We start from the raw sequence: 72,089 nt of genomic DNA, 5'->3' as shown, positions 1-72,089 counted from the left end.
ACTTTCAGGTTTTAGTATAGAAATCCAACTAATCTCGCTAGGATTCCATCTATAGATACAATTCCTCACCTTCAAATTTCCAGCTGCAGGTGGATGATGGTGAAACCCAAAGGCACAGTACCTATAAATAAGCAGTAGATTGTTGGGTGGTAGGGCAACGGGGAGATGACAACATGAAAATGGTGATGCTTCATGGCCAAAGAGCATCATAAACCATAGTGCTGCTTATATTTGTAGGCCAGTGTCATGTCAGTCATCAGCTCTGCTCTTGTCCTGGAGTGCTCTTCTGGATGTTGGTGATGCTGGTTTTAGCTGCTGCCGTTGGACTTGAAGGATCCACATTTAAACCCCACTTCCTACGGTTGTACGTCTGATCAACACCTTACCCTGAATCATTCTGGTAAAAGTGACCCAGCTGTACAGATGGGTGAATCAGTATAAGCTGCTTAAGATTGTAAGTTGCTTTGGAGTAGAGTCAGTTAAATGAAGAAAAGCAGATAAGCTTATAATTGCTCGACTGAACTGCACGATGGATGTATCAGACAGCTCAAAACAGGTTTAACCAGAAGCTTCAGGCCAAGGCTCAATATGCTTCTTTGATCTTGTGAGACAGCTTTTTTGTTGCTCCAAAAAAATTTTGTCTCAGCACACAGGTGGGCCAATAGCAGGCTTCATTTATTTCTTCTTTGCTGAAACCTAAACAAAACTTTTGGATCAATGAAACAATCACTTAATTGCTGAACAACTAGAAGTGATTAACTGTATAGAAATTGTATTGTAACGACCCGCATTACTGTGTTTAGGCGGGAAGATGTTTAGTGTAAATAGTTGCATTGTGGGTAACTTGTAAGAAACATGTGCAACCAGTGGGGGCACTTCTGGCTGAAATGATGGAGTGACTGTTTCTGGGGGGAGCCTAGTAGTGCTAACAGGCTGGGAAGGCTGGCTGGACGTGCAAATCCTAGAGGAAATGAGGTCCTTGGACTGAGAGTATTATTTCTGTGGTGCTGGTATTCAAAAAGCTTGTTTGAGATGAATGCTGTCTCTGTGTTCTTTTTTGCCTTATCCAAACCCATGGCACTGTGCACCACACTATTAACTAAAATAATAAGCACTGTCTGACTTACATTTATTCATTTAGCTGAGGCTTCTCCAAAGTAACTTACAGTGTTAAGCTGCTTCCAATGATTTATTACTCATTATACAGCTGAGTAATTTTTACTGTATCAATTCAGGGTAAGTACCTTGCTCAGAGATACTACAACAGTACAAGGGGGTCAAACTTGGTTCTTTCAAGTGCATGGCAGCAACTCTAATTACTGTACCACCTAGTGGACACGTTCGAGAACATAAGAGAAAATTTAAAAACGTCTTTTTTTTTTCCCTCTTACGGGTATTCCTGCGTTACAGATATGCTTTGTATTAATCTGATTAAGGAAAGGATAGGTGCAAAAAAACTGATAAACTGTTAAATAAAAATTCAAATAGTAGTAAAATCTTTTCTGGTTTTGACAAAGCTCAAGCTTTAAAAAGTGTGCGTGGGATTTTAGAGAAGGTTTCACGTGCTTTCAGCAGGTTAAAATTTATGCATCAAAAGTTAAATTGTTTCTGCATAACATGAATTCAAGCTTTTGGTTTTTGAGTGGTTTTCAGGAGCAGGAGTGCTACATAAGGATACAGGAACACTTCAGGTTGCTGAAAGGATAGCACAGTTGTCTTTTTTCTTTGCTTTCTGTTAATTTCCTTTGTAACCCTCATCAGAACCTTTGTTGTATACATGCATATTTATTGTGTTTTTATTATGCTATACTATGCGTGTTCCTGGGCGTTTGTTGTGTCTCAGGCTCTGGCAATTCACCTGCAAGAAACACACACACACACACACACACACACGCACATTTTCTGAACCACTTGTCCCATACAGGGTCGCGGGGAACCGGAGCCAACCCGGCAACACAGGGCGTAAGGCCGGACGGGGAGGGGACACAGCCAGGACGGGACGCCAGTCCGCCGCAAGGCACCCCAAGCGGGACTTGAACCCCAGACCCACTGGAGAGCAGGACCTGGTCCAACCCACTGCGCCACCGCGCCCCCCAAGAAACATATATTGCCCTTCAAACAAATTTTTTTCAGAAGCATAGAGAATGCTAGATGTGTACAATAAATTTCTCTGCTCTTTCAAGACATTCATGAGTACAAATTGTGTTTTCTTTAGGTGCAGTGTGTGTTCAGGTGTGTGTGATTATGACTGCATTAGCATGTGATTCAATAAAAATTGTTACAATTTATTTATGATAGATATAGTATATGTTAATAACTTTACCAAAGCGCCAGTGGGTCACACATTGAGCACTCTCCATTTAAACCCTCAGCATTGCTACACCCATGAGGAGTCAATCTGTCTTTGGCAGCACAGTCCCCACATGGTCATTTGGGCCGTAAGGAGTTGGGAAAAGGGCTTCTCAAACCCAGCTCACCATCTCCCTCCTTCCTTCGATGCCCTCAGTAAATTATGAGCCGCTGTCTGCAGCAGACAAAGGTGTGAGGGGGGCATGGCACACACCAACTCACAGACCCGTAGCCCATGTCTGACACGCCCACACACAACCCAAACCCATGTGACGGCACACTGTATGGGATGCTTAGGGATAAGGTAACCCTTCAACTGACAAGGATGAGGTTGGGGGAAGAATAGAGGCTTTAACTTTTTATCGTTGGCACTGAGAGATGACCTCTATTGACTGTGAAAACACAGGGCATCAGATGTTTACCACAGCTTTTGAGTGCTGCGTCTAAGCATTTCTATTCCTTTCTTTCTTTCTTTCTTTCTTTCTTTCTTTCTCCAAGCGGCAGCCCGGTCCTCATCCTGCCAGCAGATGACTGATTAAAGCAACACGCTTGTCAGCTGTCTGCCAGCCCCGGTGCCACTAATGCGGGAGCAGTACCACCAAATTAGGCTCTGCCGTGTTAACGTTTCGTTGAAAAAAAAAAAAAAAAGAGAAAAAATATGTGAGCCTGGCAGTTCACACATTCTGAAGGGAAAAATCAAGCTGTAGAATAGTGGACATCAACAAAAACGGAACTGATAGCAGCAATAACAAGTAAAAGAGTGTGTCTTTGGGGTTGGATCAAGTTTCTTTGAAGACGTCAGCTAGTTCAACCACTTCAGTCTCAGGAGAATGGACAGGAACGGCATACGGGAGAGTCGACTCTTCCTTTCTCTCCGGCCAAAAGGGCAGAGCACGTTGGAGGAAGTGTTCCCGATTCGTACATTAAAGTATTTCCATTCTGCCTTTCTTACTAGGACAAATCCCCATAAACCTTCTCACCATGGGGCTGACATGGTGCAAAAGGAACACATAAGTCCCATTTGCTATGCCTGGTGGCAGGTGTCTGTGTAATATGTGGGAGCCCAGTGCTATACAATTTGCACTACACATGCAAATAAGATATTTGAAACGGCCAAAAGCACAGTCTAAACAGAGAATATATGTGTGATATGTGCTCATAATAAAACTTGTAAAAGTACAGTAGTGGTTAATAGTGCCATCTGTAGGTGGACAAAGGAATCACAAAGCTATAAAAAAGCTCAAAAACTCAGTACTGTACTTGCATTTGAGCTATGAAATGTATGTCAGAGCATATGCAAACATTACTTAGGATATATATAATATAATGCATTAGCATTTTTGCATTATATTTTAATAAATAGATTTTAATGATTTTTGCTGCACTATAATGGTTGATGAAGGGGTGAAATTAAATTAAGTCAATGGTTAACAGCAAGTATTTTAATTTTATAATGTTTTCCTGGAAAAAATATATAGATATATTTATACACAGCAGCTGTTTCTATGAGAACAGATACTTACATTTACATCTATTCATTTAGCTGCCATTTTTCTCCAAAGTGACTTACAATGTTAAGGTTGCAGTTATTGCAGGCTTACAATTATTTACCCATTTACACAGCTGGGTAATTTTGACTGGAGCTATTTAGGGTAAGTACCTTGCTCAAGGGTACTACAGTTGGAGGTGAGGATCAAACCTGCAATCTCTGGAGCCAAAAGCAGCAGCTCTAACCACTACATTACCAGCTGTCCCCATACTTGTGTATTTATTAATTTTTGAACCATAAATATGGTTCAAGATTTATTATCTTTAGTTAAACTCTAGCTGAAATCATTAGCCTTTCCCGTATTGTTTAAACAAAAGCCAAAATTGCAGCTTTGCATCAACAACTGCCAGTTGAAGTATATGCAAGACACATTTGAATTGTTTTTAGGATAATCCACTGGCTAGAAAAGTAAAAAAAAAAAAAAAAAAGTATTAAGCGACATGTAATGCCATGTATGAGATAGCGATACCGAAAAAGCACACTGTAGAACAAGGGTAATTTCTTAATACCCTTGCTACCCTCCAGGGGGCGGCTCCAGAAGCCTCACAGGCCGTCACTTCTGGACACACACTGTATCTGTTCGGCCGACACACACGCCACTTCCTCACACCACTGATGGGCTATGAGCTCCAATGCCAACGTCCACCAAACCAAAACCTTGTACAGCCCCCTCCCCGCACCCCCTAGGGCAAGTAACAACCCCCACCTGCCTCGGCCTGCCACACCACCACCACCACCACCGGCGTTTCCTGACTCTACTGATACAGAGCTGAATATGTGGCGCAGGTTCCAGAGTGCTGGTATGCAGGGTTCCAGCCACAACGCCCTTCATTCTTGCAATCTTATGCAGCCATGTCAAGCCTCTGTCCTCCTGACACTGCTGACAGCCCTGTCTCCTGCCCTTTATCTGTCCACAGAGATCTTCTCATAGCCCCAGACCAGACGGTACTGACATTAAACCCGACAGACAGAGGGATTTGCCATTCTAATAGACCTTAAAGACTTACAACTGACGTGGCCACAGTCAACTAAAATCCAGGCTCCTCCATCCAAGATGACCTTGAAAGCCAAAGAAAGAAAACATTCCATCCCATGCAGGTGTTTTTTCACATCAATCTGGATCTACGGTATGTCTCAATCACAACTTGTACCATTTGGGTTAGTTGTAGCTACACACACAGAGGACAAGGCATCTTAACAAATATTAAAACCAAAATCATATCAGACTTGTGAAACAGCACAGAAGCATCCTCACCCATTATATCAAATTAACTATGAAAGTCAGATGCAGTTTTTGTAGTATATGCCAGCAGTCTAACAAGACTTGCATTAAACTCCTGCATCAGCATCACATTCGATATGAGTGGAATTCCTATAATGGTTAATAGCTTTGCAGTTCATCCCAATAAAACAAAGGTTTATTCCCTTTTTAAAAGTTCCATTTCTTCTGACAAATGAGATATTGCAAGAAAAAAAAAAGTTTTCAACTCAGCAATAATCTGGAAACTAATTACACATAAAGCAGATACTCTTTACTGATTTGCCAGTTAATTTAGACAGTTTCCAGCATGACAACCTATGTAGTTCACGTTCCTTTTTGTTACTGTGCTCATAAACACTGACTGGATATGCATCTCTCTTTACGTATAAGAGCATCTTATCCAAATTCAGGTTTCAAGTTTAGGTTTGTTGCCATTTCACTACACAGGTGTACAGCAGAAACGAAACATGGTTCAGCTGTAGCATAAATCGACCTAGTGCCACACTACATCGTAAGCATATTCACACATATAAATACAACACATGTATTGTAAATACATAGAACAAATATAGACATAATAATAAATACAAATCAATCCCTGAGGTATCCATACTCTATATTTGGTTGCTCATAACATACACTATGTGATGCTTAGTATTAGGTGCAGATATAGTGCATAATCGATATGTAGTATAGATAGTAACCGATATAATGGGATTAGAGTATTAATTATAAGTGTCAAGTGATTGCAACATAATATTGTCTCTGAGAAAACAACGGTGCTTTCGATGAGGGCTGAAGTGATCAGTTACTCTTCAGTATTCTGATTCATAGTACATGCAATTTCATTAATACTCACATCCAACAATTGTACGGTTGTACTCAAGTTGTACCGCAAATAGTTTTTTTACGTTATAGTAATTTTATTTTTAGATGAATGGTGTTGCTATTATGCGTGGCAATTGTACAGAGCCAGTCTGCAGTAAATTTCCAGGTATAGTTGACAGAATGCTAATATGGGTATTGCGTGCATGTGTAGCGCCATGTTTCTTTATAAGCGTTGCAGAGCTAGCGAATCTCTACATGCCGCACGTCCTGATTGGCCATTGCTGATGCTAATGGCTAATGGAGTCCTTTAGTAATACTTAACAAAGGATAATAGCTTGCAACCACTGTAATTAAACACTAATGAAACTTAAGCCCCTCAGTTAAATTGTGCCCTATATATTATGTGTCCTAGAGTGTAATTACACCTTGCTATTTGGAGTCTAATTAAAAAATCAGGATATTTCTTTTGTTAAAGCAGAATGTGTTCTGTTAGGAAGTAGCAAGAACTAATGGTTGGGCTCTGGACTTTTGGTCACGGGTTTAAATTATCTGTGAAAGACTGCTCCACTGTGCTTGCAGTGTCTATATTTCAATTGCTTGCTGCACTAAAAATCCAGTTATATAAATGTCAGCATGTGCTGCTCTGTGTGAGAGAATCTGCCATGGAAGGAGCTGCGTGAAACATTGTGTAAAATAATGAAGCTAATCGTCACTTTGGGTCTGCGTTTGCCCATCAGAAAAATACAGAATCAGGTCACGTCTCTGCCCGGGCCACGCATGGAGGCGACATCAGTCTGTCAGGACTTAAAACAACAAAGACACACTGTCCCACTATATTTACCAAAAGGGTTCCCCAAAAAAAGGGAGAAAAAATTGCCCCGTTTGACTCGTGGGTCGTGATTTATCAGTTCCGGGCCATGCAAAGCACAAGCTTTCATCCTCGCCCCAATGCAGCTTTTGGAATCCGTATACAGGAGGCAGTACCGTGATGCTTATGATTTGCTTGTGTTAAACAATGCAAAAAGCAGCAGTTCTTTAACAGTGGATGTTGGCCAATAATGCAGTAACGTGAAGAGCAAGGAGACAGCATGAAAAGGTTTCTTTCTCACATAGGACAGATGGCCTTCACTGCAGTTTTGCTGCTTATTAGTTCCCTCCTTCTTCCTTTTACCCTCTCATTTATCTCTTTGTTCATTCATTACTTCATTCATTCATTCATTTGCTGGCATATCTATTGATCTGTTTTTTTATTATTATTATTCATTAAAATATTTATTTGAAATGGAAAAAAAAAAACAATTAGCATTTGAGTCGATGACTGAAAACCTTTCAGTTATTTACACGATTTTTAAAACAACTCTCTAAGACATGCTCTGCAGTATTCCCATCCAGAAAGACCCTGACAACTGAATATCAGTTTGTTTTTTAGCGCATAACAGACCCTACATGTAATTCCTATACACGTACGTTACGGAAACATTATTAACAATTTAAAGCATTTTTAATAAGAATTCAATAAACAATTTTGTTGTGTTATGCTTGGACAAGATATAGTTCTAATTAAGCACACTGGCTTGATTTGTAATGAACGAATTATAGATCAGTACATACATACATACAGACACACACACACACAGAGTGGGGTGGGACATTTTGGAAACATTACAAAAGAACATGAGAGCCAGGGTGCATAATTCCCCAAAAAGGCATTAGCGGCGGCCTCGGTGTGCTGCTGCTCCTCCCTTTAAGGTGGACTGAGGGCTGCCACAAAAAAAGTGCATTACCTCTCAACAACAGAAAACACACTAGCTGGAGGGGGAAAGAGAAATAAAATTATGGTTTTTTTTTCTTTCTTTTTTCTATAAGCTTATAAAAGAATCGCGATGCAACACGCCAGGCTCAGCTCCTGCGCCTAAGGGCGAGCTAATTGCGTTAATTTTTCCCGAGAACTTTACGAAAACAACACTTGTCTGCGTGACTCGTCCTTTCTTTGAGCCGTGATAAAATTAGTACGAGACGTTCTCTCTGGCTATAATCACTCATTGCTTTTATCCAACACTGCAAAACGCTGCTGAAGCCATATTTTCCCTCACTTGCGGACAAATACCTCTCTCTCCCGATCGTGTACCGCACTTGTCTATAAATATCTCTCACAAGGGCTCCCCGCAGCATTACGGAGTCTTTGGGAGAACCACCATCTGTTTCTTCTTGCCCCAAAGATAGTCAAACCATTATTTCCCCCAACCTCGGAAACAAAGGACGGGGTTCGCGGGGCAAAGAGAACGGCACGTACCAAGCAGATCAACACACTTGTGGAAAATATGGCTTCCATTGCCGCTACATGATATAAACCCGCGTGCCATTTCAATAACCATCTCGTGTTTCGCTGGAAACTGGAAACAGAGCACTTTAAAGCAAATCCCATCAACTGGTCTGAATAAGATTTGTCTCTGTATTTTACGGGTCACCGGATGAGAATAAATTGTCGACTGGATGTTTTATGTATGTTACGGAGCCATTATTGTGGGACCTTGGTACAAATACGGTACAAATTAAATGGTTAAAATATATCTGCCAATTTTTTTTTTTTTTGTTTTTTTGATTTTCTTTCTTGAGCCCATAAATGTTTGCTATACTTGTTCAGCGACTGCCCACTTCCCCAGCAGATTAATTTGTTCTGAAGACTACCCACAAGCAAACAGGAATTAAATATTTATTACGTCACATTAAACTCCCCAAATGCCTCGTGTTCTTTCCGAGCTGTCTGAGCCGGATGTCTCTTTCTCCGTCTCTCAGGTGTTCTGTCACACCCGGAATATGGCCGTACCATGTCCTACTCATTCGGGAGAAATCATGACCCTATGGAGCTTTCTTCCTCATTCCATCTGCACGTGCTCCAGTGATACTCAGTATATACCCAAATTCATTTAAATTCCTAGAGTAAAACAGGCAACTGGAAAAAGGAGTGGAAACGTGGAAAGAGTGGTCACGATTGCATGCAAATGCGACCTGTTTTCTTTGCAAATCAGGTTTTTTTCCATACATGAACCACGTATTGTGGACATGCACAGCCACAGCTACTGCAGAGACATGTTTCTTCTTTCCTTCTGTGTTACCTGAAGTCACAACATGCAAATTAGTGGTGGCATAGTGATTAGAGCTGTCACCTTGCATTCGAAGGACACAGGTTTGAATCCCACTTTCTGCTATAGTACCCTCGAGCAAGGTTCTTAATCTGAACTGATACAGCAGAATTACTCTCTATATAAATGAGTGAAATAGTGTACAAACTTAACTTCGTAAGTCACCTACGAGAAAGAAGTCAGATAAAGGAAAGCATTATGACAATAATACTACTCTCCACCCCCGCACAAAAAGGAGCAGCACGTTGCATAATTACTTGAGCTGTTGTTTTGGACTCAGCGGGTCTAGGTTTGAGCCCCACCACCTGCAGTAGTACCCACACGCACATTATCTGAGACCGCTTGTCCCATGCGGGGTCGCGGGGAGCCGGAGCCTAACCCAGCAACACGGGGCATAGGGCTGGAGGGGGAGGGGACACACCCAGGACGGGACGCCAGTCCGTCACAAGGCACCCCAAGCGGGACTCAAACCCCAGACCCACCGGAGAGCAGGACCCGGTCCGACCCACTGCGCCACCGCTCCCCCGCAGTAGTACCCTTGAACTGAAAAATAAAAATGACAACAAAAAGTACACAGCTGTATAAAAGGCAAATCAGTGCAAATAGCTCAGTGTACAAAACTAACAGTGTGAGTTGCTTTGGAGACAAGTATGACATTAAGAAACCTGTGTGTTTAAGCTGTACCCAGAGCAAGTATCTGTGGTCGAGCAGGAGGTGCAATGACCTCCACAAACGTGAGTGGAAATTATTCCGAGCAACACTTGAGCAACCGGGAAGGGCTTCACTAACCTAATACAGCAATTTGGCCAATTACGTGGTGGTCGAGTGCGGGGTGGCTGCTCTATGCCTTTAACACACAGACCTAGGCCCAAGAATATAATTACCTGCAGTTTATTCTGACAACAAGAAACTGTGAGTGATGCTTCCAGCTATGCTTTAAATGAGCCCATAAATATTCAAATGTTTCCCCCCCCCCTTGTTTTGAATGTGTATGCAATTAAATACAAATATTGGTTAGCTGTATTTGCTGTTTGCATATGTATCATCTATTAAATTACCAGTATGTATTACATGACATAATAATGCTTTTCCTGTATGTAAAGAGGATGGATAGAGAATGGTTTTCTTACCTTAGGGAATTTTTATAGTTTTGCCATTTCTAAAATAACTTTATGTATAGTAGTGAGTCACAGCTACATAAAGACAGAAAGAGTACGTTGAGAAATTGCAAATGCATCCACATACATCAAACAAGGGCAGAAGGTCACAATATTTCACAGGTATGATCATGTAACTCTAAGTTCCAGAAGGATGCCTAGACATTCCAGAATTAATTTGAATTGTCATGCAGATCAAATGTCATTTTTTCTTACTGGAAGAGAGTTAAACACTTTGGTCATATATATATTTACAGAGGGACCTTCAGGTATGGACCATAACAGTGAAATATTTTTCCTAGGCAATAATGTATTCATAGCTTTGCTTTCAATTTCCCCAGATGTTGAGAACATCTTTGTGTGGTTTGATGCTCTTCATCACCGTGTGGTTTTAGGAGAAAGCATGGAAACCATCAAAAGTGAGCCGGTCAGACTCTTGATGTGAGGGACAGGAACACCAGTGGACATGTCCACTGAATGAAAACCACTGGGTAGCATAGTTACCGTGATGTCCTGGGCCTTTGTTTCAAACCGAGCAACAATTCATTTATGCATAATTGGTCAGAATGAAAGAGCATCTGAATTTCCCTTTATTTCATTTCACTAAGTACAAAAATATATCTCTGGAGACGTCCGGCGCCCATAACCAGGGCTCTTTTAAAAGAAGAGTTACTGGGTCGATATTGTGACTCTGTGACTTGAGTGATAATTTCCACTTTACGGGGTGATGTTTTATATCATTATTTCCTTGCATTAAGAGAATATTGCACTTAAATCTCAACCTTTTAATTCTTTTTTTACCAGTCTAATATAAATGTTTTATTACATCTTTAAATTATCAAAACAAAAACATATTATAGGTTGTTAATCTTAAGGATTTTATCATTAACTGTAATCTATAAAATATATTCTGCCTCCCAAAAAATGCTTAACTAAATACTTTAAGTAAATGTAATAAATGTGGTTTACATTGTATATAAATCTTTTTGCTGCAAGCTGTTAATTTGATAAATTGGCCAATATGTTGTTGTAAATATATGTTTATTAGTTGGGTGATCCTGTCCTAAGAGTTAATGATTTCTATTTATGGAGATTCTCTGAAATATTTCAATTAAGACGCCATCTTTTTTTTAGTCATTTGCATTTTACATTGAATCACCCATACATAATTTCACAATATAAGTGTCTGCAATTTTCTAATGTTCCCCCCCACTCCCATTGATCCATTACTTATTTATGCTCTTGACCCTTTTTGGTGTGTTGCAAAAGTGTTGCACCTGTTATAACCTTAGCATTGTTGATTGTGTTTATTTTGGATGCATACAGTTATACGGTATAAGTGAGAAATATATAATATAATATAATATAATATAATATAATATAATCCCAAGTGGGGTTGCGGCGAACCGGAGCCTAACCCAGCAACACAGGGCGCAAGGCTGGAGGGGGAGGGGACACACCCAGGACAGGACGCCAGGCCATCGCAAGGCACCCCAAGCAGGACTCGAACCCCAGACCTGCCAGAGAGCAGGACAGGGCCAAACCCGTCATTAGTTATAAATCTAAGCAAACTTTCTGGAAACTAGTTTTTCCTTTGTCCACTTTGTTCCCTATAGCTATTGCCTGACTTTCCCAGGTGTATTCACACTTTTCACTGGTACTGTACATTTATACGGAATGTATAAATTTAATAATATGTGATTTATTCAATACAAAAAAAGAAATTGTGGGGTGTAAATGAAAATACTAATATATACTGTATATTCCTGTCTGGTGTCCTGAACAAAAGTACACAACCAACTTCTGGCACTGACATCAACACCACAGTGTTTAGAAAGTAAAAAACTGCACGCTGAAGTGTGTGTTCTTGGTCCACTTACAGTAAAGACTCTGATTTGCTTGGTTTGTTGTTAAAGACTAAGCCTGTGTTTTGTATGTGTGTGTGTGTGTGTGTGTGTGTGTGTGTGTGTAAGTTCACTGCAAGAATCCTGACCTGATATACTGACACTACAGTCTGTCACTGAAATAGAAATTCATACATATAACAACTGTTGGATGCAAAGGTCAACTTTTATCCAGCGCTTATCACTGCCTGAAAAATCAGTGCTGCGGAGCACTAAAAGAATGCTTAATGTTAATGTTACCTGCAGGCCAAATTACCACCCTCTGTTAGTAAATGAATTAATTTATTTATTTCTATCTGACTAGTCACTGATCAATAAGCAATTTATTCAACAAAGTACAAGGAGAGAACTTGCAATGCTTCAAGAGAGCGTGCCGTAAAGTGTGACTTTTTCTGCTCCAGCCTCCAACTTTCTGAGCCTCGCTGTGAAGGTAATTTTTATCGTTTTGCAACTTCATTTCAGCACACTGTTGAAATGGGAGACTGAGAAAATCAATGAGTTTAATGATATTAACACCGATGAATAATTATGTGTTTAATAGACCATGTTTTTGTGCGTGAAATGCGCCTCTAAACAGCTTTTAGTGAACATCGCTGCAGCTGTACAGCTGTACGTGTTACAGCTGACTGACGTTACAACTTCTAAAATATAACATGCATTATTCATGGGGCTGGGGGGTGCAGTGGGTCGGACCGGGTCCTGCTCTCCGGTGGGTCTGGGGTTCGAGTCCCGTTTGGGGTGCCTTGTGAAGGACTGGCGTCCCCTCCCCCTCCAGCCTCTCGCCCTGTGTTGCCGGGTTAGGCTCCAGTTTCCCGCGACCCCGTATGGGACAAGCGGTTTAGACAATGTGTGTGTGTGTGTGTGTGTGTATTCATTGGACCTCATCGTGCTTATGATACTCAGGCCTTTTCAACAGTTTATAATATCCCAAGATGTTTTTCTTTTAATGATGCAATTTAACCAGTGACAACGAGGGTCAATCAATAACGATGTTTTTTAACAATGATGAGCAGGGGCAAGCAATAGTCATGCTTTTCAGTAACAGTGATGCTCAAGGTGAAACAGAGGGGGGCGCTATTGTCGTAATGGCCTGCTGGAGTCCTGTGTAGGTGGCTCGTTCCAAACCAACAAGGTCCATCCACGGCCCAGCTTCACGAGCTCCTTTTTGCAACGCTGGCGAAGCAAATTGTCCCATTTGCCCAAACAGGTCGCCATGGAAATGGTCCGCAGACTGTGGAGCCATTGTGGCACGAGACATAAATAAAAACGGCACCTTGTAATATCTGAGAACATGATGCTGATTACCTTGGTGGAGGCCTAATGCAATTAGTGCTACGAAATTTGTTTTGATTTAGTTACATGGTAGGGACTCTGTGTGTGTGTGTGTGTGTGTGTGTGTGTGTGTGTGTGTGTGTGCGTGTGTGTGTGAACCCCTGAATCTGGCGTTTGACACTTCTCGCTCTTTATTATAGTCCCACCCATTCATTTCCAACAGCTGCCCAGATCTGACCACACAAACCACAGTTTAACAAAAAGTAAACCGTGTAAGGTTCAGTGAAACCAGTGATCGTTAACTTTGTGTGTCCAGATGCCTGGCGTGGAGGATGCTGTGAAGCCTTATGGAAATCAGATGACAGAAACCATCTGATTTGTTTCCTCCCACAGTCCAAAGACCTGCTGTTCAGGTTCCCCCATAGTTTTTGTGAGTGACACAGAGAGAGTGTGTTTCACTGATGTATGGATGAGTGACCCAGTGTAAGTAGTGTATCTAGCAGTGTAAGTCTTTGGGTGCTCTGGTTTCCTCCCACAGTTCAAAGACATGCTGTTCAGGTTCACCCATAGTGTGTGAGTGACAGAGAGAGTGTGTTCCAGTGACGTATGGATGAGCGACCCAGTGTAAGTAGTGTATCTAGCAGTGTAAGTCACCACGGTGAATAAGGTGTGTGGGCTCATAACACTACATAGAGCTCATTGGAAGTCGCTTTGGAGAAAAGCATCTGCTAAGTAAATAAATGTAAATGTGAGTAAAAATTACCCAGCCTTGTAAATGGGTAAATTACTACGAGTTGCTTTGGAGGAGTATAAGCTAAGTGAATAAATATAACAAATTGTAGAATTTTCCATTTTTATACTTGTGTGATCAGTCGTGAGTTTAATTACGTCGAAGGAATGCGTGCGCGAGGCACCGACGTCCTCCTGGAGCCAGAGAGCAGACCTGCTAACGTGGCGATATACTTTTCCAGCTCATTCCGGGCAGCAGGGTGGAAAGGCATAAAGCTCTCGGACAGAATAAAATCGGATTTGATAGACCACAAACAAAGAACTCACTTGCGAGAAAGTGTTATAGGAAGAGGAGCCGCACGCTTCGGACACCTTTAACAGACGCAATATTGGAGAGGGGAGAAAATAAAGTGGAACTGACATTTTATTTGTTTTCCAAGGCAAATGGGAAACATACATCGTCTCTCATTGCCTAAAGACCCACAATGCAACAGCAGCACCCCAGCGGACGGAGAGTCGTGGGAGTCACATGGGCAGGCCGATCTCCCGTAAGGACAATAGCGTGCTTGTTTCCTCCTGCTCCACACACACACACACACACACACGGGCGCGCGCGCAAATGCATGGCAGGACAGCAATGCCGAGGGCCAGGGAAAAAAGGTTTCCGCAGCTGGCCTCTCATCAGCAGGGATAAATGAAAGACTCTCCAGAGCGACAAAGGTCACTTAAGCTGCTGGCTGCCTCCAATAGACACCTCCCAGCTTGCTCATAGGCTAACACTGCCGCCCGGAGGCCAGCTGGGGCATTGCGCCTGCGGGGGGGCGGTGGGGGCGCGTGTGAGCGGAGCACCTCTATGTGATGCGTGAAACAGTATCAGTGAATATTACAACTCTCAAAAATGTGCATTTGCATAGATATGATGAGTGCATATGACCCCTCGCCCAGTGTTCAAGCAAGCCTCATGTGCTCTCCTCCCCCAGTACTGGTGTGCAAGCCCATGGGATGCCATTGCTGGTACAGTGGTTAGAGGTCCTGCGCTAGACCCAAAGGACGCCCGTTTGAGTCCCACATCGCGATTTGCAGGGAGCCGTGATTTGAGTGAGTAAATTATGAAGTACACGAGCGCAATTGTACGAATCCACTGTATAAACATGCACTGGGTCGCTGCAGAAGGTTCTGGCTGCTGGGTGTTTCTCAGCATGTGAGGTGGAGTCTCACGCAGCGTGTCAACGGATCTGGTTTGCAGTTCAATTTTTCTGCAGCAAACAAGCCTCTTTGCGTAGAAACCAAAGATAATCTATGACCTGTAATCAGGAGAACACTTACACACCCTCCTTTTATTCTCACTTAATGTCTCAGCCGCAAGCTTGACATATCAGGTCATTAATTTAATTGTGAGGAATCCATTAATAAAAACGACCATTCCCCTGTCAATTCATCACATAGACATGATGTGCCAAACCTGTTATGAAAATATTTGGAAAAGTCCCACTTACCAATATGCACAAACACAGAGATGCATGCCACCGTGACACTCACACACACATTCAGGTTTGTTCATTACTCCTTACAGTAGTCAGGGGGAAAAAAAAAAAAAAAAAAAAACAGTTCTGATATTATGAGTTAACATGAAGTATTACTTTAATACTTCAATAGAAATAACCTAATTCCAGCATTTCCAAAGAATCAGGTCCCTTGCTCGAGGCCACACTGTAATGGCTGAGGGAAAGTATATCGCTTGTCACTCTAGGTTAGAGAAGTGCACCTCTGTGCCTTTGAATGAAGGGCTGCCCCAGTAATAGCAAGTGTAGATATTAGACTTAATAAAATCATGTGGAAAAAAATATTTCCACACCCATTTTTCTTAGAATATATATATATATATATATATATATATATATAGAGAGAGAGAGAGAGAGAGAGAGAGAGAGAGAGAGAGAGGATGAGATTGGTGCACCTGAATACACAGTAGCCAGTCTGAAAAGCGCAAGTGGTGAAATGTCGGCCTCTGGTGGTGTTAAGTGGAACTGCGAGGCCTTTTAGTGTACAGTACTGTGGTTGTCAGTGGTAAAAAAAATGACTGTAAATGCTGGTCCACTTATGCAGCTGCCTTTCTTTTGGTAATAACTAAGTCGAACAGAAGCAACCAAAGAAATTACTTTTTTCACATTTTTTATTTTGTTTAGCTGACAGTTTAACATCAAGAGGCTTACAGTTTAGCTTTTTGTGCAGCAGGATGCTTCTTACTGGCGCTATGGAGACTTAATCGGTTTTCATAAGAGCAGCCTACAATGGGTGGATCCATGGCGGGATTTGAAGTGACAACCTTCTGGGCTGTCTTTTGTCACTCTTGTTGTCTTTGGTCACTATTAATTAAGATGTGTGTGAAGGGTGCATGTTTTTACATTATTAATAAATTAATCAAACTTAACAAATCTGCTGTATTAACTGTTAAATACTGTGATTTTACTTCCTTTTTCTGAGAACATAAAACATATTTACAGAAGTCAGAGAGAAAAGCAATATCTAACCGACAATTGTTCTTGTTTCTTTTTTTTTACCTTGGACTTGGCAGAACCCTGTAAACAATTTATAAGAATGTGCCAAGAAGTTTAATTAAAACAATAAATCCAGCTGGCACATATTAGTGTTTATTCTCCTGTGGCTCTTATGGTGGCCTACACCGCACCCTCACGATGGCCCACAATCCACTGGGCCCGAAACAGAGAGCCCTGCAACAGTGAGAATAAGTTATTACCGTGCACACTTACAAGTGATTTAAGCAATATTTCATACATTTCACTTATTGATATGGGATTCATGTGTACCATTTATAAATACTCCTACGTTTAACAATACAACAAACAATTTCCTTCTTGATATCCTATGGAAAAGTTCCCATTCTATGTGTCACTGCATATATTACTCTTTTGGATGACAATGTATTATTTTATTGTAATGTAAGAAAGTGATCACACAATCATATTCTCACTTTCTTAATGTTCCGAGAATACACGTCAGTATTCGGGTTGAACACCACCTTTCTTTTTTTTGCTTAGTATAAATGAATGTGATTCAGACATTTAACAATATTCTGAGAATACTGAAAGATGTTTGGAAACATTACATGAAACTGGGGAATATTTATTTAAGTTTGAAAAGAAATTGTGCATCATAGGTTTTGCTTGGTCAACTGGAGCCATCATAGATATTATAGATGACTGTAACTGGTCCAGGTGGTTCTTGACATGTGAGCAGCACACAGGTGGCAGTCACTGCAATAAATATTGCAGAAGTTCCCACGTTTACGTTCATTCATTTAGTAGAAACTTTTCACCAAGAGTGACGTTCAAATGTAACACACTGTAATACTCATAAACTCACAGACTCTCTTTGGACTATGAGAGGAAACCAGAGCAGCTGGGGGAAACCCGCTCAAACACAGGGAGAGCATGTGAACACCCTGCAGAACTTCCATATCTGATGTCTGTTACATCCAAACCCTGTAAGACACCAGTGCTACCTGCTATTATTATTATTATTATTATTATTATTATTATTATTATTATTATTATCATTATTATTATTACAGGACCCTGTATTTCTCTGAACAAAACTGTTAACGTTCACTCTGACCCACTGTGTTCTTAAGATTTACCCTCACACACCCAGACTGATGTCTCCCTTACCGCAGTAATTATAACTTGGCAAATCATATGTGCTACTGCCATGCTCTGCTGCTGTCAGGCTGGAGTAGGGTCCAGTAGTGTAAGGTGTACAGTAGAATAGGGTACAGCAGAGGTAGGGTACCATCCAGTAGAGTAGGGGATGGTACAGTAGGGTGGTCATGGTGAAACAAAATCAATAAATAACATATACAATGAAATATAGTTATCCAACCTTTAAGGGTGTTTGATTGATTGATTGATTGATTGATTGATTTTCAATGCTAGATTTCGGCATTCAACAAATCTGAATTCTTAAGAAGGGAAGGGCGCAGCAGGCTTGGCCTGTACCCACTCTCCGGTGGATCCGAGTCCTGCTTGAGGTGCCTTGCGACGGACTGGCATCCCGTCCTGGGTGTGTCCCCTCCCCCTCCAGCCTTATGCCCTGTGTTGTCGGGTTAGGCTCTGGTTCGCCACGACCACCCTTGGGACAAGCAGTTTCAGACAATGTGTGTGTGTGAGTGAATTCTGAATAATGTGAGCAATATATTGAATTGCTGAATTTCTGTTGATGTATTACTTCTGTTACACTTACAGTAGTAACTGTACGCATAAAATTTTTATGTAGCCAGACGCATCACATCATGTCATGGCAACTGTGACGTAACATCATGTAATTGAAGACCGCGTGAATGTTGCTAAAATACAGCTGATTTGGATGTTCACCGTTATTATTATTACTATTATTCTAAGCTTCTAAACAACATCCTTGTACGTGCAGTGTTTCTGTTCACGTTCAGCTCACAGAAAAGTAAACCGACCGCATCGCGCGCCCGCGTTACCCAGCGCTTGGCTGGAAGAACGCGGGCTTGATCTCAGAACGAGGCTCGCGCACCTAGCGTTCCAGCGTGCTCACGTGACCTGTGCCTATGGTCACGTGACCGCCGCGCCATGGCCGCCATTTTGAGAGCGGCGTGTGAAGTCGGAGCGGTGGCCGGTCTGCGCTGCTATACGACGGGGAATAAACGGCTCAAAGTCCCGCGTGCGACGCGGCCAAAGATCGCAGTGACTCCACCGGATCGGTAAGAAGGGCGGGCGACGCGTCGGCGGCGTCGCATGACCCGCGTCATTCATTGACTGAGCGAGGCCAGCGGTTAGTCGTGTCATGTGTGTGTGTGCTTGTTGCGCGGGTTGTCCGTCGCAGCAGCAGCCCCACTGTCCATGTGACACACATGATACTTGTGTAATGTGTCCCTTCGCTCTCAGCTGTAAAATCTTTGCCAATGACGTTAGTTGTGATGCTTCTGACGAACAATTTTGTTTTTGCTGGTCCTCCTGTCTTTTCTGTCAGTGTCACTCACTGTGTGTGTGCGCGCGTGCGTGCGCGCGCTTCTCTCACTCTCGCGCCTCTCTCTTGTCCCTCCTCAGGCTCATGCCAGCGGTGCAGTCAGTGTGAAAGTAAATAGTCTGTCTCTCCACTATGATCATCAAGCTCGCGCTTTTCTCTAGTCGCCTAGTAGTACCCTCTCAGTTTGCTTATTTACCCCCTGCCCTGGTCTGGCTGGGTAATTTTTACTGGACCAAGAGTAAGAACCTAAGTAGCTAAGAGGCTACTACACCCCCGAGGTGGGATTCGAACCTGTGTCCTTGGGTGCAAAGACAGCAGTTCTAACCACACTATCAGTTATGTCTCTTTTGTATGAACTGCTTACTTTGTGATACACCTAAGGTACAGTTTTGATGAGCCATACTGTCCAAACTGATCATTTTATCGTTCAGTTGATGCTTTTCTTCAGAACAGCTCACAGTACATTTACTTGTTTAGCTGAGTCTTTTCTCCAAAAGTGACACTTGCAGTCTTAAGATACTTAGAATTATTTATTATGTACCCATTTATACAGCTGGGTAATTTTACTGGAGCAATTTAGGGTTAGTACCTTGCTCATGAGGACTACAGCCGGAGGTAAGATTTGAACCTGCAACCATTGGGTCCAAAGGCAGTAGCGCTGACCATTGTGCTACCAGCTGTCCTTTGATCAAGGGTATTACAGCTGGAGGTGGAATTCAGACCTTGGACCTTTGAGTCCTACCGGTGCTTTAAAGTTGTTATATGAACATGTGGTGGACTAGCATTTGTCTTTAGAGCTTTATTTTGTCGTCATCTGCTGATATCAATTTCTCTGTGGTGTCTTCATGTGTGTAGAAGTAGGCCAGCAGGTGGAATTGATACCATAAAAATTACACTGCTGTATTGGAGAAAAGTGTGGGCTAATTAGTCATCTTCTTGCGCATCATCATAATCCTTTGTAGTTATTTTCATCTCTCAACAGTACACAGTAGGTGTTTTCCAGAGATGTTGGGTTCCGGTCCCTCCTCCTGAGCCCAAGAGCAACCAACCTTTACACCACCGCCCCCCCCTTCCCCCAGCCTATGCCACAAATCTCCTGCCTTGAACACAGACTATAGACACTATGCTGCACTGCAGTTATCACCCCGTGAGGAGATGTGTCCATTATGCTCAAGAAAGGAGAAGTGGAAAAATCAAGAGCGCTTCTTGTGGTCATCGATGTGAAAGTGTATAAAACCACAGAGCGACTCAGCATCTGCTCCCAAAGCACTTTGATCTGTTAAACCGTGTTGCGATTGTCTGCAGGAGATATCTATATTTAATTTTTTAAATACTCTGGCCTTGTCTTTTGCAGTGTGGCTCGCTGTGCTGTTGACACATGGAATGTACATGCACCCTTTCAGGCCCTGAGGGATGGTGCGCGGGCCCTAGTTTCACATTCCTCCAGACTGGGGGAGTCTGTGGGGCCAAACCACACGCTTTTCTCGTCGCTCTCTCTTCAGGGGGTGTCTGCTCTATTTATATTTGAAGTTATGTCATGCTAAGCACAATTAGCTAATACGGGCCTGGTTATGCCAAGGTCTGGACCTATCCTGTCTGTACACACACACACACACACACACCATTTCCAGGTTTACTGGCATGAGCAGGTGTAACATTTGCATAAGAATTGTTTGTCCTTAAACATCAAATTAGTTTGCATCTTAATCATCTTATTAGTTTTGAAGGCTGCGCTTTCTTTGAACAAGGGCAGTGTGAGTCTGGTTCTCGAGGACCGCAGGGTGTGTTTGGTTTCTTTAACTCAGCAGCTCTGTTGTGAAAATGTGCATCCAACTTATGTTCACATCACCTAACTCAAATGTCATAAATATTTCCAAAAACTGTTCAGTGGCTGTTTAAGTGTGTTTGTCATTTTGTTGGAGAACTTATCAGTGGCATTTAAAAGAAAAATGTTGATAGTTTCTATGTTTTGGTTTTTACTAGGTATGTCTTGCATGCTGTAGCACTGCAAGATAATGCTTGAAAAGTTGTACATCTGTAACACAAAATAACTATGTACAAGATAAAATATAGCCAAATGTACAGTTTTTCATGCAGTGAAATATTTTTGTAAATTCCTGTCTTTGAACCCAGAGGTCGCAGGTTCAAATCCCACCTCCAGCTGTAGTACCCTTGAGCAAGGTTCTTCCTCTAAATTGCTGCAGTAAAAAATTATCCAGCTATAGAAGTGGGTAAATAATTGTAGGCAGATAACGCTGTAAGTCACTTTGAAGAAAAGCATCAGAAAAATTAACAAATTTTAATATTACTGATACTGAAGCAATCCAGGAATTGTGTATACTGGATATCTGATTTTGTTTTTAGAGCTTTGAAATGTGTTTTGCCTTTTTTTTTTCCACTACGCCGTGGCCTGATCATGTAGGTAAACTGCAAGTTACATGACATAAACTGTAAAACATCCCAGGCGATGTTATTGTAACACACTCATTTAACTGACTTTTTTTTCTCCAAAGCAACTTGGTGTATTAGGTTTGTACACTTAAATACTTGGAGATTTTCCCACAATTACCCAGTAATTAGTGAAGAGAACCTGCCTTGTTGTGTTATGATAACTAATATTAAGTTTGAGTCCATTTTATTGCTATTTGAATAGAATATACTTTATTGTTCCATTTCTGGGAAGTTTGTCTTGGACAACCATGACGTGGCCAGTGCACAACATTGGACTTACACAAAACAATACATACAATAAGAAATAAAGCAACCATCAAAATATGTTTTAAAAACCTACTGTATACCAATCTAAAATCTGTTTTGGAATTCTTTATTCAAAAATTTAACCACAACTGGCACAAAATAATTTTTATAACAATTTGATTTACACATCAGAATCCTAAATCATCTCCATGAGGGTAACATGTTAAAATTCTCATGTAGAATATGTGTGTCATCAGCAGCAATTTTTTAGCTTGTTTTAAAATAGATACCTCGTACAACTCCTGTATGGGTCGTTTCTCTTCCCATCCTATAATTTTTTTTTTTTTTTTTTAAGAGCACTATGTACTAGTCGTGCAAGTTCCTATATACCATGCATCCAACACCATATCTTATCTGAATACCTATCTTATTTGGCTGGATATTACACACAGGTGTCAATTTTGTGGTTCAGGAACACATTAGAAAAGGTTATCTGTTGATGCTAATGGTAAGGACACCTTCAGTTTTAGAATTTATTTTGCAAAAGGTTTTTTTTTTTTTTAGGAATGAATAAGGTGGGGAAGACTAGATGCTTTTCTCAAAGGTGACTTACAATGTAAGGTTTCTACACTAAGCTGCTTAGTTATTTACCCATTTTTATAGCTGGGTACTTTTTACTGTCATAATTGAGGATAAGTACCTTGATCAAGGATACCACAGCAGGAGGTGGTAACAGAGCCTGGGTCCTTTGATTTCAAGACAGTGGCTGTATCCACTATGCTACATTGTACACGTAGGGTGAAGTTTAGAAGTTCTGTATTCCTGTTTTCAGGAATGGAGGAGAGCAGCAGCATTGCAGTCCTGGTGCCACCCACCAGAGAGCAGCAGGATGCCGTCTTTACTGCAGACAGAATGGAGGGCCACCAGCGGGAGCACAGGCAGGCGGCTGACTCTCTCATCCAAGTCATTGAGAAGCTGAGCAGGATCGTGGAGAAGCGGCCCCGGAGGTGCACTTTGTCTGGTAGAAAGAGGCCGCCTTCGACCCGCGAGGCCTCAGGCAAGAAAGCCAAGGATGATGTGGAGTCGCATGTGGAGCAGGAAAGCGCTGGGGGCAGGGCAATCACCTGTTACCAATGCAGTCTATGTAAATATGTCTCCCCCACCCTGAGCTCTCTAAAAGACCACCTGCGGCAACACAATCATGACCGCACAGGCCTTGTCCTGGTGTGCTCTGAGTGCTGCTTCACCTCCCACCACCAGGAGGAGCTGGAGGCACATATCAGGCTGCACTTGGACAGCAGCGAGAGCACGGTGAACCACGTGGCGGTGCTAAAGCCACAGTGCTCCGGCAGAGAGACAAGGGGCACACAGGCAAAAGTCAGGAGCCTAGAGAATGCCCAGGGGCAGCCGCCAAAGAAGTGGTACAGTTACGAGAAGTATGGCATGTACCGGTGCCTCATCTGCAGCTATGTGTGTGGGCAGCAGCGCATGCTTAAGACACACGCCTGGAAACACGCAGGTCTGGTTGACTGCTCATACCCAGTCTTTGAGGACGAAACGGACGAGGTCAAAGCCGGACCAGGACCCACAGAAGAGGCTATGGTAGTAGTCGCAGCATCAGTTAGCAACAAGCCGACAACACTGAATGACGCTTCTTCCTTTGAGATAAAACTGTGTGCTGCTGAATGCAAAGGGAGCACTGCAGGGGTGGGGCAAGCGACTGGGGTTTCTGGGGGTGAGGTTTATGCCTCCAAGGAGCCCTTTGCAGAGGAGCCAGCAGTGGAGGTGCAGGTCACGACGGAGCAGGAAGCAGAGCCGCATGCCACGGACAGCCTGCTCTCCTCCGCACAGAAAATCATGAGTTGCAGCCCAAACGGCGCAGGTCACGTCAACGTCATTGTGGAGCGGATGCCTGGAGCAGGCGACCTCGGACCTGTGGGTGGCAAGCCCTTCCTAGTGGAGCCCCGTGAAAATTCAGATGGTGGGCTCCTCACAGATGAGGCGCAGCCTGTGTACTTTGAGGACGAAGAAGTTGTCGTTGGCTGGTGTGGTGGAGAGAGGGCAGCGGAAGAAGGTGAAGTCTCCCCCAGTCCACCCCCAGATGAGAACGTACCTCCGGGGCGCAGGCGGACTTATTCTGAGTCACTCCGGCTGCACTCACTCGCTGCTGAGGTCCTCGTGGCCATGCCCACGCGGGCCCTGGAGCCAACCAGGACTGGTATCCGTAGCCTGGTAGACACAGGTCAGGGCCTCGTGGAGATTGCTCCGCTGGGGGCACCGTCTCCCGCCCAGGAGTTGGTGGACCTGGAGCACCTACAGGCGCAGCCAGGCACAGCCGAAGGCCCAGCAAAAATGGGAATCAGCGTGTCCCTCCTGGCAGTGATCGAGAAGCTGCGAGAACGGACGGACCAGAATGCCACAGACGAGGACATCCTGAAGGAGCTGCAGGACAACGCTCAGGGCCAACCCAGTGAGGATGCCACCCTGCCTGAGACCAGCCTGGTTGAGTTCATCCCTGGCAGTGAAAGGCCCTACCGCTGCCGATTGTGCCGCTACACCAGCGGCAATAAGGGTTACATCAAGCAGCACCTGCGTGTGCACCGACAGCGGCAGCCGTACCAGTGCCCCATCTGCGATTTGGTTGCCAGCGACAGCAAGGACCTGGAGAACCACATGATCAACCACTGCAAGACCAGAATGTACCACTGCAAGCAATGTAGTGAGACCTTCTACTACAAGGTGAGCAGAAGCACAAAATGCGTTGCAGTTTTGAATTAGTTTGAATTTGGCTCAGTCTACAAGTTCTTTGAGTATTCACTTGGGTTTTCTCCAGGTGATCTGGTTTCCTCTCAGTCCAAATACATGTTTCAGATGGCTCAGTCACTAAATTGCTTGTGTTTTGTGTGTAAGTGGGGAAAAAGTATGAGATTGCCCTGTGATGGACTGATTTCCAGTGTGCACCCTACCTCATACTCTGTGCTTTGAGTAGATGCATATCCAACAGTACCTGCTGGTCCCGTAAGTTTTTCTCAGTGCTTAGTTGGTTTAAATATCCAGTAGCAGTAAATTGACTGTGGAAAGTACTGATTTAGGATTAACAACACTTTTCTCCAAAGCAGCTTACAATGTTAAGTTAGTTAGAATGATTTTCCCATTTATTCAGCAGGGTAGTGTTTACAGGAGCATTTTAAGATATTTTGCTCAGTGGTAGTATAGCAGGAGGTAGAATCTGTACTTGGGTCATTTTGAGTCCAAAAGTGGTAGTTTTTAGAGCTAAATCACCTGCTACCTTGCCAAGATAACATTTTAAGATCCTGTGAAATAGTGGAAATGTTTCTTGTGTTCCTATTTACTAGTGGTTATATTAATACTCTACTTCAAATCTAATAATAGTTGTATTAAGTTCAATGTGCTCAGCTCTCTGTCTGCTAATATTAATACTTGGTGACCTTAAGTTGTTTGAACACCTTGCAGAGCCATCTGAGGAGTCATGAACGTGAGCAGCACGGACTTGCGGACACCGGGGCCACATTGATGCCTCTCAGTGAGACGGCCGTTGTAGATGAGTCCAAGGAAAAGGATGCTGATGAGGGTGAGTGTGGGCCAGTGATAAAGTAAAGACTGAGTGCGGTTGAAGGCCAGTCTAGACAAGGAGTGTGTCTGGTCCAGTATCCTCAGCTCTTTGTCCTGCATGGTTGTCAGTATGATGCTTAAAATTCAATTTCTTTATTTTTTCATACATACACTGTTGTTTACAAAAACTTTGCATTTTCCCAAAAAGAAGTAATTCAGGATAGCATGATCAGCACCCATGAAGTGGCTTGGAACCCTTTTGGTTTAGTCCTTAGCTACTGTCCTTTATGTTCTCCTTTCCCTCTCCATCATTCCTATTTCTCTATCAAGTGTGTCTCTCAACACTTCAGCTTCCATAGCTTGAGAGAAAAAAATAAAAACCTGAAAAGAGCTTTTCACACTGAAAAACTTGAAAATGTTGCTTACCTGAAGCACTTGTGCATGGAGGAGCAGGCTAAAATTCTCTTAAGTTTACTCTAATGTTCAACCCTGGCAAGCAGCTACAGAAACTCTTTAGTTGCAGTCATTGCAGCAAAAGGTGACACGACCATTTATTAAATGTGAAAGGGCAATTTTTTTTTCTTATGATTGTACTTCATTATCCTATACAGCAAGGAAATGACATAAAACAACGGTGACTTTTTTTTTTTCTGTCTCAGGCACCATTCTTAAACTTCTGGAACTGTCAAAAAGATCAGATAATATTTTAATGTCAAGAAGTTGCAAAAATGGAGAACTGGAAAAGGGGGCAAATACTTTTTTGATAGTGCTTGTGTCAGTGATGTGAACGTTTGTGAAGCTGGTGTCTTGTCCTTAGTGTCCAAGCGCAGTATGCGAGTGGGGCAACATCTGTCAGGGTTAGTCCTGTTAAACTCATTTAAAAAAGTGTCGGTGCTACTTGGAGAGATTAATTTCTGAATGAATAAGCATGTCCTCCAGCATATGGGAGCCTTGTGCTCACCAGTGGGTTTCTGCTTTTTTGACCAATGAGTTGTCCACTTCCCTCAATCCTTGTTCCTCCCTGTGGTCACGCAGGTCTTTTTGCTGTTTACAACATTGCATGTAGTTCTGACCCGCTTCAAATAATTGGTTTACAAATGATATTTCTGTCTTTGTATGTTTTGCCAAATATACTGTAATTGATTTTTATGTTCTTAATTTGAGCAAAATTTTACCTGTGTATGTGAAAGGGTGTTATTAAATGCAGTCTAATAACATTTAAAGAGTTTTGTTGCATAATTAACAATTAAATGTTGTAATTTGGGTACCGCAGGGTAGGTGTTCTTTGTGTGATCAATAAATGGCTCAATATGATCAATGAAGTTAAAAAGTAAACACCAAAAAAAGTTTATTAAAATTTGACTCAATTTTTTTTTTCCCCTTCTTTTTAAATAGTTTCTGGCTAAGTCCCCCCTCCTAGCCTTGAGTGTTGTGTGATGATGGTAACTGTCACAAACAATTTTGTAATCAGTCAACACTTCAAGGGGAAAGTTTTTGTAGAAGTAAAACAGCAAACACTGTGCATAATTGATAATGGCTTTAGAAAGCTTTAATGCAAATAGTTTTTATTAATTATTATTATTTTTAAGTGTTTAAAGTTTCCCTTCAGCTTTCTGAGCTTTTTGTGCTGCAAACTGGTGTGTATATAAATCTCTACACAGTTGGTCAGGCTGTCTGCAGACTGCATACTCCTTCCTAACTAGTGCTGGCATATAAGATTAATAATTGAGTTTTACTCCTACTGTGCTGGACTGCTTGTAGCACCATTAAGGAAGCCACAGATCAGTCTGTGTGCTTCAAGAAATTTCTTCTCAGCTGTTAGATCTGACTGTCAACAGTGCCACAGGTATCACCTCAGTTGGTGTTCTGTGTCCCCACCAGACTCCTCCAGTGTCCAGAAGATCTTCAAGTGTGACATGTGTGACTATACAAGCTCCACGTATGTTGGTGTGCGCAACCACCGGAGGATTCACACCTCAGATAAGCCATACAGGTGTGTTTGAACCTTTCCATCCATTAATTAGACTGGGTCCTGGAGTCTGATCCAGAATTGGGGGAAGCCACTTTGTCCACAGAATTTGTAAATTCAATGTATATGCAATATGTCATCTTATTGTTGACTCTTTGGGCTCCTCTTAAAGGAGTTAAGGGGCCATATTTGTTTCAGTCCAACCATGGGTGCAGTTTATTCCCTTTCTATAAATTTTGAATCCATGGTGTCTTGGAGGGTTCTGGATGAGTTTGTGTGATCTTTGTAGTGCTTAACCTATCAACAACCTTCCAGAGGTAGGTTCACATGGGAAGGGGGATCTGGCTAAATACCATATGATTATAGAAATAACAAGGTTCTTAAGCCCTTTAATAATTTCCAGGGATAATAATTTAAAACCACTGCACTTGGTCAGGAAGCTGTAACTGGAATTCTGTGAACTGGGTTATATATCAACTTTAACTGGAGAAATGAGCACTGCTTAGTGCATGTATGACCATAGTATGCACAGCTACATCACCTGAGTGAGTCCCTGTCTGAGGGTCTTTCTGGTGCATGTCCAACTGCTCACAGGTGCTGTAGCTGTGACTTTGCCACCACCAACATGAACAGCTTGAAGAGCCACATGAGGAGGCATCCCCAGGAGCATCAAGCTGTGCAGCTCATGGAACAGTACAGGTGAGCAGCAAGTTCAGGCACATAGGTTAATGCCAGTTCGTTAAACCAGTGTGCACAGGTTGGGTGCAGTTCCAGTTGTACACTTATCCCTTATTATTCGTACCTAATTAGTTACAAAAAACAGCTGTTACTGCAAAAATCGGGATGAGGCACAATTATTACATTTAATTTAAATGGGAACCATTTTAACTTGATCCAAAACCTTCCGAAGTCACCCAAAAATGTTGGGTAAAAGAGTGAGAAGCAAGATTGTGACCTACCCCTAACCTGTATGGGAGAACCAGGAGAATCAACACCATCTGGATCCATTTCCTCTTTTCACTATCAAACATATGCTGGACAAACATAGCCACATGTGAATGGCAAGACTTCTCGTACTGTAGTGTTTTTTTTTTTTTAATAAGCATAAGGAAATTAACTCGACTGTTTTACCTGTTTTCTTTCCTCTTCGTATAGATTTCTGTGCTTAGATTTTTGCACTAGCATTATTTTTACTTTAAAACCTCTTCCCCGATGTGGAACAGAACATTTTGCTACACATGAAGAAGCATGGCACTTATATTCATGTTACAGATGAGTAAATCTGGTGAGTGAACATACAGATAAGATCAGTTTTCAGGTGTGCCTAGACTGGGTCCAGTTTCAGTAAATCCCCACGTGTTTTCTTAATACTTTTGTTGCACTGGTGATTCTCACTATTGTTGCACTGGTGATTCTCACTATTTTTCTACTGTGAAGAAAAGCATCTTTTTATGTCGTGTGAAAATTGCACATTATAGTACATGGACAGTTGAGTAGCTAAGTAACGTGATATAATTACACGGTTTAAACCTGTAATTGCCTTTTTGGAACATTTGTTGAGCTGTTTTAATCTGACGCGTTGTCAGAGAGAGGAAAGCCTCTGAGATGCACAGAATATGTGGTCGGCAAGTGCAGCACTGGTATCACTAGCTGCCTCGTGTCTGCGTTGCCTCTGCGCTACATCGGGTGCTTCCTTTTCAAATCAAAGTGCATGAGTATTCACACTTCCACCCTAGTTCACACTGTTTCACACTTTCCTCATATTTCATAACTGTTTGAATCGCTGTCCTTGGTTGTAAATATTCAGGTGCTCCCTCTGTGGGTACGTGTGCAGCCACCCTCCATCGCTCAAATCCCACATGTGGAAGCATGCAGGCGACCAGAACTACAACTATGAACAGGTGAACAAAGCCATCAACGAGGCAATTTCGCAGAGCAGCCGGTATGTAACAGTTTGTTCCTTTGTTGGATTTTAACTTCTAATTTTCTGCTTCTAATCAAAATTAAAATTAACATGTTTCCTGTGAAGAATATAGCTACCATGTACCATTTGCCTCATGTACCTGTTTTCCCTCAGGTCTTCCAGTTTGGCTCAAAAAGCCACAGTAGTGGTGGAGCAGGTAGATAAGGCCTTGCCCCCTTTAGACCCTCCCACCAGGGAGCGCACTAGTGTGGAGGGGCCTCCTCAGAGGGCAGCTGAGCAGCCAAGCCTACTGCCTACTGCAGAGCATTGCGTGCTGCTCTTCTGCTGCTGCATCTGTGGGTTTGAGTCTGCCAACAAGGAGCGTCTCATGGAGCACATGAAGGAGCATGAGGGAGAGATCATCAGCATCATCCTGAGCAAGGAGCAGCAGGGAGGACCCACAACCACAACACCTCCTATGACACAGTGAGGGCACTGGCTCTGTTTGCGCTGTACTTGAGTCCTTCCTCTAGAGCCTGTTCACAGCCTTATTAGGTCCTTCGAGGATCTCCATATCTGACTTTGAAGGTTACTTGTGACCTACACACACGACCCACAATCAGGAAGGTGGGAGGCTTGGTGCTACCACCGCATTGTTTACTGTATGTATTGCTGTGGACACTTCACTGCTTTTTTTGTGAAGGATAGGTCTGCTTAGGAATTCATTTTTCTCTGTCTCAGAGACATCCATTTGCCTCAATTGCTATGAATATGTTTCTCGTAACTATATTTCATGCTCTATATAATTTTCAAAATGAGGGGGGTAGACAAAAATCTAAATTGTAGTTTTAGATTTAAAATTTTAACATCCTTGTAAGCTTAGCAAGTTATGCCTTGCATCCCCATGACTTGAATCTGGTACCTTTGGTTTCCAGACCAGTCTTTTATAAATACTGCATATTGAATAGTGAGTAAATACTGAATTTATTGATGGGAATTAATACCTCTATAAACAGTATATTTTAATATTGATGTTAAGCCCTGTGGGCACATATGGTCTAAAATGTTTAGGCAGCTTCTGTTAAAATCACTGTAATATTTAAGCTCGGTTTGTAGTAGACATTTCACGCATGTTCATGTAGCTGTAGAGTAGCTGCTCACTACCGTTTTTCTATTTACGTCAGTATTTATTTAATTTATCTTTATGAAAGTAGTATTCCGTTAGCTAGAACCACAAAGAAAGCAGTTATGTGATGTTGCAGACTCTGGTGCTACTAAACCGTCTCGGAACAAAAGACCGTTCTCTCGTTCGAAACTAAGAGGTGGGCGGAGCAAATCACTTGAGGAATGTACCTTAAAACTGAGTTGAACCTATAGGGAATCTCACTTTCCTTCAGATTTTTTTTTTCCTTGGAGGAATTGCTACCAAATACCTTCAATATAATATTGTTGTGGGTTTTTTTGGGTCATCCAATCTTAAATGTTTTATTTTTTCACATGTAAATATTAAAGAAGGGTATTCTTCTATAGTTGCATAAATACATATATTTGTATGGAAAATGCCAAGTTGAAAGCATGTTGTTAATTCTTGTCCAGTTTGTCCACAGCTGTGGATGTCAGACATTTGGTTTACTGTATAACAGATTTGCAGTGTTACTCTACCAGCTGTCCCAATGACTGACCACCTTCTCTTTTGACTGACACACATTCAAAATCCATGAATCTGTACAGAATTATTTTTTTATATTTGTTTTTAAAATATTCTCTTTTTTTGCCTAATATGTGAAGAATGGGAAATCATCGCTGCCAAAGATGGACCCCCCAGCGTGTACCTAAAGACTATTTTCTGTCTAATGAGCTAGAATGAGGGCCTTTGTGTCTCAAAATTAAATATCAAGATTCTCTCAGCATACCGAAATACTGAGAGCATTGCAATTTAGCCATTTAATTGCGGGCTTGTGACTGAGTGAAGCTCGGGTTATTGTTAGCTTTTCCCAAAGTCTATTTCATTCTTAAGTTGTAACTGACAGGATTTTTCTTCTCCTCCTGACATTTTAGTACCCTAAATTTTCCAGGATTGCTTGAATTCATGAATCTTTTGTGTCCGCTTTTAATTTCAATATTTAGTCTATGCACATAGGGTTCATGTAGTACTAGCTTGTATGTAGACTAAATACTGTAAAGTTTTTAATTTTTACAACTGCTGTAAAATTAATGAACTGACATTTTTGGTAAAGCGTTAAAGGCACCATCAAGGCCATAGTTTCTGTGAGTTGCTACCTCTGTTCAAACTGCTTCATAGACGGTTTGTGCTCTTCAACATAGACAAAATTTAATTCTAAATCGCTGCGTAATTTTACCTTTGAATCAGCTGAAATTGATTGCAATGTTAGACCTGAACTATTTGGATTTTTTATTGCGTTTATATATAAACATCTTCTGTTCTAAAAATCTCATTTACATACCGGATTATTATTATGCTTAATTTACAATTCAAAACACTCGAGTTGGGGACACAGGATATGGTTTGCATTTAAACTGTACTTTATACCCTCATCCAATTTTGTGTTTTCATGCAGTTTAATGACCTGTTAATCCTATTAAACCTTAACGCAACCTTGACGATGGATTTGAATATGTCTAATTTTCAGGCGCTGGATGTTCTCGATCTCTTGTAATAGCACTTATGTCACAGATACTGCTTTTTAATTAGTTTTATGTAAAATTGTCTCTATACAAGTTTTTGTTTTTGCGGTGTGTACTGTTGTGCAGCTGACGATATTACTGTATGTAATTTTTTTTAATGTAGGAGATGGTTTGGTAATTAATGTGATAGCTTTGTAAACTCTATAGGAAACAGCAATGTGTTTCGTTGCAGGTTATTGCACAATATCCAAGTCTTGTTATTTTATGATACAACTGTCTTATTAATGCCCCCTCCTCCCGATCAAGGGTGTTCTCAGTGTAGAAGAGCAGAAATGTGTTGTGTGTGTTTGGCTTTTGTTTTAACTGTGTGAATATATGGAAAAGTAATGCTTTGCCAAGCACCTTTACTTTGTAAACAGCAGCATATTCTTTCAGCATTTCTGTACACGTGTAATCTTGGTGAGGGACTATATAGTACAAGTGATAAACATGATCTTGTATTGTATGGTCAGAAAGTGTCAGATGTGACACATGCACACCGCAGTTGGACTTTTTTTAATGTGGGCAGTAGAAGGCTTTATTGACTGTCCTCTGAAATTTCACTGACTATTTTATATTATAATTTAGTGTTATTCAACTGGTTTGTTTCCCTTATTTAAAGTATCTTTAATGAACATGTTGGGGCTAAATATACAAAGCACATAGCCTTTAAGAGCTGTAAGTACAGCTAAGTACTAAATAATATGAACAGTGGTTGCTACCACCCAGTGTTTCAGTTTCATGTTTCACTGACAATACTGTGTGGTACCACAATTCATACTATAATAAGGGGTCATTTGACAAAAAATATACAGTATAAGCAAGTCCATTTCAGTCCGCTGGTGTGCCTTCCATTTGCCTGCGCCACAGTGCTGCTGCGATGCAAAAGCCGAGCCGGGTAGATGCAGGCCTTGCTGGGGGAAATCTCCCTACATCCCTAGCCTGGTCCCTGGCCTGTGGGAAAACTCAGTCTCGGGACCATGCTCTTCAAAGTGTGTTTAAACCATGAACTGACATCTAGTCAGTAAACAACAACCGATACTTACGGTACAGGTAGGGATTTAGTGTACAGGATTGTGTAATTGTGTATGATTCTACATAGTACCATAAATATTTTTTTGAAGACATGTCTTTTTAAACAATTTTTAAAAACACTATCACTGTTAGTAGTAAAAGCTATAAATGAAGATGTTTTGGCCAAAGTATAGTAGGTAAAAAGGCACCTAAGAATTCTCTTTAATGTTCTTTCTTTGCAACATAGTAATGGAATTAATCGGTTTTTGCAAGTGAATTTGGCACACAGAGCCTGCATGCCTTAATGCTAAAGGAGTGGAAAGATGGCTGTTTTACCATTTATTCCATGTGTTTTTGACTTTTGCATTGTAATTGGGTTACTTTGCTTCTCTAGACTCCTCTGACTTTGCCATTGTATTTTGGTAAATAAAGATCTTTGAAATGTAATGTGGAATCCTTATTTTTAAAGTTTAAAAATTATTTTATAGTGGACTACTAGTGGAAAGAAACGCACCAGCGTCGGCTATTAGTTGCAACAGCTGACATAAACACGCCCCTGCATCTAGTTGCCGTAACTCTCAACTGCCTGTTTAAACACTTAATCAGAGCGATAAGGGACTGGCAAAGAGCAGACAGAGGCGTAAAGTCTTTGCTGCCTGGTTGTCTTTCTTCCTTTTTTTTCTCAGAACATATTCTGGACCTGGGTTCTTTCAAATAAACCCTCCATTTAAGTTGAACAAATCTGAGTATCTCCTAGAAGAATGAGGGAAGTATACACCAAGGTAACGGGTTAGGGTTAGTGCATTAAAAGGGGTGGTGGAAAATAAACTGCTGCACTGCGGGGGAAACCAGCATGTCAACATGTGCATAGCTTGCATCTAGTATACACATATACATTTTTTTCCTTTGTTTTAATTTCCTTTATTTTTCTGTCTATAATCACAAAATTTTTGATGGAGAAACTAGCCAGGCAACCTTGTGGCACTGGAAGAAGGCGGCATCTCGAGGTAGGGGCCGTTCACTTCTGGGATGCGCTCTTCATTCACCTGGCCGCGTGCGCGGGGCACTCGGGCAGCACTTGCCCTTGTAGAAGCAGCATCCGGGTTTGAAGTTGAACAGGCAGCTGCGAATAAAAGCCCTTCTTTGAGAAAGAACAAAACGACGAAAGTGTGAACATTCAAACCTGCAAACATTTTCAGAACAGAATTACTGCTGGCAAAAAAAAAAAAAAAAAAAAACAACCAAGACATTAACGCACAGGTACGAATGCAAAGACGGAACGAGATCGCAGCGCGAGTGTGCCGGCCTGTCCTTGTAAGTTGTTCACGTTTTCCACTGATCGCTGCGGAAGGGAGAACGTGCCGAGGGAAAACGCTGGAACGAGCGAGGTTCGCTTCAGTTCGGTTCTGTTTTGAAGAGCCGCTGCTGCGTATGTCACGGTTGATGCCCCATCTGACTCGAAGCGCTGCGTTGTGCCAAATACTGACAATCTCAAAGCAGTTTTGGCCTTTTCTCCCACTCCTCCAGAAGAGACAAAGGCTCAGCATCAGTCACTCGCTTCCTTTCAGTTTTCCGTGCCCCTCTTTCCGCTCCAAACCTCCCAGCGGTGACATGCGCCGGGAGGGAAGCGCCACAGCCAACTGTGCTCATCAGCAAATAACTAAGACCACAAAGCTCCTTCCAAGAAAATAATAATAATAACAATAATAATAATAATAAGCTCCTCTTCGCCCTTAATCCGACTCTCCTACAAGTTCCCCGCCAATTTATTTTCTTAAAAAGTCTTTGATAGTCATGAGCTCCTCCACGTCAGCTGCTGCTCCCTTCCAGCTGGGCACCGAGAGCTTTTCTATGAAGGCAAAAATCTATTAAAGCCTCATTCTGCAACAGCTGTGCATAATGGGGTATTTCCTCACGAACAGCTGCCGCCCGTCCAACTTCCTTATCCTGCAGTAATTATTCTATACCAAACCTTCAATAAAGAAGATAAAGCTTACAGCTTATGTATTATTAATGGGGGGGGTTCAGTAATATTAGATGTAAATGAAATACTGTATGTACATGTGTATTATATTTATTATATTAATTATACTAGAGGTGTCCAACATTTTTTTGGCCAAGGACTGCAAATATTACTGTGAAAAAGTCTGACGGCCACAACTGTAAAAATCATTGAAGGTGACATGCTTAAATTTTGAATGTCTAAAGTGAAAAATTATATTTATTCTGTTCTATTTTATGTAGGTGTGCTGTGTGTTCAGGTGCATGTAACTTTAACTATTATCATGCGTCAATAAAATTGGTAGGTCTGGTATATATTAATAATTGTTTAAATGTTCTCGTGGGCCACGTTACATGACACGCCGGGCTGCGTGCTTTATGCAAAAATGTATCGGGTGCATTCAGCAATACATATTTCCCAGTTATTTCCCAGTGGTTTAACTAAAATGGTATGAGTCGGGTCCCTCAATCACTCAATTAGCGCACAGGTGCAGTCAACAGTAAGGCTTTTGGACCCTAACCTTCATGTTACCCGGGCACTGATTGTATACTTAGTTTTTTTTTTAAGAAATTTAGTTTTTTCAGAAGTTTTACTCCAATGATTCATGTGTTCTCTCATTTTTTAGGGAATGCCATTGTCCCTTTTTGACGTTGTCCTAGAAAAATCACAGGTTTCGGTATTAAACCGATGTCCGTCAAACTTCTTCCTTCCTCTTGGAGATGATAATCACATCACTTTTTTGAGGTGGAAAGGAAGGCGGGGGAGATTTACTGGTTTCTTAAACCTGTTAAATCCATTAAAGACATTACTGTCCTTGTTTCGTGCTGCATTTGTGTCCTGGCTCAAAAATGCACCGGTCAAGTCCGGTGTGACGAATGATCGAATCAAGCTGTGTTACTCACTTTTTTCCCCAACGGGGGGTCTGGGGCTTGCTGTCTTTGGGGTTTTTCTCCTTCAATTTTCCACTTACTGTGCAAAAAAAATGTTGGGTGTTCAAAGGAAAATAGTAAAATATATAGATAGGACAGAGAACTAAAGGGTCTCCTACATCAAATCATAAACGCTATCTTCTTCTGATTGTGGGGTACACTAACGGAGCAGATAGTGTCACTGCAGTCCTGCACGGCCTGTTTTCAGCTGCGCAGGAGCTGCGCGTAAACAGTGTGCGTCCCTCAGAGCGTAGAGCCTGCGAGTCCGTGTAGAGCGAAAGGGTCCGAAGATAATCGATCTCGTACGCGTCCACGTATGAACCGTGCCAATGGGCCGTGGAGCTTCCTGCAAACCTTTCTCTGTTCGCATCACGCCTTTAGTCTACGTTCTCAATTTGTGTTTGTCTGTGTGTCTCAGAAAAAAAGAAGTTGAGATAAAGTCCCCATCCTGACTGGGAGGCAGATTCTGTGCATGTTCCCTGACTTTTTATTGTCAATATCACTTCAAGCTTACTGGATGTAACTTTCCAACAGATGTAGCTGTTAAAAGATTTACACACATGAAACTCAGCTGCACAACTAAAACAGGAAGATGACGAAAAATTGTGTGCTTATAAGGTGAAAACGTAAAGAAATATTTCATCATTTTAAATGAAGGCAGGAAAGAGCTGTTGCTACAGCTTATTAACACATAAAAATCTGATAATATATAGCCACATTTTCATCTGATATAATGGATGATATAGAGTTTTTTGGAAATAGTTTTGTCCCCCAAAGTGCCCTTCTGCTACATGTTTTCGTATAAATTGATGGCTAAGTGTGACTTGATGTCATACATCTCCTTTTTAAACCTTACCTCGTTTTTAAAAAATCTGAGTGCATCTGAAATGTTGCTAAAATGCACCCTTTTAAATCTAAACTGATGAATAATTAGCAGATGTGTTGTTCTTGTTTACTGTAGTCACACATTTGCCTTGAGAATATAATACTGTGTCCACTGAAGTGTCACTCTCATCTCTGCTGATATTCTACACCTTTTCTGCAATTTACATTTATTTAGCAGATGCTTTTGTCCAAAGCGACTTCCAATGAGCTCTATGCAGTGTTATGAGCCCACACACCTTATTCACCGTGGTGACTTATACTGCTACATACACTACTTACAAGGGGTGACTCATCCATGCATCAGTGGAACACACTCGCTCTGTCACTCACACACTATGGGTGAACCTGAACAGCAGGTCTTTGGATTGTGGGAGGAAACCAGAGCACCCAAAGACTTACACTGCTAGATACACTAGTTACACTGGGTCACTCATCCATACATCAGCGGAACACACTCTCTCTGTCACTCACACACTATGGGGAAACCTGAGGAGCATGTTGTTGGACTGTGGGAGGAAACCAGAGCACCCAAAGACTTACACTGCTAGATACACTAGTTACACTGGGTCACTCATCCATACATCAGCAGAACACACTCTCTCTGTCACTCACACACTATGGGGAAACCTGAGGAGCATGTCGTTGGACTGTGGGAGGAAACAGAGACACAGGGAGAACATGCAAACTCCACACAGATTGAGTGGGGATTGAACCCACACTATCTCGCACCACCTAGATGCTGTGAGACAGCAGTGCTATTCGCTGTGCCGTCCATTTATCATAGAGATGTTTTCAGACCATCATCGTGTAATACTGGAATAATTAATTCCTGACCATATTCAAAAGGTATACAGCATTCTCTTTAACCTTATCATTGTGCTTTAATCTTGTTGGTAACATGCAGAACACAACCAAGATAACCCTTAGTGCACATTATATGAAACAACCCTATTATATATATATATATATATATATATATATATTTGTATGTATGTAGATGTTGGCCAAATCTATTTAAAATTAAAATTACACTTGTTGATGGTAACTCCTCCTGCATCCAGAACTCGGGTTGTTCCTCCTGTCCTCCTCCAGAAGGTTGAAAGGGCTATAAAAATGCTTGAGAAGGAGTGTGTTTGAGGTGTTTTTAAACACGCGTGTGCAGTGCTGCTCTTTTGATTCCCTCTGCAGGAAGCGGCGCTGCTGTAGCTTGAGGTGCTGCAGTTATTTTTTTTAACTTAAAACTGCCACCGTCTCGGGCATTTTATTTCAGGAACACTCGTCTGTTTAAAGGAATGCAGCATGATGAATGCTCATATAAAAGGACGCCCTGATTTATCTCAGGAAGGTTTGACACCTCCAGGGATCAAAGTGCTGCTGTAGGAACAGCAGGCAGCGGCGCAGTAACACGCCACATAAATCTACTGTGGGATAATTCTGGTGTTCGTATCTTGGGACAAAATGCTCCAACACATACACATAGCGCAATCTGGAGATGCGGGGCTCCTTGCTCCAGCATTCCAGTACGGACTATCAAGTCTGCAGAGATTGACATGTTTACTATTTATTTCTCAACTGGCATTTATAATATGTGCAAGTATGATTATTATTTACATGTAACTAATCAAAACATTCTAAAGTCATACTTTGAGATATGCGCACTTGGGTTAAGAGAATTCAACGTTATGAGGAGTTTTATTTAATAGCACTATTAAAGAATTTCCCTGTACTCATGAGGACCAAATTTGGGTTTTACATATCTCCTGACAGCTGAGTGAAACCAGAGCCACTATGATCCAGATGTTATAGTTTGGCTTGTTCTCTGTTAACTTCTCAAGCTCCATCAGCCCTCGTTTCCTAGTTTCACCCGTTATAATTTCATGAATCATTATTATTATTATAGGCCCCGTTTGGACTGTCCGAACCACGTCAACTTATTGTGAATTCTTTTGCATTGTTCTCATTGATTTCTTTTGTGTCTGCTTACCTGTTTTCTTTTTGCATTAAAGATTGAATTAATAAACACTGAGTACCATATGCATGTTTTCTTTTTGTTGGTTATGTGTACAGTATGGTACATAATAGTAATAAAAGAGCTGAACACCTAGAGGTATACAGCTCTGTTATATTGTGTTAAGTAACATTTATTAAAGTAACTGTCTATTTCAATGGGATTTGGCGATATTTTAGCATGAAGGTGTGTCAATGGTAACCATGTCTTCAGCGTCTCATACCTGTTAAACAACGGATAGACATTCACGCACCTACTCCTGTAATGTAAAGTGAATGTTTATATGTATCGTAAAAAAATATTACTACGAAGGTGATCAGGAATTGTGGATATTCTAATAAAGTTTTATGCAGCTACTCATGTGATGAAGATTGGTTTATATGGTGGAAATAAACAAACTAACTGTACTTAAGAATCACACATCTGCAATTGAGTCTCTCTTTCTCCTAATGTAATGCACAAATTGTATTTTTGTATGAGATGCGCATTGCTCTGGAAAAGAAGCGTCTGCTCAATGAATACATGTAAATGGATGAGTGACCCAGTGTAAGTAAGTCTTTGGGTGCTCTGGTTTCCTCCCACAGTCCAAAGACAATCTGTTCATGTTCCCCCATAGTTTGTGAGTATCACGGAGTGAGTGTGTTTCACTGATGTATGGATGAGTGGCCCAGTGTTAGTAGCGTATCTAGCAGTGTAAGTAACCACGGTGAATAAGGTGTGTGGGCTCATAACACCACATAGAGTTCATTGGAAGTTGCTTTGGAGAAAAGCATCTGCTAAGTGAATAAATGGAATTCATCTTAGAAGGGCCTTTTGAGGAAGGACCTACTTTCCAGTAGTGGGGGGGAAAGCCATTAAATTTGAAAAAGAAAATGTAAAGTACATTTAATTATGTACACTTAAATTTACATTTATTCAATTAGCAGATGCTTGTTTTCTCCAAAGCCACATACATCTCAGAGAGAAATACAATGAGTGCATTAATATCAGCATCATCATGTTTGTTGAATAAACGCATTGAAGGTAGTGCTGTGATGTTGTGACAACGACTACGGCGTGCTTTTTAAGGCAGAGCGTCAGCCAAGTGGCCCTGCGAACCGCACAGCCTCAGTCGGCATGGATCTCACAGCCGAATGTTACGCTGTTGAACCCAGAGGCACCAGCGGTAACCGCTGCGCCACCGTGCAGTCTGTTAGTGAACCGCGGAACGAAAGAGGAACGTATGTGTGACGCAGCCGCGTGTAGTGCGGCGGCCTCCCCTCCCTGGCCTGTGCATAGCCTCGAATACCATAGTAAACATAATAATGGGTAAACCGCTGTAGCACGGTTAATCATGTGTAACACACGGCGAGTCTCTCACGAAAAGGAAAAGGAGCACCTCCTCCTCACGTAAAATGTGGTAAACGCGCGGGACGCTTGCGAGGAGGTTTTACTCAGCTTCCAACAACAGGAGGTGCGTTTCGGTGCGGTGCGGCGCGGTGACCGGAGGAGGCCTGAATTCAGGGAACTCATACCGAAAGTGCAATGAAGGGAATAAACGCGCGTGGGTGCAGCTGCGGTCGCGAGTGATGCGGGTGCGTGGGGAGGTGACAGCCGGAGGCTAGTGGGGCGAGGACGCGCAGCGCGACCGCGGCGGGGAAGGCGAGCGCGAAACGCGGCGCGTGCACACACGCAGGCAGGGGTAAGTGGGGAGGAAAAGGGAGGCGCGGTGGGTGGACGTGGAGATGCGGGATGTTGTTTTGACAAACACGAATTAAACACCAAAAGGAGGAGGAGGATGAGGAAGGACCAAGGAGTGATCGACCGGCGACACAGTGACAGTGCGAGAGCGCGCGTCGGAGCGGGGACGCGCTCACAAGACACGCCGGCGGCTGCTGGGTGAGGGGCCTGTGCTGTGAGCGAGCCGGCGATTGAATGAATGGATGAATGGATGAATGAATGAATGAAACGAAACGAAACGTGGTTGCGGTTTTTGCCGTCCATCCTGCCCACCTCCTCCTCTGAGTTCCCTCCTAATTTGGGTAAAACGGAAAAATAAGAATAAATAAAAACAAGCCGAGCGAGCGGACTGTAAGTGTAACGGACTGTTTTGTCCACTCTGACATAATAGCTCACAATCGAATCGAATCGCCGTCCTTCGTAAACTAAAAGCGCCCCGCGGAGAACTGAACTCTCAAGTGTCCGTGTGCAGCGAAGTGTTTCTGCTGTCCTCTCCACTCCCGCAGCCTGGTGTCCAGCACTGATTCGGAATAAACTAATAATAAAAATCGAAATATTATCCTTAGTGTGCACTTGATTGTAACTCTTGCTCCAAAACGCCGCGTCTACAGATACATATAAATAGATAGATTGATGGATGGATGGATAGATGGATAATAGATGGACGGATGGATGGATGGATAGATGGATAATAGATGGATTGATGGATGGATGGATAATAGATAGATTGATGGATGGATGGATAATAGATGGATGGATAGATGGATTGATGGATAGATGGATACTAGATGGATGGATGGATGGATAGATGGATAATAGATGGATTGATGGATGAATGGATAATAGATAGATGGATTAATGGATGGATGGATGGATGGATGGATGGATACTGTACACAGTACAGTACACAGTACACAGTGGCGAAAGGACAGAGGGTAACACAGGAATGAAGAGACATATAGATTTGTAGTGCAAACAATAAAATCAAAGCAGATAATTAAAGAGCCAGAAGTAGAGCACACACTTCCAAATAGATATTTCTTTCAAAATAGTTATGAACTTTTAATAATTATGGCTAGCAATGTGTTACATGTGTTGACATTTCTTCTGAAGTTTGCAAAGTACTACACAAAGGAACAAATGTGCTTGCATAAATAGAGTGTATGAGCTCAGCATTAGTGAATCATCTGTGGTTAGCTAGTACATTAGGAAATGACTCCCTGTTTATGATCTCCCATCTCCTTCTGTAGTACCCTTGATCAAGGTACTTACCCTGAAACGATGCAGTAAAAATGACCCAGCTGTATAAATGGATGCATGATTTCAAGATGCTTGTTTTTATACAACTCATAAGATAAGTGAAATTAGCCAAGGAAATTAGCTAAATACACATAATAATAAACAAAAGAAAAAAGCTAATAATAGAAATTGTTTTCATCAATAGTTTGTCTTGTAGAAATCGGTAAATTCTAAAGTTGATTATCTAATACTGTCAGTCACCTTGGGCAACAGTGTCAGATAAATAAAGGTTAATAATGATATTCAATTCAGTTTATTTTTATAGAGAGCTCTTCTTATGCAGTGATACAGAGCGCTTTAACACAGGCGTAAGGCAGGAAAAACGAACACATCAGATAAAGAAACATAGAAGACAGCTGACTACCGACAATCATAATTTAATACTTTTATAGAGCTATTAGTATGCCTGCTGGCCACGGAGGAAAGGAACAAAAACTCCCAACTGAAAATCGAAGGAGAAATGAAAACCTCTGGGGGTCCAAGGACCAGTGGCTGCCCACCCCTCCTGGGCATTCTAGATGGGAGTAACAGTTCTAAGTCAGTTTCGCACTCATAATGGTATTGTTGTATGGTATCTTGAATCCCCAGCTCATCATGGTACGTCTTGTCCGTCATGGCAGTTGGCCGTCATCTTCAGTCGGCACGGGGATGTATCTGTGACCGCCGGCCGACCTTCTCAGGTCTTATATAGGGAGATGATGCTCGCTAAGAATAAACAGTTAGTAATTTGTAACTTAAACACGTAAAGTTAATTTGCATTGGTACAGTGGCGGGAAAAACAAACACAGCCAAGTGGAATTACATTTCGAGGTGGAATCCCTGAGTAATAATAAGAATAATAACAATAATCATCATCATCATTATTATTATTTTGCACATTATTATGCACCGCTCACAATTGTGTATACACTTACTGGAAACCAATTTTTATTCACAAGGTGTGATCAAGTTTTATTAGGTGCCCTGTCTTCCCAGCTGTTCTGCAGCAGTTCCCAAAAATATAGGACACATGCAGTTTGTCCTGTACAGGTGTTGCCCAGGCTGTTCAGGTGCACTGACACTCTTGTCTTGTACTGTAGGTAACCAAAGACTTTCTTTGGTACTCTGCATAGTGAAAAGGGTAAAAGTAAAAATAAGTGACCCCTCTGAGTGTGCGTGAGCATCTTCTCTATGTTTTTGGAGCAGGTGGGGTACAACCATGGCTGCACTGAGACAAAGGAAGGGTGGCAAAGTAAAGGAATCCAGGCAAGAGTCCAAGGAGCCCGGTGTCGCTGGAGACATCACCCAAAAGATGACCTCAGGTTCACGGCTATATATTACATTCCTTAGTATTCTATGTTAATATAACCTGAAGGCCCCTCGGAGTTGGTGCACAAATGGTTCCTCATGTATTCTGTCTGAGACAGGCAATATGTACCCAAAGAGATGAGTTGTAATTCAAAATTACGGTTGATTTTTTTGTTTGTTTTTAATTTTCTTATTAAAATGCAACTTGTTTACATTTAAATCTATTTATTTAGCAGACATTTTTCTCCAAAGCGACTCCCAATAAACTCTATGTAGCGTTATGAGCCCACACACCTTATTCACCAAGGTGACTTACACTGCTAGGTACACTACTTACACTGGGTCACTCATCCATACATCATTGGAACACACTCTCTCTGTCACTCACACACTATGGGGGAACCTAAACAGCATGTCTTTGAACTGTGGGAGGAAACCAGAGCACCTAAAGACTTACACTGCTAGATACACTACTTCCACTGGGTCACTCATCCATACATCATTGGAACACACTCTCTCTGTCACTCACACACTATGGGGGAACCTAAACAGCATGTCTTTGAACTGTGGGAGGAAACCAGAGCACCTAAAGACTTACACTGCTAGATACACTACTTCCACTGGGTCACTCATCCATACATCATTGGAACACACTCTCTTTGTCACTCACACACTATGGGGGAACCTGAACAGCATGTCTTTGGACTGTGGGAGGAAACCAGAGCACCTGAAGGAAACCCACGCAGACACGGGGAGAATATCCAAACTCCACACAGCTTGTTTAATGAATATATTGACCATTTTAAAGACTGTACTGTGCTGGTGCACAAACCAGCAGATATAAGTAACCCCCTTTAAGTGACAATACACCCTTATTGCCAAGTAAAATAATAAAATGGAGCTCCCTGAAAGGACGAAAAAGTTAGAGCACTAATTTACCAAAAATGGGGAAATGTGGTGCCGGTCACAGGTTCATATCTTTTACTGTTCAGTATAATACAGTATGTGTTTTCCACAGAAGACACATTTGTTCTGATCTCGTGGTTCTGCTGTGTTAGATTTACTGTACTCATATCATGCTGATAATATCATAAAATATTCACCTACTGTTATTTATTCTTTTGTCGGCACAATAAGGGAGGATAAGGATCTAAAGGAAACGAATACACTGATGACTAGGTCAGTTTAAGATGAATATGAAGTATTGCTGATGAGGTGAAAATTAATGAACGCATGTACCTAAAATGAATGAGCGTGTCCAAAACATTTCCATCCCCCGTTTTCCACCTCCGCGGAGTATCGCTGTCCTCTTTGCTACTCTTCGTGTGTTTTTTTGCAAAAAGTGTCAACTTATGTAGTATGACCCAACTTTCATACCTTTCCTGTTTGTTCTTCCGAAGTGTATGGAAATGCTGACCAAACAGAATCTAAGGTGCCCTCAGTGAAAATGTGGAAAGCTAAATAGGTCTGTGTCCTTCTCAGTCACTTAATCACATCATAATGTTATTTTCTATTTTTTCGTGTTTGGGAAAATATCTCTTGCACTATGCTGTTTTGCTCTGTGTGTCTCGGTTTGGTTCATATTTGCATTATAGAGCAGGGACCATCTGTACTGTATCTTAATGATACTTGAAGTTCCCGAAGGGCTGGTACCAAATACGCCGCCCTGTCCTCAAGATTTTATCTCATTTTAAATTGTCCTCGAAGAAACCGACTGTAGACGTGTGTCTGACACGACTACCTGCTGTACTTACTGTAGCAGCATTGCGGTTATTTCACATGTGCCAAGGTTCATTGCGGCTGGGAAGGGTTTTACTACAGGCGGCAACTCTTAACTGATATGAGCTCATAAAGACTCCTTCCTGTCTGAGAGGTTTATATTGGAAATTGCGTGTCGGCGGTTTACATCATTTTGTTGTCCGCAGGCCACATTTTTACCACTCGTGGCTTCACTTTGAGGATGGCAATAGCAGAAGCAAAAATCAGGAACGCAGCCTGGGTGACAGCAAGGTTTTAGTTTCTCTAAGAGATAAGTTCACCATGCATGGATAACGGCTTTAAAAAGAATTAATCTTATTGAAACCTATTATGTAGGGTTTTCATATTCAGAATCAGCTTTATTGGCCAAGTATACCCGAGCATACAAGGAATTTGTTTCCGGTTTAGAGCAAACCTACAGTGCACATTCGCACATACAGGCTACATACCCACATACCGGACTAGGCATAGAATAATACGAGCATGATTACGGATAATGCCGCAGACAAGAACATAGTACAATGCAGACAGAACAGAGCAAAATGACAGAACACAAAACCATGCGAACATAACGCAACTAAATGACCAAGCGTATGCGTATCGGGTTGTGCTGCGTGAGCTAGGAAGTGTGTCAGTTTGTTGGTGTGACGTTTCTGCAGATACATGGACGTGGTGGACCGTGGCGTGGGTGGCCTTTAGGGGTCTGGTCGGCGTGCTGCTCGGCCTGCTGACGTGTGTTTACATGGCCACCCTGCACGAAAACAACCTGTGGTTCTCCAACATTAAGGTGAGATGGTGCCTCCTCCCCCTGGAAGACGTCCCGTTCTTTTTGCTTGGATCCGGAACCGACCTTCCTCCTTACTCATTCCCCGCTCCGTGGAGACTGCTTTGTACAATATGTATAAAGCGTAACATCTGAACTTTCATCATCTTTCAGCAAATACTTATTCCCACTGTGCTTATGTTCTTTTTTCTCTCGCTTCTGAAATGGATAATGCCTTTTCCAGGAATTATGCATCACGTGGTATTGGTCAAAGGAGATGTCAGAGCATTAATTTGGCTGGAATGTTTTATAAATTAAAGTGGCACCAGATTCTCTGCTGTTTTGTTAATGCGGAGTTTTTTTGACATTGCTGTTTTATTTTTCTAAGCAGAAACGGTAGTTTTTCTTATTTATTATACATACATTCATATATTCCAGTGTAAAACACATTTAGGCTTCCAGTATGGCTAAAAAAAGCCTTTTTTTCATTTGAAGTGTTGAGGTTTTGTCATCTTAAATGTCAAGGAAAGAACATGTTCATTGTTTTTACTGTGAATTGATGTACACCATGTTGTTATACTCCAGGTTTTAGGCAAAACTGCTGTGATTTTTACAAGCGGGGAATTCTAGCAACACTTAACATCACTCAGCAAATCACTCAGGGACCCTCTGACACTTTTCTGGAAACTCTGGTATTTGTGTGGTGTGTTGTTGCCACGGTGCTCATCCAGTGGTGGGTAATCGCTGAACCTGCACGAAAGTGAAATCACAGTTCAGGTAGTCCACGACTTACAATTTAGGACTTACGATTTATAACCACCTGGGCTTATAACGAGCATCACGTTAAATTTGCTGTTTTATTTTAGAGTACCTATGTTTGGTTGTACCTGCTGTATTAAAATATCATATCTCTTATTGTTTGGGTTTCAGTCAGTGTTTAGGTGTCTTGTCAATGATTGCTTTTTCTATACATAAAAATGTTTTATTTACAGAACAATTCCTTTGCTAGTCCATTGAAGTTCCCCTTTTTTCAAAGACTAACAAGCAAAAACATGATTATTCTGGAGGTGCAGAAAAGAAAAAGCGAAAGAAAAGAGTCTTAGCAATGAAAGCAAAAATAATAGTGCAGCATAATAATATAACCATAACACTACACTGTATTTATATTATTATTTTTATATTTCTATTATTTTCACATGAATTACAGTGTGTGTGAATTTTGCAGATAACAAAGCCCTATTATACAATGTAGCGTTAATGCATGTTAGTTCTTTATATATCCTGATGGTTCATATAATGCAATATAAGGTGCTTTATGACTTACAACAAGTTTATTGGAACGGAACCCGATCATAAGCCGAAGACCACTTTATGTGGAAGACACATCTTCATATTTGTGTTGCTTAGTTGAGTGTCGTTGTGAGCATGCCCCCCCATTATGTTATAAATTATTGTTTCCAGATGTGTTGGTTATGCAAGAAATAATATTAGTCTCCTGCAACATTTTAGGGAGAATACATAGATATGTAAAATGTACGGTGATCCCCATTGAGGGAGTTTATCCATTTTTCCCAGGCTTAGTAATATTTCTTAGTCACTTCTGCTTTGCACAGGAAGACTGCCAGCATTTTGGGGGTCTGTCTCAAGAAAAGGGATTATTTTATCATGAAAGAAAAGGAATGGGTTGCATTTAAGTCAAAATTTCTTCTTTTGGAAAACATCCAATCAGCAGCCGGTTTGTGGGGACAATCCCGGCCGGGTTTGCGGATGTAAGCCGTCAATTTACATTTACTCATTTAGATTACACTTTTCTCTAAAGTGATTTACAGTGTTATAAGGTGTTTACAATTTCATATTCACCCATTTATACAGCTGGGTAATTTTTACAGGAACAATTTAGGTTAAGTACTTTGATAAAAGGTATTGCAGCAGAAAATGAGATTCAAAGATGGGTCCCTCGAGTCCAAAGACAGCAGCTCTAAGCACTACGCCACCTGCTGCCCACCAGTTTAAGGGTTTGCAAGAGGACACCTACGCATACAAGCAGAGGGGGAAGAGGAAACCGGAGGGTCGTTGGGTCGTCTCCCAGGACTTGGTGTCTCTGGAAAGTTATGCGATGGATGGGCCGTCCGTCGTCATGGCAGCAGGGGCACTGAACGCTGTGGTAACAGGATTCTCGCAGTCCTTGCGTGTGTCCTCCACACACACAAGGTGCTTTGAAACCCGGGGTCCGTGTTGCGTTGTTATCATTTCCGGATCCGGGAGCTTTCGAGGTTTAATCCTACATTGTTCAAGATTGCGTTGGAAAAAATATGTTTAAAAACAGGTCAGATGTACATGCCTTTATTTTCCGTAGCACCACCTAATATTTAATTATGTTGGCCAGCAGATGGTGTAGTGGTTAGAGCCACCACTATGTTTGTACTCAACGGACCTGGGTTCGAATCCTACCTCCTGTTGTGGTTTCCTTTGACCAGGGTACTTAACCTGAATTGATACAGTAAAAATTACCCAGCTGTATAAAAGGCTAAATCATTGTAAGCAGCTCATTGATGTAAATTTGTAACTGTAAGAACTGAAACGGGATTATAACTTTTATACTTGCCAGCCGCAGATTATGTTACATGCAGTAATTTTTTAAAATAGTATTTCTCAATATTTAAGGGTAATAGCTTTAATCTTTCTTTATTCTCTCCTGAACCTAGTAATGCCCAGTGAAGTGCAAAATTATTGCTTTAAATTTAGCTTTTATGCCAAAATTATTGCTTTAAATTTAGCAGCGTTTCTTTGCTTTACTGAAGCAGGTCTGTGTCATTTTAACTTCTACTTCTTTCTGTCTGTATTCCAGGAAGTTGAGCGCGAGATTTCATTTCGAACAGAGTGCGGCCTCTACTACTCCTACTACAAGCAGATGCTGCAGGCCCCATCCGTACAGCGAGGTGCGGCCGTTTTGCTCCCATGTCCTTCGAGTACCATTAGCTTGTTAGGGCCTGTGGTGTGGAGCAGAGGTACTGTGTCCTTCGATAGCAGTAACTGCCGCGGAAATGATGTCTTTTCCCCGGCCGCTTTTCTGAACGCTTTTCATAATTACACCCCGACTTATTAAGTCTCTTTCGCTTAGAACCGCCCCAAGCCCGTGACTCGCCCTCATTTACCGTGGAACATTTACAGATACAGGGTCTTTAAATAGTCTGCCGGTCGGGGGGAGATACGCCTTCATCCACTTGTCTGCTTTTCATCACCACTCGTGTAAGAGTGGCGTGTTTTGTAACCCTGGAAACAAAACTAGTCTCTGAAGGCTCAGTGTGGTGCTGGTGCGTGGAGCACATCTGTGCACTCGAGTTCTACTGAACAGAGCACGGAGAATAAAAGCATAAGTGCTTTTTAGCATCTCTTGGTCAACATGGCGATGATAGCACAGGCTTTCTGTGCTGTGCATGCATGATCCAGATTTGTAAATGAGCAGACAGTCCAGTACGCCCTGCATTTATGCATTTAGCCGATGCTTTTCTCCAAAGCGACTTCCAATGTTAAGGGTGCAGTTATTACAGTTACAAGCTTACAATTTTTTACCCATTTATACAGCAGGGTAATTTTACTGGAGCAATTTAGGGTAAGTACCTTGCTGAAGGATACTACAGCCAGAGGTGGGGAATCGAACGTACAGCCTTTAGATGCAAAGGCACTAACACTACACTTCCAGCTGTCCATCTGTACCCAAATATTATTTTTTTGAATAAATAAAAAAATGAATCCGCAAATTATGAAAAAGTCACTTTATTTCAACATTTGAGGGGGTTTCATAGACCTTCATTTTCATAAAACATTTGATTATAACTAATATCTTATAAATGCAGATTTGGAAGGAAGCATCACTGTGCTTCCAACATGCCTACTTTATTATCTTATTTTATCATAGTTGGCTGTGTTTTGTTAAAATAGAGCATTTTATTTATGTATTGCAAAGCTACTATTATCTCAAAGTATTTTTTTAAATCATACATGTCATTCACACTAAATTGCCCATAGTGTGTGAATGGGTGAGTGACTGTGAGTATGTCTACATGGTGATGATCTGGGATAGGTTCTTTTTCACCGCAGCCCAGCCTAGGAAAAGCGGTTATTGAAATTGGATGGATGGATGGATATGTCATTCCCTGGAATGACCGGTGACATGAGTGTAATTTTTTCTCAAAACCTACTCTTTCTGCATTCTACATATATAATAGAAGAGAAGTGAAGTAGCATTGGTGAAAAATGTCAAGGAAACATCCGTAGGTGGAAAGCTTTCCCTAGTGAGAGTGTGCAGATCATCATCCTTGGCTGTGGATGCTGGGATTATCTCCACATCCACAGCTATTGTTGATGTAGCGTCACCTCAACCTTCCCTGCGTTCTCCCATCAGGGGTTGATTGTTCTCCAAGAGCAGTAGTAATACAGTAATGACATTGCAGAGCCTACAGGTTGACCTCAGGGCTTCAGGCGGTTATCTTGGTGGATGGAAAATATTGGCAAATGTTTTGATTAATCTGTTTACTGCGTTTAACAAGGCAGATTAAGATACAGCTTCTGTTAAATTGCATCTGTTATGGAAATTATAAATGCTTCGATCCCAACAGCTTGCATGAAAATGATTTCATAAATATGTGGCTTGACTGAAAAAGGGCCTCAGGATTGGGGACCTTTTCCTTTTCAAAGTACCTTCCTTCACACTCTACACATTTCTTGTGGAGCTTGAAAAACTCCTCAATGATGCAGGAGCAAATTTTTTGATTTTCGTCTCCAAGGTGAGGGCCATAGCTTTTTCCATCAGGGGAAAATGTCCTTCTCTGCAAAATAAAATCTTGTCTTTCTTCCATATATTTGATTCAACACTGAAAAAATGTCCTGAGCACTTTTCTGGAGTTTTACACAATAGTTGGAAAGCAGGGGTTGAAAAGAGTTGGGTGTGGAAGTGAAAGAATAAGCACAAAGAGGTCCTACTGCTGTGTACAGGGACAGGGCCGTGACTCCACCACCACACGGCATGTGCGTAATGCAGTCACTCCTAAACTTTTCAATCAACCCTTATAAAATATAGATACAGTTTACATAACTAAATTACCGTTACTTATCCTGGGAAAAACCAACATATGACTCAAACAAATTCAAGAAATTATTACTATTAATTAACCTTTTAATTGACCCGTCTTTTAATCAGGTCTTTTGGAGCTCCTCAGTGACAACTACACTGAATCCAAGAGAACTGTCAACCTCCTGCAGAGAATGAACATCTACCAGGAGGTCCTCCTCAGCATCCTCTATAAAGTCCTGTCCATCCAGGTAATCATCATGTCTCAGCAGTGTAAACAGGGTAAGATGCTCGCTGTGTCTCCGGTTCCGTTTCATTGTATGCCACTTTGGAGAAACACATCTGTCGAATGTATGCGCTTAAGAAATGCAAATGTAGTTAATTTCAGTGTCTTCATGGTCGGGTGTGTTTTGTCCAGTTTTAGTCCACTTGTGTCCTGACATTTGCAGGCATATCTGGAGCCAGTGTACTTCTACATCTACACAGTGTTTGCCCTCCAGGCTGTGTATGTCATTGCACTGTACATCACCAGCTGGCTCCTCTCTGGTTCCTGGCTTGGAGGTGTCCTTGCAGCATTCTGGTACATCCTCAATAGGTACAGAACCACCTAAAATCTTCACCTACCAAAGAGGTTACCAGTTTACTGTCTGGCTCTGTTTCCCATGACATTTCCTGTATAGTTACTTGGAATAATTTACTCATCTATAGAGCTGGGTTCCTTTTAGTGGAGTAAACTGGGGCTGCTGGTAGTGTAGTGGTTATAGCTGCTGCCTTTGTACCGCAGGGTTGCATGTTTGAGTCTCACTTCTACCTGTAATACCCTTAAGCAAGGTAAATGGTAAAAATTTCTCCAGTAAAAAAAAAAAAAACAGCTGTATAAATGGGTAAATATTTGTAAGTAGCTTAATGCTGTAAGTCACTTTGGAGAAAATCATCAGCTAAATTAATAAATCTAAATGCAGATTAGGGTATATATGTTATTCAGAGGTACTACGGCAGTTGGGTGATTGACCCTGCAAACTCAGGTTCCAAAGGCATCAGTTCTGAGCACTGTGTTAGCTGCGATCAAAAGTGCACAAGTTACATTCACTGTGTCTCTGTTTGTATGTAGAGTAGACACAACACGTGTGGAGTTTACCATCTCTCTGAGGGAGAACTGGTCCCTGCCCTTCTTCGCCCTCCAAGTGGCTGCCATCTCCTGGTACCTCCGGCCTCAACTGAAGCCTATGCAGCAGGCAAGAGATCAAGTTATCCCAGTAAATGACATGGTGGGAATGGTGTCCAAGCCAACAAATTAGTTTTTCTTCAAATTACTATGATTATTCATCGGACTGACTTTTCTTCAAAGTCTACATACAGTGATTTACTCATGTATACAGCAGGGTATTTTTACTGTATCAGTTCATGCTAAGTACCTTGATGAAGGGTACTACAGCAAGAGTAGGGTTCAAACCTGCGAACTCTGTTTTCAAAGGCGGGCGGCAGCTATAACCACAACATCACCTGCTGCCCCACAGGGCCCAGAACTGCACACAGTGTGTCATTGTTTTCCGCACTGCCTGCAATGTATCAGTGTACGTAGCTTAACGCTGTAAGAAAAGCATCAGCGAAATGAATGAGTGTAAACGTGGTTGATGCCTTGGGCTGCTGGTGCCACTCAAGATGTGCTGCTGATCTCATATTGTCACTGTACTCCCTGTACAGAAGGTGGCGTTGTGGCAGGTCTTCCTTGCCACCCTCTGCTTCTGTCTCACATGGCAGTTCAACCAGTTCATCATTCTCATCCAGGCTCTGGTCGTCTTCTCTCTGGACTGCCTGAATTTCATTCCGGCTAAACAGGTATCGTCCTGTGTAGATAATTCTCTCCATCCACATTTATTCACTTAGCAGACACTTTTGTAGCTCAGAGGAAACAAATTCACATGTCACAGTAGACAAAGAATACAGATGCAGAAAAACATTCTGAAAGAGCTTTCAGTTTGTCCAGTACCATGGTTTTTACTATATTACACGAGTAGCAGCCTATAAATTTATGGTGTTCAAAGCTGTAGTGTTTTTTATATATATATATGATACATGTGAGTGAGTCCTCTATCAAATTGTATAGTTTTCAAGTATTTGCTCTTATATATCCTGAGTTTTCTTAGCTTTACATTTCGGGGGGCTGTACCTGAGGAGCTCCATGTTCAAAGTAGGAATCTGGTCTAAGCTTAAATTTGGACTAAGCTAGGTTCCTGTCTTTGCAGTACTGGTAATATTTGTTATATTTACAGTTGAAATTAATAGGTGTGGAGGAGGATGTTCATAAAATGGTACATCCTTGTCCTTTGTCCTTCCGTATTGTCTAGGAACACAATCATTTCTCTTTTTGAATACGTGTAATTTTTAGACATTTTTAGTATTCTGACGTTTTCAAGGACAAAAGTATCTTTAACGAGCCACTTCAGGTCAATACATACCTGTCTCCACGGGAGCTTTTGAGAAACAGGATCAGAGCAAGATACTCTTTGCATTTGCGCAAATACAGCTTTTTATTGGTAGCTAACAATAACAGCACATTTTTTTTTTCCAAGTTGAAAAGGTCATGAATGAAAACTAAAGCCAGTCACCTTGATGGTTAGTTTGCTCGAGTGCAGGTGCCCAAGCTTACAAGCCACTTGAGCAGTGTTCTTGCATGACATGCAGCACAGAGATGTGGAAATTAGCAGTTTACACGCTATAATTGTTACCTTGGAGCAAACTGTGAAACGAGGTGGAAAAATCCATCGCAGGTGTTTGTGTGATGGATGAATAACACCAAGTTTCTCAAAATGTATTCTGCGCCATTTGTTTTTCCTTTATCGCTCTCATCACCTGAAGCGCTGCTGAAAACGGTGATGAGGATGTGAGCATTTAGGGCACAGGGAGGGATGTGTCACAGTGACAATAAACATTAACGTGATTAAAACGTAAGATTTTACATTAAAATGATGGAAGATGTGTTAGCTGTGTTGTATTTGTGGGCAAAGTATAATGTTATTGTTTTGATAATGCTAAGTAGGATACCGATTGTAGGAAATCACACCTGCTTCAGTATTGTCTGAAGGTGATGCTCACTTGCTGCAGACTCCATGTTATCGACCCCTGTCCATTCCACAGGCCACACTGCTGCATGTGGTTCAAGGTTCAAGCCTCCTGGTAGTCTGGGTCATGCAGTTCTTCAACCCTATGATCCTGGGGTCACTGGCATTGAGCTTCATCCTGGGAGCTCTGATCATCAAGCCTTTCCAGGTGAGGAGGGCCTTTAGCATATTGTTGCTGAAGACAGGGGCCGCTGGAACCATGGCTGGGCCTTTTTTTTTTCTTAGACTGGGAAAAGTTATTCATTTAGAATAGAATAGAATAGAATATACTTTATTGTCCCATTTCTGGGAAATTTATCTTTGACAACCATGACACACGGCCAGTGCACAACATTGGACTCACATGAAACAATACATACCATAACATACAATAAATTAAGAAATAAAGCAACAATCAAATATATTAAAAAACCTCCTGCATACCACTCTAAAATCTCAGTTTTGGAATTCTCTATTCAATAATTTAACCGCAGCTGGCACAAAAGAATTTTTATAATGATTTAGCCGACAATTTTCTCCAGTGTGACTTAGCCTTAAGTTGCTTATAATTACTTAACCGTTTATACAGCTGGCTGATTTTCACTAGAGCCATTTAGCGTCAGTATCTTATCAAGGGTACAACAGCAGTAGGTAGGATTCAAACCTCCAACCTCCAAAGGCAGTAGTCTAAATGCCGCACCACCCGCTGTCCTTATTTACTTACTTATGGGCCCTTACTGCTTATTATGAAAATGTGGTGTTACTGTCATATCATATCATTTCATTGCATTTGAATTTCTTATTAGGTTATTCATAAATGAATGGGTGTGACTAGGGGAATAAATTCATCTTACACACATCGCTGCTCAGTACCTTAATTTATCCCTTTCGTCAGGTTTGTCATCCATCAAATGAACAAATTCTTAATGAAGGTAGTTTATCCCTAATTTATCACAGAGCTCTTCGGGATACATATAAATCACAAGGCTAATGATTAACAGCTCAGATCAATAGCTGCTTCCAGTATTATAAACGGAGAGCAGTAATGTAGATATGATTAGTCCCGAGGGGACTCCAGTTGACGGAAGATGAGGATTCGAGGGGGCCTTGTAGATATTCATTAATAAAGGCAGCTCGGCGTTCGCCTCGTCTGCAAACCATGACAGAAGAGCCACCTCGACCATGAAACCCGTCTCCGTGTTTGCGTCCCTCCCGCAGAGGCTCCGCGGAGCGGGCGTTTTGCCGGCGCGCCTCGGCACGCTGCTCCTGCGCTGCCTGCTCGTCCTGTGCTTCACGTGTGCCATCAATTATGTAACAAAGGTGAGCGCTCCGACTCTGTCTGACAGTCCCTCGCTCCCGGGTGCCGTCTCCGACTTGTTAAAAACCCGCCCGCCCTCCACGCCTGGCGCAAAGCGTTCTGCCTCGCACCGCCGGCGAGGCGCGGAAGCAGAGCTGGGAATCCGTTTGCGGCCCCATTCAGCTGTTCTGCTGCGATCCGTTCCCTTTACAGAAAGCGCTGCGCCTGAGATCCGACGAGCACATTTATAAGTTCGTCAAGGCAAAGTTTGGTTTCGGATCCACCAGGTAGGTAGAACTTAAGTCACGTTCAGGCACGTGTGCTTTATTTTAACCCTTGGGTTGTGTTCCAGTCATCATTGTAAGAAGCATTCTGCCTTGCTTCCCCCTCTCCTTTTATCATGCGACTTTCACTTTTCCCTTCGTTTTCCCGTCTGCCTCACAGAGATTTCGACGCCAACCTGTACCTGTGTGAGGAGGCCTTCGGGTCCCTGCCCCTCGACACGTTCGGCCGCCTGGCGGGCACCCTGGTGCTTCACCCGTACCTCTGCGGCCTTTGCGTCTCCCTGGGGATGGTGGCATCGGCAGCGCTGAACAACCTGTGGTACAAACAGCCACCGCTCGTGTTTTTTCCCTGTCTTCAGGTGCTGCATTCTGCCGTAGAGCCGGCCGTCTCCGAGCCCTGATTTACACCCCGTTATACTGCACGCGTGTCCCTATCCAAGTCATAACCCAAGGATCGCTGCGCTTAACACGCTTTCTGAGCTCCAGCAACTTCAGCTTGGTCAGTTTTACTTTTTTGATTTGCATCACTCATAAATAATTCCTATCCTGAAAAACGTGTTAAACATCACGACAGCAGACAAAGGCTGACGGCCGGGGACTTCAGCACGCTCGCCCCAACTGGGCGTCACTGACCCGGATTGAGCGGCTGACTTACCGAGCCAAGAAAGAGAGAGAAAATGGAAGTGGGTGGCAACTGAAGGCCTCCCTCTCTCCTGCCTTTGAATATCTAAGCCCTGCGTTACGGCACATTCCCATGTCCTAAAATTGTGCTCCTTTTGATTCGCAGGAGTGAAATGTTGCTTCGGGCCTTTGGCTTTCGGCTTTCAGACGCACCTACCGTTAGAGCCTCATTTCAGTCATGAAAGTCAGCGTCTCCGAACACTCAAAGGACCAACGCATTTCGAATAATATGACTGCTTCGTGCCTTTTTTCGTTTCAGCGGTTGCAAAGGCTTCCGTTCGCAAAAAGTGAGGAAAGACGGCGATGCGGTCCATGTCCGACCAGATGTCGCGTACAACGTAGTGCACGCTGTCTTTTTCGGGATCCTTGCCCTCAGCACGATGAGGTGAGGTCAGATCCATGCACGTGAGCCTAAAGCTGCATCAGATTTGTGTTTCTGCTGTTCGTATTTTAATGTACCTGCTTTGTTTCAGTGTTGCTTAGAGACTGCGAAAAGCGATTACTTTTATATATGGTGAAGTCATGTGGAGTGTCAGTACACTTATTTGCAGTGATTAATTTACCTGAGGCTTTTCTCCAAAGCTGCTTACAATGTTAACCAACTTAAATTGATTTATACATTTATGGAGTTGGGTTATTTATTCATTTATTTAGTGCTTTGCTTCCAAGCATACTAGTACAAATTGGTATTCAAACCTGGGTCTTTCAAGTTCAAAAGTGACAGCTCTAATCACTACGCCCCTCGCTGCCCTCACATTACGGTTAAATGGTGGAAGGATTTGGTCGTCTTCAGCTTCGGTAACCCCTGAAATGCAGAATGTATGGTGTCGGTGTATAGATAATATGGCATGGTGGCACAGCGTGTAGCACTGGTGCGTCGTGGCTATGCAGGGTTTGTATGTTCTCCTTGCGTTCAGATGGGTTTCTTCCTACAATCCAAAGACATGGGCAGAAGAAGGCCATGGTAAACCACTCGGGTACCGTTTCCTACCACGACAACCACGTGAGATGTTGCCAAGAGTCGATTTTGACGCGACGGCTCTTCCCCATAAACTCAGTTTAAAAGCAGTAGGAAATACGATCGCTCGGGTTGCGGCCTCAGCGCTACATGGTTCAAATGTGGCGTGGAGGCAGCAAGGTCCTGGCCCTGTTCGCCTAAAATTCCTTCATGATTCATCCAAAGGGGTTCTTATAATTAATACTGGTCTGAAGGAGACGGATGCTGAGAGCTCATCAGGCAGTCCCACTGATTCCTCTTAAATAGGCTCTTTATTTCTTTACTTATTGCCTTACTCCAGTTCCTTAAAGGGCATTTTCATTTAAAGAGACTTGTACACCCATCTCTTGCATAACAGGTTATGCAGAATTTATTCTGTGAAATCACTCTTTTATGTGAATTCCCATCATAAGGGGGTCACTTTACCATTATATATTTTATCATTCATTATTTGTTTACCATTATTAAAAAAAAATAATCATTTTCCATATGAGAAATATGGCTCCTAAAATGAAACTTTGACCAAAATAAACGGCATTTTTCATGTGTTACAATGGTATTTTGTAACGTGTAACAAAGCTGGTGCCCTGAATAGTGCAGGAGGTTTTTGGCCTCTCTGTGTCACCTTTGGACTATCGCTTGTTTATCACATGTGACGGAAGTTTCTATCATAAAATCTGTTTTCATCATTCACCGTTAATATTTACATTCTTTTAGTTTATTTCTAAAACTTGGTACTGAATCTGCAGTTTCAGATTTGCCACAATCAATGATTGTCATGTGACAGAAAGTGGAAAGTATATACAGTAGTTAGATTTGTCATGGAAGGAGCACAACGCACCGAATAATAAGGTTTTCCTATGAAAAGTGGTATAGATTTTCATAAACCGCTCTAATGGTTTTTCATCGTATGGGAGACCTTTCTGCGATGGAAGGATGTGTAGAGTTTACAGTTTTATGCTGCTGTGTACACCTGGTCATTCGTGAAGGTGCTTGTAGAAATGAAACAGCAGTGGCCGTAGAACTGTCCCGGGGGTTATAAGTTAAGGTCATTAACCACCATGAGGTTCTGTCTGGTTTGGCTGCAAAGTGTTATGACTCTCTTTGTGTGGCGGATTATGGGCATCCTCATTCTGTCCTCCAGCCAGTTACATTGTCCTTGGACATACTTCTCCCAGCATCCATCGGTGCTGCAGCATTCGATGTAACTGGCCTACAGTGGCTGCTGGGCTGCCTTTTGGGTGAGGTGACCCGGTTTATGTCAGAAAAACCGTTATGGAACCAGACGGCAGTAAGCAGCGGCTGGAAAAGCGAACAAAATCCTCAGTCCAATGTAATTTAATTTAAAGCTTTATAAATTGATAAGAAGTGTGGAAGTGTAAGCTATGTGCATCACTTTGGGTAAAAGTGCCAGCTAAGCAAGAATAATGGCCAGTAATAATACAGCTGCCAGAACCTTTTACTGCTGGAGCCTGGCCCTGGGCAGCATGGAGCTGCTCGAACCCTCTCCGGAGGTGTACGCGCTCGTTTGTCGGAAACGCGCTTGAGTGTAACTCCTCAGACCACAGAGCACCAGTCAAAAGTTTGGGTACGCCGTCCAAAACTTGTTCCCCGAATGCGTCGCGCTTGCGCAGCTGTCGTTAAAGCAAAGGGCAGCTGTTCTGAGGCATATGGATCTGGAGACCGTTTAAATTTTTTTTCATTTTCAAGTATCTAGAGAAACTGGTATGACGTAAAATATAAATAAAGAAAGCACGTTCCAGCAAGTGTACTCAAAGTAATACCGCATGAAGAGCACCGCTCAGGAGTCGGTGCCGCTCCGGCCCTGCGGACGGCCGCTGGCAGATGGTGTTTTATGCTGCGCAGCTGTGCTGCTCAGCCCCGTGAAAGTTTAATTCTCGCTCTTTACGGTGATTTTCGATGTTTGTGACGCAGTTTGAACTCATAGGGTAGCCTTTCCTTTTCTCTTTGGCTCTGCAGTCTCCTTTGTCTTTCAGGTTCTTCATTTCGCTATAGTGGCCCCGGCAGTATTCGGTACACGGCCATGCGTCACGTCAGAGGACAGGACCCTTACGGACGCATTCATGTCAGTCCCCTTCATGTCAGTCCTTCCTACCTGCAGGATGAAGTACCTCTGGACTGGACACATGTGTGCCTTTGCTGCCTACAGTGTGTGCAGCTCCGAACTGTGGGAACTTTACCTAAAGGTGATCCGTTGCCATAGAAAATCGAAGGTAAACGGACGCGTTCTTGTTTGTTCATACGTGGGTTATAATACAGTGTTATTTTTCTTTTGTCCTTTGTAGGATAGAGTTAAATTAATGTACAGCTTGCCATTGTAGTAGCATGTTTAGATATGAAGACAGTAAAAGACAGTAAAAGACAGTAAAGTAGTTATGTATATGTAGTGGCAAAAAGACTGACAGTACTCTTGTTTTCGGTTGTGAGAAAACTGTAACGCATGTGAGATGAAAGCCAGGGGTTGTATTATCTCCCCCACTAGATGGGGATATGGTAACAATCAAACAAAGAGAAAAACTTCATCTTTTTTCTAATACTTTACTATTTTTTGTCAGGTAAGGCGGATTCAAAACGTTGTTCCAGTCGTTCTTCTGGCTTTCCTTTGTTACAAGGTATGTTTTTTTCTTTTTCAGTAAATATGTTTACACATGCATAGCACTTTTGGTAGCTGCATTATAACATAGCGGAGAACAGAGACTTATAGGTAATGTTCTAGTGCCCAGCTATTTTTCCATTAATCACTGATGACTGCATTTTTATTTGTTTTTTTATTTTCTTATGTTGTTGTACATAACCCGTTCACTCAAGGGTTATTTTCCCACTTTTTGTACCCTTCAAGTTCTATCCCAAAATGGTGGGGGAAATTTCCGAACTGCGGGAATTCTACGACCCAGATACGGTGGAGCTGATGACCTGGATTAGGTAAAATCCTGTCTAAATGACGGAAAATGAGATTAACTGCATTCTGAAGATCCAGTTCTGTGGGTGAAGTGGGGACAAGTGTGTGCAACTGCAAAGATTTGGATGCCGAGGCGCTCGGCCTGTTCCGTGTGTAAATGACCCGTGTTCTGACAGAGGCTCAGCCTTCTATGGAATAAAGCTCCCGCAAGATTTACGGCATTCCAGATTGAGGTGTGGAAGCCCGACACAATTTTCATTCCGAGAGATAACAGAGCGGGAGAAAGGGCAAGGTGCCGCTGTGAAATTACTCAGCCTCTCCTAAAGAAAATCCAATTTGTGTGACAGATACGTGTGTCGAGGTGCTCCCTAACATGCATACAAATCAGGCCTCATCCCACCTCTAATTATGTTCTAGATGAAAGAGTTAAGCAAGGATCCTGGTTCGTGTAACACAGGTTCTCAAAGATCCTCTCATTTCAAATGCAGATTATGCGGAATTTCAACCCCACGATAAAGAATCCAGGTAGGCCTATTGGAGCATCGTTTTCCATATTGGCCTATTACGCCGATCTTCTGAGAGCGGGGCGACAAAATGAATTTTAGTCTGATTAAACTTTGCTTTGTTGAACTTTTTCCATTGCAAGCAATTGTTTTTTTTTTTTTTTTTTTTTTTTCTTGTCAAGATTGCAAAGCGCAGACATCATCGCTTGTCATCATTTTGAACATTACCTGCCTCGCAATTAACTGTCGTTCTGTAGTGCCGTGATTAATGTTGCAACAGTACAGCAGAACGCAGAAGGGCCACGTTATTCTTCAATGTGTTGCCCTATTTTTGAATAATGAAGACAAATGAATCTTTTGTTTGCACCGAGAACTTCAGCAAAAGTGACAGCAATTGGTGGTGATGTACATTCTGTGCCCAAACAAAGACCTTTTTATGCCGTTTCGAAGGATTATTATGTTGCAGACGTCTTCGCATCCTCCATTTTCACATCCACAATAATTACAGCTGTTTTTTTTCCTCCAGATTTTTCCTAGCGCTATCATATTGATGTTGCTGCTGTTTCTAAGTTCTCGCCAGATGAGCAACCAGCGTCATGTTTGTTCTTTGCCCTATATGGACCATGTGGGGTTGCGATTGTTGAGTTGAAAAAAAAAAAAAAAACCATTAAATGTCAAACCAATTAGTCAATCAGGCAATCAGTTCAGTGGGCAAGAGATTGGTGCAAAAACTTGCTACCTCTAACTCATGTACATTTGATCTTGTGTTCCTGGGGGTATCTCTTGCTTTCCTTCTTCGGGGAAGAAAAGTCCTTTTTCGACAGTAAATGAGAGAGTGGACGGGATGGAGTGCAGGGTTGTCTCTGTGATTTTTGGTACCCCTAGGCAAGAATCAATCTGGCACCCGTTAGCCTTCTATATCTGAATTAATGATAGTACACAAACACACATATGACAAAAAGTTAAGTTTATTTTTATATATACAGTTGATACATACAGATTATGAAGGGAAAATAAAACTTGAATTTATATTTTATGTGACAACTCGTAGGTGAATATTATATATGCACACAACACAAACTTATACTTTAATGACTGAAAACTGAGCTTATTTTCAATACTGAAGTTTGTTAAGGGAACAAATAGATGCACACGATTTTACCGCATAGACAATTCTTAATAGAGTTGTCATTTGTCAGTCTTCATCCCACATTTCTTTCATAGAAAATGTCACATACAAAGTTGCAACGTTTCAAAGACATGGGGCGGTGATATGTCATACGATGTTTACATGTATAACACAGTAGATCTTCCATTTTCTATATTTTTTTATTGTTAAGCAAGACAGTTCATAATTTTTGGCATCATTGCAATTAATTTTTTTTTGGTAGCAACATTTGGTGCCCCCAAATTTTTACACCCCCCAGGCAATTGCCTAGGTTCACCCAATTACAAACCTGGCTTTCGTCCTCTGAGCTGTCAACACATTTAATCACATTGAGGCTGACTACTGTTTTTTTAAAGCTGGTTTTAAAGCTCGTTTTGGATGGCGTGCTTGCTGAAAAAATGTGGTTGGTTACAACACCATGCAGTGTTCTTATGCAGTTTGAAGGCATTTTGTATTGAAAGCAGTTTAAAAATGGTAACACAGAAGTATCCAACCATTCATTGTTAATAGCTACTTGTCCACTTTAGGGTTGTGATGGTCCAGAGCCTATAGGTATAGGGTGAAATACAGGGTGAGAAGCAGGGCTTACCCTGGACGCGATGCCAGTCCATTACAATCACACAAATTCACACACACACACACACACACACAAACCATGACAACTATATGGTGACCATTTCACCTGAAATACATGTTTGCCAGAGGAAATCGGAACACTTTCAGGAAAACCGCACAAAGACGGGGAAAAGATCCAAACTCTTAATGAGTAAATTGGGATCAAACCCACATCTGAACACACAGCCCAACAACACACTTTGAAGCAGCAGCACTACCTGCCCGTGCCGCCAAGTGTACAGTTATACTGGTGAAATTTGCATTACGGAATTTATATCGCGCACACGTAATGAGATATACACACGGGGAGCCAATAATGCATAAATTGTGTAAGACTCCAAAATATTAAGGACCACAGTCACATGGGCACAGCAAAAAATGGAATGACATTTTTATAAAATTAATCTACTATTTAATTCAGAATGGTTTAATCTGAAGGATTCAACTTTAATATTTGCTTATTATCTGTGCTCAGCCACTGTATGAAGTTAATGACCCCAAACAACAAGAGCCTCGGAGGTCAGGTGTCAGACCCATTATCCTGTCACCCATTGCTGGTCTGGCAATTGTTTCCGGAAACTGCTTGTGATAATATTATGAATTTTTGAAAGCCAGCTTTTGTTTTTGTTTGGCGTAAATGGATCATATGAACAGCCTTTATGATGTTATTGAGTGTTTCGGAAATTGTCTGGATATGCTGAATGTTGAGCCTGCTAAAAGAACTAATAATAAGAGTTACAACCCTGCTGTATTAACAGGTAAATACGCTAAACAGTATACCCACTGAACACTGTACATGACTATCAGTTTAAAAAAGAATAACGCATTCAGTATTGTGGAGGACATGGCCCTCCTAGTGATTATATAAATTAGGCTCAAACTGCCGTGACATGTCCACCTAGAGGAAGCAGTAAAGTTTCTGTACACCCAGCCCCTACGTTAAGGTGTCCTTTATAAGGAAAAACCACTACGACAGCTTATGAAAATGTATACCATTCAATGGGCTTGTGGTTCAGTACAGCGGTCGGAGAAAGAGGTCGTATAACACTTGTCCCTTTTGCTCTGTGACATTTCAGCCAGTGGCCGGTTTTTAAAAGAAACAATCGAGTCTCGGTTCACCGTAGTTGCTGTCTGACTTGAAAGGCAACCTTTCACCCTGGTACAATAGAGTTCAGTGAGGGGAAAAAAGTGTGGGCAATAAAGACAATTAATAAAAGAAAGCCCATTCTCCATATTGTGTTATTTCCACCAGAAGTTTTCGGATAAAACAAGCCGGTCAGTCAGTTTCCAGTGCAGTTTTCGGGCTTTTTGCAAGCTTCTGTAAGGGCAGCTCGACGAAAGCAAAGTTAACGTTGGTTCACAGACACCACGTTCACCCCGGATGGCTGCTGTAAGAGTCCTCAAAAACTCAGAGCAAAATGAGCAGAGGGGGCATTAGACATCCAGATGCTGTGCCCCACACCTGTTGCAGAAAGTCTTTTAGGATTTATGTGATTCTATTTCAAAAAGAAGAAAACAGCACTTCTCAGCGAAGCACTTTTTCAAAAAGAAAACTGCACAGCTGAAAACAGCAGCTGTCTCACAAACGCAATGACATTTAAATAAGACAAAAAGAAAATAAAAGAGACTTTGAACAGACACTGATATCCTCCATTCCCCAATAGAGAAAAGCTTCATAATTGTTCAGCTGGCCTTCAGGCCGTTTTTAAAATATGTTTAAAATGTCATGAAATATGAAAAACATCATAAATTAAAATGAACAATTTAGACACGGGGCAACTCGTTATTGATAATGAATAGATTAAAATATATATTAAAAAAAAGAGAAGCTAGAAATAATTTTGGTTCTTTTGTTGGGGCTAATAATTTTAGATTTTTTTTTTTTTTTAATCTGAAATAATGGTAATTCAAACCTTCAGAATGGGAATTCACCCGGCAGGTGATTAAATTATCTGTTATTTCAGGGATAGGTGTATATATTATGTAGCTTTTTGAGCTCTATACACCAGCGTTGCCACGTGAGAGAAAAAAAAAAGAGTTTGATAAGATAGAAGGCTACATAAAATAAAGTCTATAAAGTTGCACAAATTTTTATGAATTGTCTGAAATGTTTTAATGAATGAATGACATTTCTATTTAGCAATGCTCCGGCACCCTTTTGTGTTTAGCCTTCCTTTGGAGTCTAAAATTGCACACATCCTCGACAACACCCAGGCGACAGTAGCGTGAGGCAGCGTTCATCCTGCTTTACCCCTTGCCTCTCCCGCAGCCAAATTAATTAAGCGGCCTTTTGTTGCCGAGGGGATGCTTCTTCTGCTTTCGAATCAAAGTTCCCAGGGAGCTGAATCCGCCGATCGTGACCCAGAGCGCCCAGCAAAGTTCGCTCTAATGAAAGAAGGGAAAATTACAGTGAACGTTCCACGGTGGGCTGGAATAACTCCTGTCTGGCGCGATTCGCTGTCTTCGGCAAACGCGCACAAAGCATGCCTTCATGATGTTTTGTTTTTTACTTCACTAAGTTGTGTCATTTGCAACAATGTCCTTGAAATCATGCTGCAGCAAAACATTTTAATGGCTTGTTTTGTGAAGGAAAATATGAAACGGTTACCGCTACAGTAAATCCATCTTGACTAGTAAATTAAAAACATGAAAATGAATGTTGTCATGATGACCTGTGTCGGGCTTATCGGTACATATATTTTCTGCCTTCGTGTGGGTAGGACTTGTAATGTCAGCAAATCATCTGTACTGCACTCTATGCTTGAGGTAATGAAACCCTTATGCGTTTACATGTATTCATTTGACTTATGCTTTTCTCCAAGGGAACCGGCAGTGTTAAGCTACTTACATTCATTCACCTTTTTGTATAACATGGTCATTTTTACTGGAGCAATTCATGGTGAATACCTTTGTGAGGGGTACTACAGCCAGATGAAGAAATGTTAGTGAGAAAGCACAAAATGCTAAGTGTGTGTGGCTTAGCCCGTATGCAAAGGTGGTAAGGCTCTGACAGCGTTTTTATTTTCTTTTTCATCCTGTGTTTGAAGCTCTAAGACGCCCAAAAAGGCCGTGTTTGCTGGGAGCATGCAGCTGCTGGCTGGGATCAAGCTGTGCACAGGGAGGGTCCTCACCAACCACCCTCACTACGAGGACCAGGCACTCAGGGAGAGGACCCGCCAGGTGGGCCTTTCCTGCTCCTGTGGGGTGCGGTCTAGAAGGGTACGAGGAATCTGATACCGGTGGCAGCCATTCTCATTGCCGTGCCTTATCTGCCATTTGGTTGAATCCAGGCCTGCGTGTTTTGTGGTCGAATCCCTTTCAGTGGACTTAGGCTGTTCTCATGCACCCAGCTCAAATGATAATACTGTATAGTAGCATTGTTATGTTTTTTTTTTTTTTTTACTCGGTGATGTGGAAGCTGGGCAGTCTGGAGGTTCATGTAGCATATCATTTCTGCTCTGTCTGTGAAAGCCAGCCGAGCATGATAATGGGTTGTAGGGAAAGGTGGAAGTCTTGGGTCTGGGATGCGAGTGGCTCCGGCCTTTGTGGGAAGGTGCAGCTTCCGCATCGGAGCACCGTGTTAGAAAATGGTAAATGACAACTTGTAGCAATCTCAGCTTCCTTCTTCACCTTCTGCATGATAGTGGACTGATAGAGAGAAGGACAAAACGCAGTACAAGTCCCAAAGCTGCACCGGTTTCCATGGAACGGGAGACTGATTAATGGTGCCGCGTCCGCACGTCCCCCCTGCAGGTGTATCAGATCTACGCGCGACGGTCGCCTGAGGACGTGCACCGCGGCCTGCGTGCGGCGGGGGCGGACTACGCGGTCCTGGAGGACAGCATTTGCCACGAGAGGAGACACCGACGCGGATGCCGGCTGCGCGACCTCCTGGACGCCGCCAACGGGCACGTGGGTGTCTCCTGGAGCCGGGCCTCTGATCTGCAGTGCGTGTGGCGTGTGCTGGCGTGTGGGCGGGTGTGTGTGCTCGCGTGGATCCGTGAGCAGTCTCTGTTAATCAAATGAGATTGCCTGTCAGCCGCTGTCACTCAGCAGCGCTTCAAAGAAGGAGGGCAATGAAGGCGCTCAATTACAGGCAGGAAAAGACTTGTTTCTGATCTCCCAGGCAAAGGTGGGGAATGAAGCCAAATGAGATGCCTTTTGTTTTTATTTTTACTTTAACTTTACTCTTCACGTGGTGAACAATGCTCCTCGCTTGTTATTTTGATTTTCCAATGACGGGCCTCAGTGATCTCTCTCACTGAAACCCTCAGCCTTTTCATATGTGAATGAGGACCGCATCCTCCATGCAGTTAAAAAGTCTAGAAGTGGCCCAGGACCACCTGCAGCCCCGATGTGGAAAAGATAGTAATACTGTGTCTTTAAGCTACACTTATTCAGTTGTGATATACAAAGTATTGTATCCATCCACGGTATAAAACACGAATGAGTTTTACAGTTTTATATTTTTTTACTTATTTTTTAAGTACCAACAGAACTGGGACACAGCGGCATAGAAACCATCTATCAGGAAATTGCAAATATGTACAGATACAAAATACAATACAAGGGCAAAAAGTTGCAATATTCAGCAGTCATGAAACACTCTCTAAAATGTTTAGAAGGGCAATAGGGTATTTCAGAATTCATCTGAATTGTCATGCAGTTCATATGTTCTTTTTTAGTGGAAGGAAGTTATACATGTGAGTCAAAAAGTTTTTGTAGAGTGAGCTTCACGTGTGGGCCACAGCAGTGAAATACATTTAAGGTGAAGGAAAACAGCATTTAGGTTGAAACTTAATAGCAACATACAACTGGGGGAAAAAATCTAAATTTTTGATGAAATGTTTTTCAAAAGATGGGGGGCGCGGTGGCACAATGGGTTGGACCGGGTCCTGCTCTCCAGTGGGTCTGGGGTTCGAGTCCCGCTTGGGGTGCCTTGTGACGGACTGGTGTCCCGTCCTGGGTGTGTCCCCTCCCCCTCCGGCCTTACGCCCTGAGTTGCCGGGTTAGGCTCCGGTTCCCCGCGACCCCGTATGGGACAAGCGGTTCCGAAAATGTGTGTGTGTATGTGTGTTTTTCAAAAGTTGAATGAATACCATGCCAGTAAGCTTGTGCCCATTGCAATTCCAGAATAAATGTATCATTTTATTTCTAACAAGACATTAAAGAAAACAATGCTTTGCCACTGTGATACAACACATCATAACCTTGCTTCAGGAATGTATGAGTTTGCTTAAGTCCTTGGTCTTCCTACACAGTGACTGGAAGTTACACATTTGCTGGTGGAAACACTTTTTTGAATCTCAGACTTTTATTGTACCAAAATCTTTGTCTGCTATTTGCAGCTGCCCTTGTCGTTTTTTATTAATAATTTCATCAAGGTTTTAATTTTGCAGTACGTAGCATAGGTAGCATATTGATTTGTCATTAAGGTGTTGTATAGTGTATCAACCTGTTTAGTTCTGGTTGGGGGAGAAATACCTCCATTGTACTTCCGAGAGATGGATAAAAAATATATCCTGTTCGGGATAAAATCTCCTTTAGGCAGTGTACTGTTTATTATATTGATCAATAGAAATGCAAGATGATTTTTTTCTCATCTCAGATTATGGATGGTCCAGGAGGTAATGACCCAGACTTGGTCCCAGCTCCTTATCCTCGTTTCTGTGAGGAGATCAAGAAGGACAGCGCTGCATATGCCCGCCTCTTCATCCGGGTCTTCCAGAATAAGACCTTCCATGTGTACAAACTGACCAAAGGTAAGAAGAGCAGCAAGAACAACAGGGTCAGCAGCATTGATGCATAGATCTATCACTGCTTTGCACTCTGTGCTGGAACCACTCTGTGAGCAGGATGGAGAAGCTCCACCAGTCCTACTTATTCCACACAGACCACTGAGTTGGGGTGGCTAGAACTCATAGAGGCCAGACATGGTGCTCTTACTAACACTGCCTCTGTAATAACACACACACACACACACACACACACACACACACACACACACACACACACACACACACACACACACACACATTTTCTGAACCACTTGTCCCATACGGGGTCACAGGGAATCGGAGCCTACCCAGCAACACACAGGGCGTAAGGCCAGAGGGGGAGGGGACACACCCAGGACAGGACACCAGTCTGTCACAAGGCACCCCAAGCAGGACTTGAACCCCAGACCCACTGGAGAGCAGGACCCAGTCCAACCCACTGCACCACTGCACCACCACGCCCCTGCGCTGCCCCATAATAACAAAGTGTTTCTAAAGTAGCCAAAAAAAAAAGATTCAACACTGAAACTGAAGGTCATGCACAACGTTTATATTTCATATATTAAATCAATGGGAAACAGATTTTTTTTACGATTTTGACATTGGCTGTCATCTCTGATGACTGCCTCAGGTCAGTTTTTCAAGTGAAAACTATTGTTTTCCATTTCACCCAAGGCTATTGTTATCAAGGTGATAACACTTGATTTTTATTCTTACATTATTTATAAACTTCTACAGGTTAACATATGGAACCATTTCTTGGCTTTTAAAAAGACAGACAGCTACATAAAAGGTAGCAAATCTCAGTACCATTGACTGTCAGTGTGGGAAATAGTCTAGTATGACCGTAAATACTTTTTTCAACCAATCCGTCTATCCACCCAACTGCCATTCACCAGTAATTCATCAGTAATGTTTACTGAGTATGTAGGATTTTTTTGAGGATTATAAATTCAAGACGTTGTTGATTTGTTCTGGATCTTCAAATTGCAAAGCATCAGTTACTGTTATTGCAACCCCCAATACTTTATTTTTGTTGTTATTGTTATGGATATTACTGTAACCATTATGAGTGTAGAATTTATTGCACAGAAAAGTGACTATAATAAATATAGAATTGCAGTTAACGACCAGGTAGGAAGCATTTTTGTATGGGCACATCTGGAGAAACAGGGTACTGTAATATTTTAAACACTAATTGAGTTATTTGAAATAACACTTTTACACAGTATAGTGTATCCTTTAAAGGATGTGTTTCTAAGTGCCTTTAAATATATAGGTTTTTTTTAAATATCCGTGGTATTAACATGTATTGTCCCAGTTTTAGTTTAACGACAGTTTAAATATTGTGCTATTAGATTAGACCTTTTGTTGCTTTTGATATTGGTGTTCAGTTTACAATCTGAACTGGTGATTTTCTCTAAAAATATAGTGGTAGGTTGTACTAGGTTTTGGCACAGATTCTAAATGTTTGAGGCTTAATTATAATGTGGTATTTGTTATTTCAGTATTCATTCAGTGTGCCTCATCAGTTTGTTGCATATGGCACTTTTGTTTCTTAGAGTATTTTTATTTTACAATAAAAGTATCTTTTAAATTAGTCTGCTGTTATCTTTTTTGCCAATTTATGGTTCAGTTGAAATTAAACTGCTGCTATCAAAATTTAATTAAATGCCATATTTGGCATACATTTAAAATGAAAAACTTTTTCTTTTTGCTCTTATAACCTCAGAAAGAGTTGATTAGATCAACTGCAGTTGTGTATTAAATGCCTTTTTTCTCAGTAATGACCTGACAAGAGAGAGATTTGAGTCCACATTATTATTTTAAAAACTACACTAATCATTATTGTGTGAAATGTTTCAGGGATAAAACTTCAAAATAGTACTGTATAATATTGTTTCCAGCATTGAAAAATTGTGCATACACATTGCCGACTATGATAAAACACAATCTTTTTTAAACTCAGCTGAAATAAAAATGCTAATACATTTGTTGTTAGATTTTTTTCTATTTTACCTCCATATACATTTTATCGTGATATATCCTGAAAAGAAAATCAAATTCATTGTTTAAAAATATCTCTTGCCAAAAAGAAAAGCTAATTTTACAATATTCTATGGCCCTTTGATTTCACTCCGGTTCTCTACAACTGTGAAGGAGCTTGCAAAGTTGTGAAACAGCTCCATCTTCATTATAAAAACACAAAATCTTGAATACACTTGTTTGAAAGCAGACTTTCCTGAGCCAGAATATGCAGAGCTGGAAAGGGGAAAAATTTTGAGATACTTGCATCTATTCTGTGAGTATTTGCGAGACGCAGAAGGTGACCATGAGTTATGCCTATGTGGTTCCCGCTGTTCTGCATGGAGGTAGCAGTGTCATGTTGTGGGGCTCCTCTGCTTGTTTCAATGTTGGTGATCTTTACAAAGTGTGTGGCAGTATAGTTCAGAGACACGTCATTTAATTGGGGTTATGGCTAACTGGACAAGATACTGGCCTAAAATAGCTCTCGCACTACTTTAAGATGTATCTGGTAAAAAAGATTGAGACTAATGATGGGTGTAAAAGGTCAATTATGGAAAAAATTGGTTTCCAGCCAGTGTGCTCAAACTTTTGACTGGTTTTGTATGTAAATCAAACTAAATTATAGCATACCACTTCACTGGCTAATCAAAAATATACCTATTATACTTGATTTCAGCATTTCCTCAAGGTAGCCCTGCTGCTTGCCCATGGTCAGCATTCATTTGATAATCAGCATAGGAATATAAATTAATACGCAATTAGAAACTAATCATGTAGAATTTGCCAAAAATACTGTCAGTTTGTTTTTGTTGATCTCAGAGTACATGTTGTTAAAGACAGAGATAGTCAAAATGTCAAATGGCAAGACTTATTTCCATCAAGCGCAGGTCAAAACAATATGCCTCTTTTTCATATTCTTTTTTCAGCCATTCACTTTTATTCAGGTGCCCCTGCTGCTGACATCGTTTTGTTTTTGTCAAAGTGGCACTTTTCAAGGGTGCGGAATACTCATTTTAAAACTTGACACTTTCTCAAATTAATTTGTTACCCGAATGTCTAAGGCATGTGTGCTGAGCATGTGATAAATGTCCATGTGCATAAACATCTTCCATCAAAGTTTTTTGCCTATGTGATTAACTTCACATCGTTAGTAACAAAGATTTTCTTTGATGAATGTCATATCTTACTATTAACTGTATGCTTTGAAACAGACGATGACCCTTTCAGAGAAAAATTCATGTAAGAAAAAAGTCAAGAAAGGTCTCCAACTGTAATTTTGAATCATTGTTGTGAAATAATCAGTACCTAGCTCAAAAATTGGATATCTTTTAAGACTGACTTCCTCCCATTGCAAGACTGTAAGCTGTAAGATTTCAAGATGATAAAATTTTACAGTTTGTGATGGAATACATGCGTAAATCAGATTCCCCATCCTGAGAGGTAACGTCGTCCGAGTTATTATATATTGATTTTTTTATTTTTGTTTATAGTTAAATCTTTACACAACACTTGGCATGAAAGTCACGGGATCAGTTTTTTTTAACCTCAAGTTATTATTTACATAGCTAACTCTTTTTTCCAAATCAGTTCACAACATTATTTTTGTATCCCAATTGGCTGATAATGATTTACCCATTTATGCAGTTGGGTAATTTTTACTATATCAGTTTAGAGGAAGTACTTTGATCAAGGGTACTACAGCAGGAGGAGTAATTTGAACCTGGGTCTTTTGCAAGGTAATCTTCGCAAGCATATGATTAACTCTCAGTGCCACATTTTTCACAAGCATAGAGGAGATATGAACCAGTTTCCCCTACCTAGTCAGTATCATGTGGCACTGGTATTATTTTCTGTGTCTTTCTTAATTTATTATATTGAGTATTTATATCAGTATGATGGTAAGAGTTGATTTATTTTAATAAAATTTACGGGTACTCCAGTTCTGTGAAAA

General features: G+C 41.7%; 2 protein-coding genes across 2 annotated transcripts; both read left to right on the top strand.

The window, feature by feature from the left end:
- Positions 1-18,816: 18,816 nt before the first annotated feature.
- On the top strand, positions 18,817-33,439 carry znf507 (zinc finger protein 507). The gene is made up of 7 exons (XM_018739027.2): positions 18,817-18,939; positions 22,735-24,641; positions 25,377-25,494; positions 27,357-27,468; positions 28,039-28,143; positions 29,252-29,386; positions 29,522-33,439. The coding sequence occupies exons 2-7, from the start codon at positions 22,737-22,739 to the stop codon at positions 29,835-29,837; spliced, it is 2,691 nt and encodes an 896-aa protein (XP_018594543.2). The 5' UTR covers positions 18,817-18,939; positions 22,735-22,736; the 3' UTR covers positions 29,838-33,439.
- Positions 33,440-40,703: 7,264 nt separating this feature from the next.
- LOC108926221 (probable C-mannosyltransferase DPY19L3) lies at positions 40,704-68,142 on the top strand. Its single transcript, XM_018738811.2, has 19 exons — positions 40,704-40,748; positions 43,074-43,189; positions 45,593-45,720; positions 48,545-48,635; positions 50,897-51,018; positions 51,217-51,362; positions 51,879-52,002; positions 52,472-52,606; positions 53,906-54,037; positions 55,087-55,188; positions 55,379-55,452; positions 55,610-55,768; positions 56,390-56,515; positions 59,250-59,361; positions 59,704-59,760; positions 59,988-60,070; positions 65,381-65,513; positions 66,087-66,245; positions 67,942-68,142. Exons 2-19 carry the CDS (start codon positions 43,087-43,089, stop codon positions 68,140-68,142), a joined length of 2,187 nt encoding a protein of 728 aa, XP_018594327.2. The 5' UTR covers positions 40,704-40,748; positions 43,074-43,086.
- Positions 68,143-72,089: the final 3,947 nt, after the last annotated feature.

This window comes from Scleropages formosus, chromosome 7, assembly GCF_900964775.1.
Source record: "Scleropages formosus chromosome 7, fSclFor1.1, whole genome shotgun sequence".
NCBI classification, from domain to species: domain Eukaryota; kingdom Metazoa; phylum Chordata; class Actinopteri; order Osteoglossiformes; family Osteoglossidae; genus Scleropages; species Scleropages formosus.
The sequence above is the reverse complement of the archived record's forward strand: the minus strand, read 5'-3'. Positions and strand labels throughout refer to the sequence as shown.

Excerpts from the sequence above, each read along its gene's own strand:
- LOC108926221 (XM_018738811.2), top strand. The coding sequence starts at position 43,087 with ATGGCTGCACTGAGACAAAGGAAGGGTGGCAAAGTAAAGGAATCCAGG. Across the intron at positions 54,038-55,086 it reads TGATCATCAAGCCTTTCCAG|AGGCTCCGCGGAGCGGGCGT; the intron begins GTGAGGAGGGCC and ends TCCCTCCCGCAG. Across the intron at positions 59,761-59,987 it reads TGGCTTTCCTTTGTTACAAG|TTCTATCCCAAAATGGTGGG; the intron begins GTATGTTTTTTT and ends GTACCCTTCAAG.
- znf507 (XM_018739027.2), top strand. The coding sequence starts at position 22,737 with ATGGAGGAGAGCAGCAGCATTGCAGTCCTGGTGCCACCCACCAGAGAG. Across the intron at positions 28,144-29,251 it reads CAGCTCATGGAACAGTACAG|GTGCTCCCTCTGTGGGTACG; the intron begins GTGAGCAGCAAG and ends GTAAATATTCAG. Across the intron at positions 29,387-29,521 it reads GCAATTTCGCAGAGCAGCCG|GTCTTCCAGTTTGGCTCAAA; the intron begins GTATGTAACAGT and ends GTTTTCCCTCAG.